This window comes from Lissotriton helveticus, chromosome 10 (assembly GCF_964261635.1).
Source record: "Lissotriton helveticus chromosome 10, aLisHel1.1, whole genome shotgun sequence".
Taxonomy (NCBI): Eukaryota; Metazoa; Chordata; class Amphibia; order Caudata; family Salamandridae; genus Lissotriton; species Lissotriton helveticus.
This window is the reverse complement of record NC_136071.1, coordinates 570,061,508-570,133,596: the sequence shown is the minus strand read 5'-3', so window position 1 is coordinate 570,133,596 and position 72,089 is coordinate 570,061,508.

Below are 72,089 nucleotides of genomic sequence, written 5' to 3'. Positions count from 1 at the left end.
TCTTCTCCCTCTTTTATGACTAGTAACATTGTCATGTCTGCCCTGTCATGGTAGGGTTTCAATCTTTTCAAATACGGGAACCTATGAGGGTTCCTGGGTGTGTTAAGGTAGATAACCTCAACCTTCTTCTCAATGATTGGATAAGGCCAAGTCCACTTGTCAAGGAGGGCCCTAGCTGCTACAGGCTCCAACACCCACACAAATTGTCCAGGAGTATACTCCGGCATTGCAGCCCTCCTATCAAACCAGTGCTTCGTGAGCTCCTGGCTGGCCTCCAGTTTCCCGTCTGCCTTGTACATTTGCTCTGCCATGCGAGATCTCAGGCCTAGCACATAGTCAAGCACATGTCCTTCTCTTCTTTAGAGGCTTTTCCAAACACTCTCTCAGCAGGCACAATGGCCCATCACAGAGTACCCAAAAACAGCTCAAAGGGACTAAACCCAACCCCTTTTAGTGGGACCTCCCTGTAGGCAAACAGTAGACATGGGAAGAGAACATCCCATCGCCTCCTGAGTTTGTCAGACAGCCCACTGATCATACCCTTTGGTGTCTTATTGAACCTTTCCACCAGACCATTAGTCTGAGGTGATATGGGATGGTGAAATTGCAGGTAACACCACATTCATCTCACATCACTTTCAGATAGCTGGACATTGAGTTTGTGCCCCTATCTAAAACAACCTATTTTTTAAAACCCACTCTGGTGAACACACCAATTAGGGACTAGCCACTGAAGGAGCAGTGCCTGTTCTGAGGGATAATGCCTCTGGATACCTGGTGGCATGGTCCACTACCACCAAGATATACTTATTCCCTGATGCAGTTGGGGGTACTAGAGGAACAACAATGTCCACCACCACCCATTCCACTGGCTTGTCAGGTGACACAGGAGCTACAGAACTCCTTTACCTTCTCAGATATATGGGGCTAGTAGAAATGGTTTACCAACCGGTTCCAAGTCTTATTCCGCCCCAAATGACCTGCCAAAGAGAGAACATGATTCAAAATCAGGATGAACTCTCTGTACTTCTGGGCACTTCCAACCTCTAGGTGGCTCCTTCCTTGAGGTTTCTGGCCTTTTTATATTGCAGTCCATCTTCCCAGTAGATTCTGTGGAATCCAGTGCCATTCCCTTCCTCTTGCTTTAAGGCAGTCTGCCGCAAGCCCGCAAGGGTTGGGTAAATCCCCTGCCCCTGAAAAAATGCCTTTCTGGAGGATCCACTGGCTTCTGGCAGTTCTGCCAAGTTAGACAGCTCTGGCAGTGATGGAGTCCTTTCCTCAGAGACCAGATAATCCCCCTCATGGCCAGGTTCCTGCTGCACCTCTGGAGTTCCCTGGGTTGGCTCAGCAGACCCAGCGCCTTTGTCCATGGATGCTTGGGTCATTGTTCCAGGTTCCAAGTGTCCATCATTTCCCTTCTGGGTAGTCTTTGACTTGGTCACAGCACATACCCACTCAGGGAGCTCCAATATTTTTATATAGAACCCAGTCTCCACCTCTGACTATTCCGATGCTTTGAGATAATTTCCCACTAAACACTATGCAGAGTGTGCAGGAGAAACAACTACCTTCATAGGGCCTGTCACACCTCCCCATTCCAAACCTACCATAGCCATGGAGTTTGGTCCTGCTGTCTGCATAGGTCACCTGGTGAAACTCACCATATATGAACTGTTCTTTAGACACTGGTGTATCCATGGCCATAGTCACACTGGCTCATGTGTCTCTAAGAACCTCAACCTCAGTTCCATTGATGGTAGGCCTCTGTCTGTACTTCTCCATACTTGGAGGTAAGGCGACCAGTGTTGCAATATCCACTCCACTCCACCCAGGGACACTAAGGTTGCCTCTTTCATTTCCCCACCTTTCACTGGGGTACTCTCCACCCCCACAATTTGGTTTCTGCAGGACCATACTGGGTGAGTTACATGGTATCCCCATTATTTCTTTCAGAATGCCTTATTGTATCATTGACTCAATCACTAGAGTGATTCCAGCTATTCTCTCAGGTGTGAGATTGTATTGGGGTGTCCTAGGGTACTCAACATTTGGTTTAATAGTTATTCAGACAGGTTCGACAACTTTAATAAGACTAATGTCTTTATCCAATCCAGGCTTCAGGCTTCACAGTATCTTTAAGATTTTGGCGTAAATCTTCAACAGTTATTAAGGGATACAGTCCGAAAGCTGTCGCTTACCTGGCCAATTTGAAATCAATTTCTTCATTGTGAGTTTGAAACTAAACACCATCAGGTGTGCAGTTTATAGTAAAATTCAACTTGCACAATAAATCCCATCCTAGAAGGTTTATGGGACTAATTTGAAATTGAAATTTGAAATTGAAATTGATTTTTTTGTTGAAATTTAAACTTTATTGTTTAGTTAATTAAACCCATAACAATTTGATGTATGTCGCACAACAGATATAAAAATGTATAAGATTATCATTAAAAATAAGTGATAAAAAGGCTTATAGTAAAAACAGAAAGTAAAACTAAGTAATTTTCCTACAAGGCATTGACAATTTAAAAGCTTTATGCATTTTTCAAATGCCAGCAGGAACTTCACCAGCTTGCAATGTATTCGAGGAGCGGTTATGTCCAGGCTTCCATTAATGGCGGATCTGCATGTTCGTAGTCTCATGATCCGAAAACTTTCCTTTAAAAAGTATGACCGTTCCTTGGACAGCATTTTACAATGACAGATTATGTTTATTAGATCTTCTTTATGGCTACCACACAGTCGACATGTAACGGCATCATGCTGTTTCCAGGCAGGATCATCGGCTTGTGTCGGAAAATCGCCAAATCTCAGAGATACCAGCGTTCTCTTAATAACAATAGAGTAGGTTGTTTCCAAGTACAGTGCTGGTGTCAATGTCTTATAGCCATTTATCACAGCCCATGAGTGCGAGCGATGGGAGAAAATTTCTTTGTCTAAAACTAATGAGTGGAGTTTGGCCACTTTATTTAGGGTCTGTTTTAGTACAGCAAATGACAGATTTTTATCCCATAAGGTTTTTGAGCAGGTTATATCCAAAGCATGCATGAGGAATTGATTTGCTATGGATTTTTTTGTGATTCGAGCTCTTGCCATAGGTAGGTGCTAAGATTTTTATTACATGCTTTTTGCTTGATCTGATACCACACCTTAATGTAGGAGTATAATAAGGGTTTAAGTGATGGCCCTTCCAATTTTTTGGACAAAGTACTTAGTCCAAATAATAGGGCACCAGCTCTTTGAGTCAGATATTTCCTCTGTTCTTTAAAATTAAGTTTATCGTCTATAAAGAAACCTAGGTATTTATATGTTGAGACTTTCTCTAGCGGTTTTCTCTTTAACCTAATATCAAGGGTCGATCCACGGTGGTTGGTAATCAACATGGTTTTGGTTTTTGAGATGTTTAATGACAGCTTGTTTGCCAACAGGAAAGCCGAGAGTTCCGTTACTAATCTGGTTAGTCCCACCTTTGTTAGGCTCAGAAGTACTATATCATCTGCTTAATCCAGATGGGTGAGCTGTAAAACACCTAATTTCGGTGGATGGGCATTGCAATGGTTCAGTTTCCTGGAAAGATCTGAAATGAAGAGGTTGAATAAGTGTGGAGCAAGAACACACCCCTGTTTGAGGCCAATCGTTGTGGGAACTTTTCTCGACAGTCGTGTTCCATCGCCTATTTTTACTTGCGACCAAGTATCCGAATAAAATAGCAGCAAACCCCTTAGAATATTCTCCGGTATTGCCCACGTTCTCAGTTTCGCCCACAAGAAGTTACGATCTACACTGTCAAAGGCCGCCTGAAGATCAATAAAACACATATTCAGGTCCTGTTTACTACTCATGCACTTCTTCGCAATCATAGTGATGGATAGGATGTTTGCTGTTGTACCAATCCCCTTCCTGAACCCCGTATGATTAATGGGGATCAGGGCTTTTTCGCCTGACCAGTAGACCAAATCGTTTAATAGTAAGGATGCAAAATATTTTGCCTCGACTTCCTAAAATGCTATCAGACAATAGTTGTTTGCTAATGATCTTTCTCCTCCTTTATAGATTGGCATGAATATTGATCCTTGCCAACTTTCAGGTACTTGATTCAAATTTTGCACATCTGAGAACAGTTCCACCAGGCAAGGTCCCCAAAATTCAGGGGCATATTTGTATGCCGCTTGTAGGATGCCATTCGGGCCTGGCGCCCCATTGGTTTTTCCTTTTTTGATTATTTTAATTATTTCTTCTGCCGTATATGGATTATTTTGAGGGTCTGTACCCTGTAGGTTGCAATGTACGCCGGTCAACATTTTACTCCAAGGTTATTCTACGGGGCACGTTTTATTTTGACTTTTTGTGCATGGGTCTCTACTTTGAGTTATTGTCGAGGTGTCTGTAAATTTTGATGCAAGAAGCGCTGCCCACTCCGATTCCTGCACGTTAGAACTTAGGACGTTACAGGGTCTTGTTAACTGATTTATTGTTTGCCAAAATAAATTAGTATTCTGTAGTTTTGAGCTGTAAATTTATTTTGACCAGTAGCTATCGTTTGTTGACCTTTTAAATTCCCAGATCATATTTTTATATTCTTTTCTTTGTGTACGGAAGCTGGTCCATTGGGATGTACCATGGTCTGCCGACTGTAACTTCCCTTCAGATTTTCGAAGTAGTCTTAGCAGGTCTTGTAGCTCTTTCATGTGTTTTTTCTGTGATCCGTCAGTGCTGGATTTCATGACAGGCAGCTTCATCTTTTGTTTCAATTTTGACAGAAAGAGAGACCATCCTTGGATAGCGTTCGTTGAGGAACTCCCTATCTCAGTCAGTGTGTCCTTCATTGTAGAGAACCATTCATGTTCATTTGTGTTGGACCAATTTATCCGTTTCAAATTGACAGAACTTAACTGGCCTTTTAATATGTATGACGTTGCAGTCTTTCCTTATCGAGGTTAAAAATTATATGTTGTAGTGCATGGTCACTCAACAGGGTTAACTCAATTTGAAAACTAATCACAAGGGGGATTAATGAAAGACCAACCATTGTAAAGTCCAACGTGGATTGAGAATGAGGACCATAGTATGTTTTACTAGGTGGTTGGTCCTCGGCAAACCTCCCGTTCAGTACATGCAATCCGAGAAACTCCAGTTCAGTCACTAATTGGATTGCTAGTCTTTCTTTCCGTGTACCAACACCTCCTTGAATCTGTTCAGGAACACCCCAGTAGGTATTATCAGTTAATAATTTATCATCATCTTCCGGTGTTAGGATCAAGTTGGAATTAAAGTCACCTGTGATTATTATGTTAGATAGTGGGTCAGTAGACCGTAGGTCCATGATGACTTTGCACAATATCGCATTCTTTTTTTTCCTTAATTTTTGGTTGTGTATAGTAGTTAACCAGGATTGTTGGTTTGCTATTGTCATTGTTTTGATCTGTTCATTTGATTAGCTGAATACTGGGATCTGGTGATTGTAATTGTACTGAGTTAATTTTTAGGGATGAGGATACGTATACTGAAAGGCCACCAATGGCACGGCCATAGATCTTACATTTTTCCGCTGCCACGACATGATGTACAAACCCAGCTAGTGCAATTTCTTCTCGTAGCCAGGTTTCCTGTAGTGCAATTATGTCACAACTGCGCCATTCATCTAATGGAAGACCTCCTTCTATCAATCGTTTCGCACCAGCAATATTCCAGGATACCATATGTATGACCTTATTAGTATCTTATTTCTGTTTACCTATGAGCGTTCAGACCTTCCGTTTTTCATTTACAATGGGACTAGAATCGCATATTACAAATTGATGGTCTTCCTCAAACATCCTTATTTTATAGTTACTTTTTGCGAAACAGGGTTTGTGATATATTTATGGGCAACTCCTACAACTTCTATCTATTTTCATGAGAGGGGTAGGGTCGGGACTTCTGCTGTTCACACATGGGAACAGGTAGCACCAGTGTCAATAACAAACAACTCTTGATGACTATTCACCTCCCCTTCTACAAATGGACCACTCTGCTCTACCTTCAAGTCTGTGCCAAGAACACAATCTTCCTCCCCCACCCTGAAGCACCGCCATTTTAACTGCTCACAGCCATAGCCCTCCAAAGATTTAAAAATGGGGCATTGCTGAATAAAAGGGCTTGGTGTGAAAAAGTATTCAAATTGACTCGTGGACCTTGCTTTGAGTTAAACCGGGAATATATTTTGTTGCAACACTGGGAATTGTGAAACCATCATCATTGGAGCTCGAGACATGTTAGGATTTTGCATTCTCTGCATTGGATTATTCAGCATTTGCACAGCAGTAACATTCCATACTTGTTTGTGAATAGAACCTTTGTCATTTAACTATTTACTAGGATTCAAAAGGTATTTCTGCTTCCAGTAGCCTAACTTAGTACAATAATGGCATGATAATATCAATCACTGTATTTTGATCAATTTGACTGGACTCAGCATGGTCTACTCCAGATTCGTTCTAGGGTAATTTAGCTCCTTACACTTCACTGAAAAACTAGCCTCTGATAGCTATCACCTGATGGAACAGGGTATTTGAATATCAAGCTCTTGGTAAAATCATTGAACAGAATACCCCATTAGTCGTATGGCACTTTGGTTGTTGACTTGAAGCGCTGAGAGGAAGCTAACATCGGAAATACATTTCAAAATCTGTCAACCTAATGTGGCTTCAAAATAATGACAGAGAATGGTATTCAACTGTAAAGAATTATTTTTCAAATATTAGTCAAATCATCAATAAATGAAATGGCAATGGTTAATAAAACATGTCAATATGGTCAAAGTATTAAGATGCTCAAATGCTCTAAAAGTAAGTATTAGAAAGTACAAAATAGTAACAATCAATATGTAAGGAATGCAAAATATCCAAATTAGGTGGTCCATAAATAAACTCACACTGTTTAAATTACATTAGGAAAGAAGTGTGGGGATTTCCAAAGGGGAAGAGTAGAATGTGTCAGCATACTGTAAACCTCATGAGAAGTTCAGGGGACACTAAAGCATGTCTAAAATGAAGCTTTCCCTTCAGGAAAGCTCAAAAGAGAGGTCTGCTCTCTTCAATGTCGGGGTAAAGGACTGCTCTAACTAACTTTAGAACACTAATTAAAAGCACAACCAAAGGTTCCATAATATCCATATTATGCTCCCATTCTCCAGAGCTAACCCCATGATGGCATTTTGCTGGGTGTCAGTAAACCCTCTAAATTCCCATCTTCACACAGTTAGATACACACCTGTTTGTCTTTGAAAGTTGCATCTTCCTTATAAGCCGATTACAGGAGGCTCCTTTCACCATCATCCCTCTGTGTCTGCTGTCAGGTTTCTCTTTTCAGGCCTCACTATCAGTCTAATACATAACAATGAACCCTTTCTCTAACTAACGAGGAAGTCAATACCACACTTGCAGGCAAGAGAAAAACAACATTCTGGCAAACGTTATACTCTAAAGTTTGTAATGCTCAGATAAGGACCAATGTCAAAATAGAAGCGCACTACAATATTATTCATCCTTAGCCATGTAACGATTATTATTAAAGTGTAAATTTATCCAGGAAATGCAGTTGCATTGATTATAATTCAACTCAGTACAGCTACATATAATTTCATAACAGGTTCAAAAGGTACAGTCTACTACAGTTCTTATTAGAATGAAACACACAGGTTAATGAAATGAAACATGCATTGAATATATAGGTTACATGCACATAGATAATACATGTAGGTGGTGGCTAAATGTATGCTGCGCCACACTGAATAATACTTACACCCTCCTAGTTGGTAAGATCGGGATCCAACTCCATCAAAATGCTATCTGTGTCTGTCACTTCTGGATCCAGCCTTCAGCTGAAGAATCTTTACACTTGCCTGCCCATGAAGAAGAAAACATACCTATCTGACCACCCTGGTCTGTAGCTTCTCCACTATCTTCTTGGGAGCTGCCATTGGCAAGAATTAACCAAGTGATCGAAAGTACCAAGCCTCCATCCTCCTGCGCATCCTGAAATGTGAACCGTCCTATGCACTATGTTAGAAACAACTCTGTTAGTATCCAGGATTTGGTTCTGTCTTACCAGTTGATATACTGGATTAACAATACCTTGCCCATCAAAAGAAGAAAACAATGTCCCACTCCGTCCTGTCACAGGACCTTTTTAATGAATGAACCTTGCAAGAGTTCTACACAATTATTGTGTGGAGCTATTACTGGAGAGGTTTCTTAACCCCTCGCAGAAACATGCACCATCTGCACTCCTCGCACCAGCATGGCATATTATTCTGTAAACTCACATGTGTAGCAGCTGAAAATGGCATGCCCATTCTAAGTATCCATGTGACCACTCTCCAGGTCCATCCTTGCTAGGATTGTTTTCTGAGTATTTCATGCCCAGACACAGATCTTCTGTTTTTAAGGATGTTGGAGAATTACCAAGGGTCTGATGAAAGTTAAATCAGCAAACTGTGAAACTTCCAAATTTGACTGACTCATCGCAAACTGAGGAAGAAGTTGTGATGCTCTGGGACCTACTATGTACCCTTCCTTTAAGTGCAAATATTGTTGCAAACAGTAATCCTGCATTAGATCCTGAAGCAGATGCATGTCCTTCCTTTTGAAGTAGCAATACCTAATCCACTCATTCATTTGTTATAAATTTATAACTGACCCATCTCTTCAGAGACTCTTCAAATTAGGAGTATATTGCTCAGGAACAACGTGGATGAAGATGCAGACATACAATTGCCCTTCTCTTCCACCTTTTACATGCGAGTATCCATTTTCTCAGACTTTTCTTATGTGAAGTTTATGGAAAAGGGGGTTCATTTGTCTTGGAGGTATGTAAAACTGTAGGTGGAAACCCTCCATTAAGTGCAAAACCAAGGCAACTAATTATAGTTTTTGCCAAATCTTTCTAAATAACAGGGCCAGCCATCTCCCAAAGTGTGAACTCGGATTCACTATGCTCAACTGTAAAATAATCTGTTGAATGCTTATGGGCGTCTCTCAAAGGCCTGCCTCTCCAAGCTCAGCTTCGGGTGGAAAAAACATGCTGGCTATATATGCTTGCTTTTCCTTTGATATCCAACCTAGTCTTGGTACCTCTCTGCAAAATGAATCTCAGACTGTCAAATAGCCCTTACCCTATGGCCCTAAAACATTCCTGGACGAATAATGCTTTTTAATCAATGTTTGTCCCCATTCAGCTCTGCATAACACGCCAAAAGCAAATGTCTCCTCTTCTGGAGTGGCCTGTTGCTCTAACCTAGCATCTTCAATAGGAAACCCTTTCTGTGCTCTCTTGAGCAGGTAGAATTAAGGAGTAACTAAATGGCACACTTAACCCATCTTTTTGGTACTTATAGATCCATCATCCCTACTGGATCACCTCTTCTGTCATATCCAAGATATGGGCTAATGGTCTTTTTATGTTCAGGAAGATGGCCAGCTATTCTGGCTAGACTGTGTCAAGATTCTTTGTATACTGGCATATAAAACTAAGGGTTAATTTCTGGGTTCTCTGCTGTTTCCCTCAATTTACGAGTAAGGGCATTCCTTTCTCAATCTGCACGTCCCCCTCCAAAGGCTTGTAAAGTTTGATATGATGGTATCTCTTCACCATATCTGATGGGATATCAGCTTACTGTCTCAGGTCTAGTAACTTCTATGGTATGAACATCCAGGTCAGAAGTGAAGTCTAGAGTCAATACTAACTTTCTCAGTTTGACCCGCTTAACCCTAAGACCATTTAACTATAGAGGGTATTGCACTTACCCTAGCAGTGGTATAGTTAAAAACGTACTTCTCTGCACAGAACCGGAAGTCCAACTCCCCTCAACTCCCACCAGGAAAAAATTTCCCAGTTTAAATCAATCTGCAATGGTTCAGCACCCTAGAAAATGTAGATTATGCCACCTATATTAGATAGGAGTTCAAACAAAGTTTCTTCAGATAGTTAAAATATTCAGTCGACATTGTTTTCAATACATAATATCCATTAAACATATTAGATTTTAAATTCTTTTTTCATTTTCTTCTTTTCACTTTCCATTAAGAACCGTAGCCGACGCGCTTTGACCTCACGGACTTCTTCAAGGCTTTAAAAACACATATAAAAACAACTATTTATTTACAATACATACAGAACAGTAATCCAAAGACTATCACATAACATATGCAACTTATAAACTCAACAGGACAATCACTATACAAAGCTTGATTTAGATAATCTGGTAAAATGTCATTAGATTATCCACACTTTTTCTAAAAATGCCCTCAAACTACATATCATCAATTATGCTAAACTCAATTGTTATGCAGTTATGTAATATTTCACATGTATGTTCCTTTGATTGGATGAAATGCGTAATTACAATTCATTTACGTGAACCATTAAGAGTGCATTGCATACAAACCGTTCCAGACTCTTACAAAATGTAATCCTATTACCCAAGGAGATGGAGCTAAACACAACCAGCACAGTTGCAATTTATTTTTTACCTCTAATCAGATTTCTTCTTGAAGTGAAAACATGTACTATTGTATCTATTTCTTTTGTGCATAGTTTGTTCAGGAGACCAGCTAATGTTTTCCTTTAAAGAGTTAAGATATCATGATGATAGTGCTAAACAGGTCCCATTTAATTACGCCATAATGTTAAAGTTTCTAGACTTTACAAGGGCACCATGATAAATTAATCATAATTTATACATCTCAATCAAGGAGTGAGATTCAGTAGTTATTGTGCCCAATTAGTAGTGCAGCAATGTATTGAATGATATCATAATATCCTAAATTTGAGTTTACAGTACCAATCCAGTTAGTGGTGTCCTATATTTGGAGGGCCTACAATTGAAATGATTGAATTGGCATTGTAAGCTTCACCATATTTACAATAAAATCATTTTATGACACATCAAAAATTGCAATTTCTGACATACTCTGTAATATAATGTCAAAATAAGATGCCGAAGAATAAGGTCTACTGTCATAGCCAGTGATAATCAAACATTGTATTAATTTATACAGTCTAACAGAATAGAATCACATGACCACCTCTGAGATATATTATACCGATACAGTAAAGAAATGAAATATGCCAATAAGTATCCCTAATTTCTATCAAAGAGGGTGTTTTTTTTAGCAAATTAGTAAGGTCACAGAGGAACAGAATATGTTATTCATGTCACCCTAATATATTCACTCTAGGAAGAGAACACAAATAAAATATCCATTGTCCACAATGTCTTTACTGTGCTCTTATGTTGCTGAGATATATTAATATTAATAAGTAATTTCACATAGACGCGAGAGGTAGATTGCATTTACTACTAATGAGAACCAAATTTAATTGTGTGATGGAGCATACATCATGTATATCAAGTCTTTGACTAATCATTCTTATAAATTACTGAAGGTAAAACATTCAAAACAATCAGATAAAATAGCTCTCATATATTCACGAGTTACAAGAAGTCAAACTGGAGGATACATTGCCAGTACCTCGTGCATAAATAAATGCTGAATAATTCCATTGGATATATATATATATATATATATATGTTTATTAATTATCAAAATTGTGTCCTAGTCCGGCATCTGAAGTATATCTAGAAATTCAATATCGAAAACGAAAGGCTATCAGTTCCTGCCTGATATTAAATCCCAAGCCATTTTACTCACATGTTCCACAGTTTCTCCATGTATGGCGTCCCACAATGTCGTTTGATGAAAAGACCCGAACACTATGACCACAGCAATTAGATAGCCCGCTCGGAACTTCACACTTGAAACAGATGTGAGCGGAAGGCACAAAGAGTATCGTAAAATGGACGCCATCTTTAAACGGATATCCAATACAGTATATCCCATCAATAACGTTTTCAGTGTAACACAGATCCCAGTTTCCCAGCCGAAATAGTACCATTTTATTCTCAAAGAAACCTAAAAAATTAGTCATACAATAATCACCTGATCAGGTTGATCCAATCATGAGTGCCACCTTTACATGTCTTGTCTCCCGTATTCCACATGTCTATTTGTCTAATAAACGTCATCTTTAAAGATAATTTAATGCCCTGATTGGGATGACCCAATCGCAAGCGTCATTTTTTAATGATTCGTCTTCTATGGTCCGCATGTTTTCTTATAAGATAGAAGTCATCTTTGAAGAAAGTTTATTGCACTGTACATCTATAACATATTTTAGTATATGGCTCAGATTCCGCTAACCCCATCAGAATATCAAGATAGAGCTCTTCAAAGTAAATGGAAAAGCCAGTCTGAGAGTCTGGCATTGATATGCTTCTCACTCCGAGCAATATGATGTTCTCTTAACCTCTAATAGCATATAGTGTCAGATAGTTGTCTGTTAATTTCCCCCAAATAGTCTTTAAGATCCATCAAGACAAGAATTCCTCTCATGTCTGCCTCATGTATAACACTTAACGCTGACCAAGTGATCCCACCATATTTGTGACTGAGTCAACACAACAGTGTCCACTATCTCACCTGGATGATGCAAAGCAAGAGGATAATGCTGAAGGAGGATGTGAGGTTATAAGCTACAAGCTATATGCTACATTAGTTGGCGTGGCGACATTTTTTTTTCCAAAGATTTAGAATTCATGATATTGCAGTTTACTAAATGTTTTAATGTCCCAATTGATGATGTTTGGGAGTAAGTCAGAAAGTGAAGTATAATAGGATTCACTTTTTCTTGGCGAAGAATCACCTGTAGAAACATTTTACAGGAAATTTCACCAAAAAAGCTTTACAAACATCACAAATATCACCATTGAAATTATAAGTGGGAGCACTCATAACCTAAAGAACATATTCTTAGTGCAAACCTATATTACTAGGGAAAATAATCTTTTTTTAAACAAACCTAATATGTTTTCTTAATATTTTAGGTAGTTATTCATAATTCCAACCTGTACTTTTCTTAGTTTTTGCCCAGATTGCATTGAGGAAGATACCATATAGACCTTGTACCAATGGGCCCAACCCACCCTGGTTAGCACCAGACGACCATCTGCTACTAGCCATGGCATCTCCTACAGTGATCCATTGATGCCATGTGATAAGCAATGCTTCCAAACGTAAACAGCCCCCCCTATAGCCTGATCTCACTCAGGTACATCTGTAGCTGCAGGAGGATCGGGAGACTGGGAGATGCATCGGAGGTGAGGTAAGTGTTATTCCTGTCTCTACTTTCCTTTTCCATATTGCTATCTCCTGGAGGCTCATTTAGAGATCACAATTCTCCTGAAGGGTATCAGAGAGTTGTTTGGCTAATGGGAGCTGCTTTCCCACACTATGGGTGTAGCTCTAATGAGCCCTTGGTCAATAAGTTGACATATTGGCTCCCCAAGGGCAGGCTAGTGAGAGCGCTCTGGGCCGTTGTTTCCAAAATAACACTGGTCAATAGACCTTGCTAGTAGCCTGGGAGGAAAAGGGGTTAGCAAAAAATGTGAATCTTAAGATACAGTGTGATCATTAGGACCGCACCAATAAAGTCTGAGTCATTAACTTGAAATTAGAAGGTCTATTACAAACTCAAAGCCAGTACTCAGTGACAGCAATGCAAAAAGTAAGGAAAAGGATTTGATGACTAGACAAATGATTTCGATCTTTCTCCCCATACATGAGAAACATTCACAGCATCTACTAAACTTGACACTAAACTAAGGATAGGGGAAACCTTATTGAATCAAGGAAGCAAGAAAGGTGTCAATATCAGAATCTCTGTAGAAGTTCTGTAGTTAAGGAGTCATGTATAGCTTGAAGCCACACTATCAGGGAGGAGAAGTGAGTTCTGTACCTCTCCAAGTCTAAAAGAGAATCTGACCAAACCTAAGATGGGTTCACTAATTAAAATACACAAAGAACATTCTAGAAATATGACTTCATACACATCATAGTACTTTTCTAGTTCCAAAGAAAGAACTTGGCGCTTTGAATGCTACCCCTGGCTCTGCTTCCAAGATGTCCTTGGATTTCTCCCTTCATCTGATAGTACCAAGTGGTAAAAATCCATTTGTTCTTCATTAAAATTATTTGATCTTGCCAGTTCTTCCTCACCTCACTATCTCAGAAATACAATGTACTTTTTACTAACTAATGAAATCTTTGGTCTGAACCTGGAGAGGAGAAAAGCACACAGAAAAACAACTTTCACATTAGTATTAAATGTCTAAATTGTAAGATCAAGGCCCACAAGCACTCTAACTTAACAGATTTCTTCAAATACATATTGTGATAAAGTGTCTCCTTTGCATGGTTAGCCTCACTTTTTGCCTGGTCTTGATGTGGTTTTGAATGTAGTGCGCAGCGTTCCTGCCATCCAGGTGGCTTGTGCCAGTGCTCTCCCCCTAAGACAAACTCCAAATTGGTACGTACATTATTATTATTTTTTTAGACAGAGTTTTATATAGCGCAAACTTAACCCGAAGGTATTGGGCATCAGAGTGCTTTACAGAAACACCAGTTGCATTACATGAGGACACATTCATTTTGTTAGGTATGGAGAGATTAAGTGATTTGCCCAACATCACAGGATATTGCGCGTCTTTGCTGAGACTCGAACCTGGTTTCCCAGATTTGAGGTTTACCGCCCTAACCGTTAGACCAATTCCTCTTCTCACGTACTTCGCCCCCCAGAAGTCCCTAGTAACTGGTACCCCGGGTGCCGAGGGCCTGAGAGCTGAAGAGGATCCCTTGGACCCCTTCAGTGAAACCATGTCACTTCCCTTGCAGCTTGATACCCCTATGGGGTAGAAAACGACAAAGTCGAAATGGCACCCTGTCTGGGTGCCATGCAAGCTAACTCTGCCTGACAGCATAGGTAAGTCACCCCGCTAGCAGGCCTCACAGCCCTAAGGCAGGGTGCACTATGCTACAGGTGAGGGCATATTGGCCTGAGCAGATATGCCCCTATGATATTGGGCGTCTTCTCATGATATATGTGAGTGCCAGTGAAGGCTCACCCGCAGTCACAGATCTGGGTTGAATCCATCATCAATCTTTAGCTCACTACCCCACCCCAGTTCATACAAAATATATACAATTCAGTCTTGACCCTGTGCCTCATGGCAACAGTCCAGCCCAAACTGCCAAGCCATGTCTTCCCTGGTCCAGAAACAAGCATCCTGGGATTGGTAACAGGCTAACAGCCCTCATCAGCCAGGCTAGTTAAAATCCAGTGGTAAAGTGAGCAAGGGACCCAGTCCGTGCATACCCTGCCAACTTAGGGCAAACAAAGCAAACACAAGGAGATGATGGACGGAGCACGGAAACTTTTCAGACACTCACCCCCAGTCACATATCTGGGTTGAATCCATCATCGTTATTTAGCTCACTTCGCCACCCCAGTTCAGACGAAGCTATATGGAAATCAGTCATGACCCTGTGCCTCATGGGAAAAGTCCATCCCGAACTGCCAAGTCATGTCTTCCCTGGACCAGAAACAAGCATCCTGAGACCAGTTTCGGACTGACAGCCCTCATCAGCCAGGCTAGGTTGAATCCAGTGGCAAATTGAGCAAGGGACCCAGGTCTGGGCATACCCTGCCAACTTAGGGCGAACAAAGCAAACACAAGGAGGTGATGGACTCAAGGCGGATGGGATTCAACCCAGATCTGTGACTGGGGGTGAGTATCTGAAAAGTTTCAGAACTCCGTCCATCATCTCTTTGTGTCTGCCATCTCCTGAACCCCATATTTCATCTTCATCTCTTTTAACATAAGCTGTGTTTACCCAACTCTGCTGTTCTGCTTCTGACACCTCTTCCTGTACCCGCTTACCTTCCTCCCTAGTATCAGCTGTTGTGAGGAAAAGCTGGTAAATGGTCTCGCCTGTTCCTTCATCCACGTACTCGCCAGTAAAATCAAATCAGGTGTTTGTTAAGCTTGACTACTCACTCAAAAGGGTCTCAAGGCGCTGGGGGTGTGGGGAGGGGTTTGCAGGTTCCAGTCTATCAAGAAGGGGGTCTGTCAGAGAGCCAGGTTTTGAGGTTTCTTGCGAAGATTGGGAGTGATTTTATATGTCTGAGGTGGAGCGGAAGGTCATTCCAGGCACTGGCCGTGCGGAAGGAGAAGGAGCGGCCTGCCGATCTGGTCTTTCTTGTGCGGGGGACCATGGCATACGAGAGCTGGGCTGATCGTAGGGTCCTTTGGGGTGCGTGGAATTTGTATAGGATGTTCAGGTATGCTGGTCCCGTGTCTTGGAGGGCCTTGTGAGTGTGATTTAGCATCTTGAAGGTGACTCTAGCTTCGATGAGGGGCCAGTGGAGTGTGCGCAGGTGCTGGGAGATGTGGCAGTGGCTTGACAGGTTGAGGACCAGTCTTGCGGCGGCGTTTTTGGATGTTCTGTAGCTTGCGGGTGAGGTTTTTGTTTATTCCGGCATAGGGTGCGCTGCTGTAGTCGTGCCTGCTGGTGACCAGGATGTGAGTGATGGTCTTTCTGTGTTCGAGGTGGATCCATTTGAAGGTCTTATGTAGGAGGCAGAGGGTGTGGAAGTAGGAGGACGAGACGGAGTTGATCTGGGTCCAGGATGATTCCCAGGTTGCGTGCATGGTCCGTAGGGGTGGGCAGGCTTCCGAAGGCGGTGGGCCACCAGGCGCCTGGGTTTGGGCCCATGATGAGTACTTCCGTTTTGTTTGTGTTTAGTTGTAGGCAGTTGTTTTTCATTCATTTGGCAACAGCTTCCATGCTTTCTCGAAAGTTGTGTCTGGCGGTGTTGGGTTCATGGATAGGGAGAGGATGAGTTGGGTGTCGTCTGTGTATGACACAATGTTGAGTCCGTAGGTTCTGACAATGGGGGTGAGCGGAGCCATGTAGACGTTGAAAAGCGTAGGGCTGAGGGAGAACCCCTGGGGGACTCCGCAGGTGGTAGGTGTAGGGTCTGAGAGGAAAGGGGGGAGTCTGACCCGCTGTGTTCGGCTGGAGAGGAAGGAGCGAATCCAGTTGAGGGCCTTGTCTTGGATCCCTGTGTCATGGAATCAGCATATTAGGGTGCGGTGAGAGACTGTGTTGAACGCTGCTGAGAGGTCGAGGAGGATGAGGGCTGCTGTTTCTCCTTTGTCCAGTAAGGTACGGATGTCCTCTGTTGCTGCAAGGAGGGTGGTTTCTGTACTGTGGTTTTTCTGAAGCCGGATTGGAAGGAGTCGAGGATGTTGTGCTCTTTGATGAATGGGGCGAGTTGGCTGTTGATGGCTTTCTCGATGACTTTCACTGGGAAAGGGAGCAGGGAGATGGGTCTTTAGTTTTTGAGGTCGTTGGGGTCTACTGAGGGTTTCTTCAGGAGTGGGTTGATCTCAAAGTGTTTCCAGTCGTCAGGGAACGAGGCGGTTACCAATGAGCGGTTGATGATTTGGCAGAGCATGGGTGCAATGGTGTCGGCTGCTCTGTTGGTGAGGGTTCAGTGTGTTGGTTGTCTTTGTCGAAGTTGTCATAAATGCTCTTGATTTTGTGGTGGAAAAAGGTGCTGAGTTTGTCGCAGAGGTCTTGTGAGGGAGGGATGTCGGTGGACTCACTGGTGGGTTGGGCGAACTCCTTGATGATGTTGAAGAGTTCTTTGCCGTTGTGTGCATGAGTGGAGATTCTGTCTTCAATCGCTTTTTTCCTCGTTTTTCTGATGAGTTGGTGGTGGGCATTGGACGTGGCTTTGAAGTTGTTATGAGCTTCTGTGGATTTGGTGTTCCTCCCGGCCTTTTCGAGGCGGCGGCAAGTGCGTATGGACTCTCGAAGTTTGGTGGTGAACCATCTAGGTTTCTTGGCATGGGTGTTGTTGTTTTTCTTCAGGGGGCTATGGTGCTGGAGCTGTCGGAGATCCATCTGTGCAGGGTTCGGGCTGCGGTGTTAGCGTCGTCGTTTTCCGCGATGGTTGGGGTGGCGTTGCTGAGTGATGAGGTTAGCTGGTCGTCAGTGATTCTGGTCCAGTCTCTTCGTGGGAGCAGGTGCTGGTGTCTGTGAATGGTGGGTCTTCTGAAGGTGAAGTGGACGCACCGATGTTCAGTCCATGGGAGTTCGGTGGTTTGGCTGAAGGTGATGGAGTATCCTGCTGTGAAGAGGGGGTCAAGGGTGTGTCCTGCAGAGTCGTGGATTCGGTCACAATCTTGCGGAGTCCAATGTTGTGGAGGTTGTCCAGGAGGGATGTGGTGCTGGGGTCCAGTTGGTTGTCGAGTTGGAAGTTGAGGTCTACCAGTAGGATGTAGTTGGTGGAAGCAATGGCATGCGGGCAGATGATGTCCGTGATGGAGTTGGCGAAAGCTCCGCTGGGTCCAGGGGGTCGGTAGATGAGGATTCCACGAGGGTGGAGGTAGGGCTAGCCAGTATCTTGAAGTGAAGGTGTTCCAACAGGTCTGCAGGCTCGTCGGGGAGTGTGCTCAGGCGGAGGGTGGATTTGTGGATGATGGCGATGTTAGTATTAAATGTCTGGACTGTAAGCTTAAGGAACACAATCATGCTAACCTAACAGTTTTCTTTAAATGCATGTTAATTCTACAACCTACACATAATCTAATAAATGAAAACTTTAATAAAGGAATCAAGCTATTTTATACTGTACTAATACATTTGGCTGAGTGTAGTAACACGGTCCACGCCAGTAGGATGCAGTTAAAGATGTTTTATTGCAGTAAGTTACAAGTTCTGTAGATCAGCCCACCAGGAGCAGCCTGCCTACTGCTCAGCCCATTCTCAACTTTCATTTCACCTCACAGGCTCCTAACATTCTGAAGCACATCATCATTCTTACATTCCATGCAGCACACAGGACAAACACACTGGCTTAGCAGGTAGTGAAAATTGCATAACATTAACATGGACAGGATACTACACATCGTAAACTACAAACACACTGGCTAAGCAGGTAGTGAAAATGGCATAACTTTAACATGAACAGGATACTACACATCGTAAACTAATAATGTTTTATTAAACAAAAAACAGCAACTGGTCACAATTTATAAAGAAAGCATTGAACTCGCATATAAATCATTGTCACTAATTAGTGGCGAATGCACTGCATTAAATGCATTTTTGAGTACCTCATCGGGTCTTGGATTTGTCTTGGTGGTGTTTGTCACACTATGCGCAAAATGGATGAAAACTACAAATTAAGGAATGCAAAGAAATGAGAAAAAGGACTGTCAGAACTACACAAATCTGTAATAGGTGAGCCTCCAGAGAAGTTATGCCGTGCCTGAATGAGAATTACTATTTTTTCTGTATAGTGCACACTGCAGACTAAACATTGTCACCTTATAATTGAATGGAGACTGAGGAACAAAGCATTTTGCCCAAGATCACAAAATGTGATTTGATGGTTCACTAAACATTTTGTTCTCAGTCTTCTGGTCCCAATATTCGGAAATCAGTGACTAGGAGCTATGTCCTCCAAATATACTCGGCTAGGAAGCTCTAATAGCAACCCAGACAGTGTCAGCTCTTCTGCTAAGGTGGAGGAACTTCGGCCCACTGCTTTCCAGCAGTACAAAAATGGAAAAATAAAATGATAACACGATGTTAGTATCATTTCATTTTTCTGTGTTGAAGCCAGTTTTGGGGTGGAATGGGCTTGGCTGTTGTCAGCAGGGGGAGGAGTGTTTGAAGCCCATAAGTGCGCATGACAGTTTGGCCGGCCATCTTGGGCCAGCCAAACAGTTGTGCACACTTAGCATGTTCTTCACCCGGCTGTATTGCACAGACTGGGTGTAGAAAATGCACAGGCTCCCACTCCCTGTCTGAGCACCAAGCCACTTAGACCAATCACATCACTGCTGTCATGCCGGTGACAGTAGCATAATGATTGGCTTAGGCGAGCCTGCGTGCTTCCTGCTTCTGGGAGATGAGACAACAGAGGAGAGATGATAGAGGAGAGACAACGGCCGTGCAGAGATATTTATTTTCTCACCTGCCCTCCCTGCCACCCCTCTTCCGTACTACCCGCCACAGAACACAGCGTCTTCCTTGCTCATTGCACAAGATGGGAACATTTTGAAAAATACCAGGTTGATGACTTCAAGTGGTAAATATTGTTTTATTTATGTGCTTTCTATAGCAATTAGCTATTATCTGTCTTTCTCCAACAATCCGGTATGTTTCAGCCAAAAATATTAGTCCGACATGAGATTTTAAATTTATTTTTGTAGGTTTCCTTTTAATTTTGTGTTAAGTGTGTGCTTATTAGGGGGGGGCATAAAGTATTAGATGGATCACTATAATGCAAATCGATTTTGCAGCTGACATATTCTTTGCATTGTGTTTGGTGGGCATACACTTACTGATTTCCAGCATTTTCTACGAGTTAAAAAATGAGTTTATATAATCCACAGTTCAAATCAATAAATGAATGTTATGTCTTCTGTTGTTTCTCACATACTAAAAAGCAATAGTTCTTGGTCTCCAATAATTCCATGAATGCTCACTTCACAGCTCTGTTATGGCTTCAGACACAAAGAGCATAACATACAGGAGAGCCATGTGCAGCTAACTTTAAGGGACACGATGAGCATGGGACCCACGTCTGGGTATACTCATCACACTTCGGGGCGTTGCACTGAAGTAAACAAAAAGTGATGGGTGGAAAACTTGAAATAATCTTAAGCGATTGCCAGTGGCTAAAATTAAGTCAAACATTTCATCCATCTCCCTGTTGTTGTTGCAGTTGTTTTACCATGTAGCAAAAAACAAAAACTAGTAAAACTTGCCTGACTGGGTATTCAGCCCCACACTTGCCACACCTACTGAATTAGGGATTAGGCTACCCATTTGTCAACTAGATCTAAAACATACCGATTTTAGACTTGAAACCTACGACTGGCTTTTCAGTAGGATTTAGATGCATCACTTGATTTCCTGCCTGTGAGCTGGTATATAGGCATTTAAAAATATAAATAAATACCTTATTCAAACTTACACGTTCCAACTTTGGCCAATCAGGTCTCTCTCTGAATGAGCTCTGTAGGTATGGAGCAAAGCAGCACATTGTCTCTCAATAGATGGGATGCACCCTGCTGCACGTTATTTGGGTGACCATTGCGAGAGCAGGGATTTTGGGCAGAGGCGGCTGTGGATGAGACAAAAAGGGTAAAGGGTCACCGGTGGAGGGAATGGGCTATGGGGAGTCAATGCATGAGTGGGGCATTTTTCCCATCTTGTTGATTCAATCAGATCACCATGGTCCAGTGGATTTCCCCAGCAATTCACTCTGTTCATTAGGTCCCTTAGAATCCTCCCTTGAGGATCACGGAGCTGGCCAAAACCAGATTACCCTGAGATAGCTTTTGGAGTAGAGCAGTAAATGACGGATTCTGAAGCCCACCCCTAAGAAGATGGACTAGTGGGGCTACTGATCATGGACCTACCTCTGTACATGAAGAAGAAGACATTGAGCAGAGGACTTCCCTTTGTTAACAGTACTGTGCCTTTATGGTCACACTTTACCATTATGGTACACCAACACTTAAATACACTCTGGCAGTAATGAACCACTCTGATTTCACTACACACATGAATGGAGGAAGAAATATTATCTTGTCCTGGCTACCAGCATATACACTGATGACACAACAATGCAGTTCACCAGTGGTATTGTCAACTGTCAGTACAAACTAAAAACATATATTCTTTTTTTTTATTTTTTTATTCTTTTTATTGAGAACTTTTTTTTCACGTTATTTCCCCCCAGCACCTGGGGTGAGGAACATATCACTATGTACATTCAATCATTTATCCAGTAAAAGAAAAGAAAAAATAACTTATATTACATTACACATAGAGGAACATATACATCAGGTGGAGCTTAAGATTAGTAATTGATCAGTCCAATCATGTGGGGCACCTAAAATTAACAAACCATAAAGAAGAAACATGTGACACTTTGTTACCTACTAGTCACTTAAGAGTCCTCCCTCCTACCACACTAAATATTACAAACCCATATATTATATACATTATATACATTATATTTCTTCTCTCCATTTTGCTATCGGCTCCCATATTTTCAATCCTAATCTCCTCCCATACTTTCCTTTTCTAGAATATATTGCTTTTTCCAAACTGTAGCTGTTTAAAACCTTAGCTAACCATTGTTGAAATACTGGTGGTGCCTGATCAAGCCATGCTGAGGCAATACATAATCTAAAAACGGCCATTGCAACAAAGATAAAATAACAACCCTCTCCATATGCATTGCCTGAATTCACTCCCAAAAGCACAATTGTGGGGGTTAAGTTGACAGTTATTTTCAATGCTCTTCGTAAAAAAAATTGTATTTCATTTAATAAGGTTGATAGACATGGACATGTTGCAAAGATATGAACTACATCAGCCTGCAGACTTTCACATCTGGGGCAGTTAATCCCGGTAGTCGCCCCCCATTGTGCAAGTTTTGCCGGAGTATAATACAACCGGTAGATAGTTTTATAGTGCTGAGCCTGTAGTGTTGCAGAACACAAAATATTTTGTCCCAATTCTAATGACAAATTAAAACATTCCGAATCTATGTCCAGCTTAGTCGACCAACTTTCCCCCCACTTAGCCAGGTCATCTGGTTTTGTTTCAATTAACTCTGCATAAAACCTTTTAATAGTGCAATTTACTCCGTTATGTATCGCCTCAAGTATAAAGATTTTCTTAAATCCTCTCGGGCCGCCTCTTTTGTTCACCAAAAAACTTCTTACTTGAAGGTATTTAAAAAAATGCCTTGCTGCCAAACCGTATTTCTCCTGTATTTGTACAAATTGCTTCATCCCCTGTGTGCCCATCAAATCCCCTACTCTTATAATACCCTTCCTATACCATTCTAAATACACTAAATCAGAAAAAATAACCTCAGGGAATAATGAATTATCTTTTATTCTCGTATATCTATTGATTTTCCCTAAGCCATATTTCTTAATAAAAGCTTTCCAGATGTTATGAGCTCCCAAAATAGTCTTAAATCGTGTCCTTTTAAAGTAAGCAGTGTCAAAATTTTTCAAAAATATATTTTTTACCTCATCCCCCAACAATAGACCATATATTGCCAATGATCCTAAATCATCATCCCCTCCTACTTCTGCCCCACCTATTAAACCGACCATATACTGTAAGGCTGCTGCCCAATAATAGAGTTTCAAGTCCGGTAAGGCCCACCCGCCTCTCTCTCTTGGTAGTGCCATAAATCTTGCTGCTCTCCTAGTTTTACCTTTAGACCAGATAAATCTATTGATCATTCCTTCGATCTTTTTAAACCAGAGATTATCAAACCATAACGGAATTGTCCTAAAAATATATAGAAATTTCGGCAAAATTAACATCTTTATAATATTTACTCTGCCGACTATTGTAAGGTGCAAATTATTAAGTCTGTCTAGATCTTTCCCAACCTTCCTTATAATAGGATCTATATTTAGTTCTACTACCTTTCCCAGCTCTGCAGTGATCGTTATACCCAGGTATGTCCCTGTCTGCACAACTCGTGGATCTTGACACATTGCCTTACTATTCTTTATAATCTGTGTTTTCCCAGTATTTAAAGAATAACCTGACACTTTTCCAAATTTTATAGCCTCCATTTCCAGATATCTGATAGCCTCTGTGGGTACTGGTGTTACGACAGCCACGTCATCAGCATAAGCCAATATCTTGCAGTCCCCCCTGGGCGTAACCACTGGAGGTATATGCCCATTCCCTTCCATTCTGCGTATTAACGGGTCCAGATATATAGCAAAGAGTAATGGGGAACACGGACAGCCCTGTCTAGTACCCCTTTTAATTATCACTTTTTCAGTTATTCCCGAGTTTATCCTGATCGTGGCCACCGGATCCCTGTAGAGAGTCTTTATTGCCGTCAGAAAGCCTCTCCCAAAACCCACTCTTTCCAAAACACTCCACAAGTACACCCAGGATACGCGGTCGAATGCTTTCTCGGCATCTAACAATAAAACCGCCAGTGGTTCGCCCATAACTTCCATTTTGTCGAAAAGAGTGATTAGTTTCCGTGTGTGATGCGTGGTTCCTCGCCCAGGTATGAATCCATGCTGACTAATAGTAACTAATGGTGTTATTACGCTAGCGAATCTTATTGCCAATGCCTTTGAATAGATCTTTGTATCGGTGTTCATTAGCGTGATTGGTCTGTACGAGCTCTGGTCTGTAGGAGCCTTTCCTTTCTTTAAAATGACAACTATCTCTGCTCCAGACCAAGAATTCGGTATTGATAAACCCCTCTGTGCCTGTTGCATTGTAGTTACCATATCCTTCCCTATCTCTTCCCAGAATACCTTATAAAATTCCAGCGGGATCTTATCCGGCCCAGCTGCTTTGCCAGATGGGAGATTCCTCAGAGCACTTCCTATCTCCTGTTGATCTACCGGATTGACTAGTCTCTTTCTCTCTGATTCATCCAATTCCACCCCTGCATAGTCATTCAAGTATGCCGCTATCTCTCCTGAATCTATTACATTGCTTTCTTGATATAGCTTTGTATAGAATTTTCTAAAGACTTCTCTAATTTGCTGCACACTTGTTACCATCTTTCCCGAACTATCTTTTATTGCCTTTATCTCGCCAATCGATGCCTTTTGCCTTGCTCTGACTGCTAACATCCTACCTACTCGATCACTCAACTCGTAGCATTTTTCCCTATTAGTCACATATTGTTTAACTGCCTTTGCTGTTATATGCTCTTCTGCTTCCATTCTCAGTTTCGCTAACTTAACTATAGCAGGGTTTGGTACAGATCCATTTAATAATCCAGATACTCATTTAATAATCCAGAATGAATACTCGAATAATGACATGGAATGTCTGCGGGTTAAATGACAGACGAAAGAGACAGAAGGTGGCTATTTTAATTAAGAGTCTTAGACTAGATTTCTTAATATTGCAAGAAACACATATTCAGGTGACTGAAATTCATCTGCTTGAACAACTGGGACTTTCCTTGTTAGCGTATTCAAGACAGGGGTCTAGGAACAGGGGAGTGGCAGTATTAGCAAAGCAGAGAGACATCACTACTAGGAAAAAATGGGAGGATGTATGGGGGAGATGGGCTCTGATAGAATGTTTGGTAGGAGAACAATGGGTAACTCTTGGTTCTATATACGGGTCTACAGGGGACGATGCGGACATTTTTGAACAGGTTGATATAGAGTTGGCAACTTGGGCCCCATATGTAGTAATAGGGGCGGATTTTAACATCAATGGAGCAGGAGGTCTGGGATTAGGGTTAGGACCCCCAGTTAAATATCAAGGAAAGAAAAAAAGAGTGTTTCAAGCGGTTTGCTCACTAGCCAGGAATAATGGGTTGCTGGATGTCTGGGATGCACTCAAACCAGGAGAGGATGGATACACATACTATTCTGCACCGCATAAAGTAAGTTCCAGATTAGACTACTTTTTGGTTAGCAACCAGGGTGTTGAAGGCGCACATATCGAGAGATTGCCAAGATTATTGGCGGATCATAACCCCCTGATCATAAATCTGAAAGGATTATTATCGGTAAGGGGGGGGTCGGTCTGGACTTTTGAAAGAGCACTGTTGGAAGATGAGGCATATATTCAACACATGAAAATTTGGATAGTTGAATACCTGACAATAAATAGAGATACAGCAAATGTAGGTATGGTCTGGGATAGTTTTAAGGCCGGGGTGAGGGGAGAAACTATAAGTTTTGGAGCAAGGAAAAGAAAGCAGGAACAAGAGAGAAGTCAGGCTTTAAAAAGAGAGATATTATTAGCTGAGGCAGAAGTGAGTAAAGGTCTAGATTCACTAAAAACATATATTCAATGAAGCACACAGTTAAAAACTGGATGTGTCTGTCGGAACTGCAAATTGGCCTTAGCACTGCCAACACTTTTAGCCTCTTCGACGCTGGTGACGGAACCATTCCGTCATCAGTCACGGTTGAGCTGTGCTGATGACGGAATGGTTCCGTCACGACCACACCCGCGATTGGAATGTTCAGCACAGCGCTGAAATTCCTGCCGCACGGAAGCGGTTAACATAACATGTGTATTTGTAAAGAGCATGTTTACCCAAGGGTATCCTTGCACTGAATAGCAGATGTTTATTGTTACCCAACTCAATGGTACTCATTTTATTGACCTCAAAAGGATGAAAGTCTGAGTGGGCCACCCAGGATTTGAACTTTTGACCATGTGGTCGAACACAGGCCCTTGCAGTAAATGCATTAGTCCACTAAGCCACCAGACCCAGCTTTTACAAATAAATGGTAAGATATGCATTGTCACTGCCACAAATGATATGTAATGTTATGTTATATAAGAATTGTATGGTGCAGCTTGTCACCTGTGAGGGCATCCAGGCGCTGGAGCAGGAGTGAAGGTCTGACAGGGGTCCTAGTTTAACAGCCAGTTTCTTCAGCTTCTTACAGAAGTTGAGGAGAGGAGTGGTGGTCCTGATGTATAGAGGGAATCCATTCCAGCCATTGACGGTAATAAAAGAGAAAGCACCTCCATCGGCCTTGCTTCTGCAGATGTGGGGGATTCATGTGAGGGAGAGAGAGGTGGAAAACAGCTGTCTGGAGGGTTGGTAGAGTGGAGATGGACGTTGAGGTAGGCTGGCCCTGTTTTGTGGATGGCTTTGTAGGCGTGGATGAGAAGTTTGAATTTGTAGTATTTCTGGATGGGTAGGTAGTGCAGTCCATGAGGTAGAGGTTGAGGTGTGTGTTTCTGAGGATGTTTAAGATGACCCTCGTGGTAGTGTTCTGGATGGTTTGGAGCCTTCACATGAGACGTTTGAGGATACTGACTTAGAGTGCGCTGCCAGAGTTGAGTCTGCTGGTGATAAGAGCTTGGGTGACTGTGAGTATTGTGTGCATGGGGAGCCATTTGAAGATTTTACAAGGCATTCTGAGGATGTGCACAGCAGAACACGATCACAGTGTTGACCTGTTTGTTTGTGGAGAGCTTGTCATTAAGGATTATGCTGAAGAATCTGGCATGGCTTATGGGGAAGGGCATGGGGCCTAGGTCACATGGCCACCAGGTGGAGTCTCTGGGGAGTTCTTGTTACAGAAGATCAGGATCTCCATTTTGTCCATGTTGAGTTTGAGGCAGGCCTCTTGCATTTAGTTGGCTACATCAAACATGCAGACGGTGAAGTTGTTCCTGCTGTAGTTGTTCATGTCAGTGAGATAGAGGATGAGCTGGGTGTTGTCCGTGTAGAAGACAATGTTAATGTCATGGGCCCTTACAATGTGGGTGAGAGGTGTCATGTAATTGTTGAACAGGGTTGATATGTTATGTTATGTTATGTAATCTTGTATAGCGCGCAGCTGCCTAAGCGAAGAGGCGTCCCGGCGCTGGTAGCAGTGTCAGTAGAAAGCTAGGGGCTAGACCGTGGGGAACAGGTAGGTTCTGATGGCCTTACGGAAGGGTAGCAAGCAATCTAGGCGGCGAATCTGAATAGGGAGGGTGTTCCACAGTTTAGAGGCAAGATAACGGAAGGACCGGCCCCCAGCTCTGGGGCGCTTCACCCGCTGGACCGTAGCCAAAAATTGCTCAGCAGAGCGTAGCTGGCGGGTTGGTACATAGGAGACCAGCAGATTAGACAAAATCTCGGGGGGTGAAAGCTTTTGTATTTTGAAGGTCAAGCATAGTGCTGTGAATTCGATCCTTTTAGACATGGGTAACCAGTGTAGACGGCGCATTGCACCCGTCGTGGAGCAAGTTCTGGGGAGCCTGGGCAGGACTTGGGCAGCTGCATTCTGGACTCGCTGAAGGCGAGTCACTTCTGCCTTGTTAGTGCCTAACATGAGTGAGTTTGGAGTAGTCCAGTCTGGACAAAATAGTCGCCCGGACTATCAACTTGCAGGTGGGTGGCTTGAAGAAACCCAACATGGGCCACAGTCCCCAGAGTAGTCCAAAGCAGGTGCCCGCATCCTTCTTGGTGTGCTCCTGAAACCCAAGAGTGGAGTCGAACCAGATCCCTAGATTTTTCACTGACGACTTAGGGGTGGGGGCGCTTCCGAAGGACGCTGGCCACCATTGAGTGCTTCAGAGCCCCTTATCTCTTCCACCAACAGCACTTCTGACTTGTTGGCGTTAATTTAAAGGAAATTGGTGGTCATCCAATGCGCGACCACCACTAGGACTGCCACTAGGCCACTCCGAAATTGGGAGACGCCCGCGTAGGATCATCAGAGAGGGCAACCACCAGCTGTGTATCATCAGCATACAAAACCATGGTCAAGCCATAGGCCTGCCCCACCTCCGCCAGGGGTTGAACATAGAGGTTGAACAGAACGGGGCTCACTGCTGAGAATGCTCTGTTAGACAGAAAAGATCAAAACCAATCCAAGGCAAGACCTACCACCCCGCCTCCTCTAGGTGACGCAGGAGGATCTAGTGAGGGACCGTATCAGAAGTGGCGCTTAGATCGCGCAATATCAGGGCCGCAGTTTGTCCCTCATCCAGAATGGTCCCCATATGTTCGCTCACAGCTAAGAGCATGGTATCGGTACTGTGACCAGGGCGGAAGCCATTCTGGGAGCGATCCTGGAAACCGGTGTTGTTCAGAAAGCCCGACAGGATGTTATTGGTGTGGGCGTCTGCAATTTTAGCAACCCAAGGCGTTAAAGATATGGGACGAAATCTTTCCGGCTTAGTCGGGTCCAGTGAGTGTTTTTTCAGCAAGGGGACCACCCTTGCTTGCTTCCATAGCACAGGCACCACAGCAGTGGTGAAAGAGGACTTGATTACCTGACACAAAGGCGTAAGTAGTACCGGTAGGAAGTCCCTAAATTGGGCAGGCCTCATAGGATCCATAGGGGAGCCTGATTTGACCTTCTTGCTCAGCATGAGAAACTCGTCCTGGTAGATAGAGGGGATAGCTGTCAATGTGAGAGTGGAGGGAGGAGCAGGCGGAGCAGAGGGATCAATAGGGGATATAGGGAGGATTTGTAAATGGTTTCCACCTGCTTAACAAAGAAGGTGGCTAAGTCCTCACATTGCTACCCAGACTTGATCACCGGGATAGAGGGGTTATTCCTGTTTTTGAGGTAGTTAAGTATTTTAAAAATGCTTTTAGCAGGGTTCTTACTGGCCTTGATCTCATTAGTGAGGTAAGCCGCTCCTGCCTAGTGTATGGCCTTGTGGTATCGCTTGATCGCGTCTTGGTACAACTTTTCAGCCCCATGGTTGCAGTCCCTTCTCCAAACCCGTTCTAGCTTTTTACAGGCACTGTGCAAGGCGGCCAGAGACTCGTTGAACCAAGGATTCGAACTCGAGCAGCGGCCCTTGGACCATTTAGCAGGGATGAGAGTGTCTAGGGCATGTAGGATCCAGAAGTAAAGAAGTGATTTGTATGCTTGATCTGGATCAGTGGCTGGGATAGGGGGACAGGATACCAGGATGGCATGCAGGTTCTCCAAATTAAGTTTATGCCAGCATCTGGGGGGTGAAAGCTTTAGTATTTTGAAGGTCAAGCATAGTGCTTTGAATTCGATCCTTTTAGACATGGGTAACCAGTGTAGACGGCACATTGCACCCGTCGTGGAGAAAGTTCTGGGGAGCCTGGGCAGGACTTGGGCGGCTGCATTCTGGACTCGCTGAAGGCGAGTCACTTCTGCCTTGTTAGTGCCTAACATGAGTGAGTTTGGAGTAGTCCAGTCTGGACAAAATAGTCGCCTGGACTATCAACTTGCGGGTGGGTGGCTTGAAGAAACCCAACATGGGCCTCAGTCCCCAGAGTAGTCCAAAGGAGGTGCCTTCATCCTTCTTGGTGTGCTCCTGCAACCCAAGAGTGGAGTCGAACCAGATCCTTAGATTTTTCACTGACGACTTAGGGGTGGGGGCGCTGCCGAAGGACGCCGGTCACCATTGAGTGTTCCAGAGCCCCTTATCTCTCCCCACCAACAGCACTTCTGACTTGTTGGCGTTAATTTGAAGGAAATTGGTGGTCATCCAATGCGCGACCGCCACTAGGACAGCCACTAGGCCACTCCGAAATTGGGATCGCCCATGTAGGATCGTCAGAGAGGGCAACCACCAGCTGTGTATCATCAACATACGAAACCATGGTCAAGCCATAGGCCTACCCCACCGCCGCCAGGGGTTGAACGTAGCGGTTGAACAGAACGGGGCTCACTGCCGAGCCCTGGGGAACCCCCTTCTTGATGGAATGAGCGTGAGAGAGAAAGGGGGGTGGGCAGTGACCTGGAATGTTCTGTCAGACAGAAAAGATCAAAACCAATCCAAGGCAAGACCTACCACCCCGCCTCCTCTTGGCGACGCAGGAGGATCTAGTGAGAGAACGTATTAGAAGTGGTGCTTAGATCGCGCAATATCAGGGCCGCAGTTTGTCTCTCATCCAGAATGGTCCGCATATGTTCGCTCACAGCTAAGAGCGCGGTCTCGGTGCTGTGACCAGGGCGGAACCCATTCTGGGAGCGATCCAGGAAACCGGTGTTGTTCAGAAAGCCCGACTGGATGTTATTGGTGTGGGCCTCAGCAATTTTAGCAACCCAAGGCGTTAAAGATATGCGACGAAATCTTTCCGGCTTAGTCGGGTCCAGTGAGGGTTTTTCAGCAAGGGGACCACCCTTGCTTGCTTCCATAGCAAAGGCACCACAGCAGTGGTGTAAGAGGAATTGATTACCTGACACAAAGGCGTAAGTAGTACCGGTAGGAAGTCCCTAAATTGGGCAGGCCTCATAGGATCCATAGGGGAGCCTGATTTGACCTTCTTGATCAGCATGAGAAACTCGTCCTGGGAGATAGGGGGGATAGCTGTCAATGTGAGAGTGGAGGGAGGAGCAGGCGGAGCAGCGGGATCAATAGGGGATATAGGGAGGATTTGTAAATGGTTTTCACCTTCTTAAGAAAGAAGGTGGCTAAGTCCTCACATTGCTACCCAGACGTGATCACCGGGATAGAGGTGTTATTCCTGTTTTTGAGGTAGTTAAGTATTTTAAAAATCCTTTTAGCAGGGTTCTTACTGGCCTTGATTTCATTAGTGAGGTAAGCCGCTCGTGCCTAGTGTATGGCCTTGTGGTATCGCTTGATCGCGTCTTGGTACTACTTTTTAGCCCCAAGGTTGTACTCCCTTCTCTAAACCCGTTTCAGCTTTTTACAGGCACTGTGCAAGGCGGCCAGAGAATCGTTGAACCAAGGATTGGAACTCGAGCAGCGGCCCTTGGACCATTTACTAGGGATGAGAGTGTCTAGGGCATGTAGGATTCAGAAGTAAAGAAGTGATTTGTATGCTTGATCTGGATCAGTGGCTGGGATAGGGGGATAGGATACCAGGATGGCATGCAGGTTCTCCAATTTAAGTTTATGCCAGCATTGTCTAAAGATGGCCTTAAGATCAGCTCTGGGCACTGCCTCGGATAGTGGGAAGGAGATGGAGACTAGGAAATGGTCAGACCAACACACTGGGCTGGGTGTCTTAACCAAAAGAGAAGGGATGTTAGAAAAGACAGGGTCAAGCAAGTGCCCAGCAGTACGAATAGGGCCAACCACAAGCTGTCCTAATTGGCAAGCGGCAAAGTCGGCTAGCAAGCTGCTGATTTCAGAGTCAGAGGGACGGTCAAAGTGTAGGTTTAAGTCACCAATGAGACTAAAATAAGTGGCTGTCAGCGCCAGGGAACTCGCGGCCTCAACAATAGCCGATTTGAATTCCGAGATCGGCCCCGGGGGGCGGTAAATTAAGAGACCTGTAATAGTAAAGTGGGCACTAAAGGAAATTAGAAAATGAGCTGATTCGCACCCGGCCACATCCTCCTTAACAAATGAGCAACAGTGACAGGACTTAAAGATGACAGCTATACCCCCACCTCTAGAGTCCATGTTTACAGCCAAAATACTGAAACCTGGGTGAAGTGCTAGGCCCGGTTGTCCCACCATAACATCAGTCAACCAGGATTCGGTTAAAAAAACCACATCAGGTGATTCATCCTCTATTAAGTCATTGATCTCCATGTAGTGCTTAACCAGAGAGCGGACATTGAGGTATAGGATTTTCATAGAGGGTCTGGGTGGGGACAGGGGACGCCAGGGGGGCAGTGAGGACAAGAAATGTAGCCACAGTTGAGACAACAGAAAGGCCCTTCTCAGCATCCACCAAGAGCTGTCCGCATGAGCTTACCCGCTGACCAATGGACATCAGAAGTTCACTGGTGTAAACTGGCACACCAGACTTAAAACTGCCAGCATTTCTGGCATCTGGCGAGGTCCAGGCGTGGACGGGCGCAGACGGGCTTGCCTTTGGCGCACCGCTCCCGCACCACGGGCCGGCTAAATAGAGTGTCCAGGACCAAAGGGGATGGAAAGACTAGACCTCCTTCCCTGACAAGATGGAGGCAGTGAACGGCAACCGGAAGTGGGAACACACCGGCCGGGTCAAAGCTGTACTCCCTCCACAACAACCAGCCCGCTAAGGGCTGTTGAGGACCGGGAAGGTGCAAAGACCACACAAAACACCGTCACTACAAGTAGGTACAATTGAGTAAAATGAGATTCGTGCAATGGATTTTTTTAAAGTGCGCATCTGAATTAATTTTGCTTTAAAAAAGTGAAATCACATTAGAACATAGTGCAAGCAGCGCACAAAGCATAAGTGTAGCCTTCCGCTTCTACCAACAACTGCAGGCTAATCAAGTCAGCTCCCGCGCCATGGGCAGCCTAGATAGAGTGTCCAGGACCAAAGAGGGTGGAAAGACTAGACCGCCTCCCCTGATAAGATGGCGGCAGTGAACGGCAACCGGAAGTGGGAACACTCCGGCCGGGTCAAAGCAGTACTCCCTCCACAACAATCAGCCCGCTAATGGCTGTGGTGGACCAGGGAGGTGCAAAGACCACACAACACAACGTCACTACAAGTAGGCACAATTAAAAAAAAAATGAGATTTGTGCAATAGATTTTTTTTTAAAAGTGCGCATCTGAAACAATTTTGCTTTTAAAAAGTGCAATCACATTAGAACATAGTGCAAGCAGTTCACGAAGCATAAGTGTAGCCATCCGCTTCTACCAACAACTGAGAAGGACTAGGATTGGACTGAGGGAGGAACCCTGAGGGACACTGCAGATGAGCTTCTTGTGTTCAGAAGTGAAGGTGGAAACTCTGACTTTTTTGTGTTCTGTTGGGAAGGAAGTAGGTGATCCAGCTTAAGGTGGTCCTTGGATTCCAGTTACAAAGTCTGGCGATGAGCGTGCCGTGGGAGACAATGTTGAATGCTACCAAAAGATTGAGCAGAGTAAGTGAAGCGGTTTCTCCTCTGTCCATGATTGATCGGATGTCTTTGTTGCAGTCAGAAGGGAGGTTTTTATGCAGTGGTTGTTGTAGAATCCCGACTGGGTGGGGTCCAGGGGGTGGTACTGTTCAAGATGACTGGAGAACTGCTTGTTGATTTTTATCTCAAGGAATTTGCCGGGAAGGGCACAAGCGAAATGTGCCTGTAGTGGTTAAAGTCTTTTGGGTTTGCTGAGGGTTCCTTCAGCAAGGCAGTGACCTCAGCTTGTTCCCAGCTGGCTGGAGGCTTCCGTTAAGGGTGGAGGAGTTGATGATGGTGATGAGGTTGGCGCTGATCAGAGTGTTTCCTAGGCTGTACATGTGGTGAGGGTAGGGGTCTGAGTGGTTCCCCAAGTGGATGGCCCGCATAATTCTGGCAGTGTCATCTGTGGTAAGATGGGTCCAGTAAGTTGGGAAGTGGGTGCGTTTGATGGTGGTGGGGGGTGGTTGAATGAAGATGTCCTCTATCATGGGTTGGGGTGCGAAGGTGGAGTAGAACTTGAGAATTTTGTTATGGAAAAAGTCCAAAAGGCTATCACAGAGGGCCTGTGTGGGAATTATGGTATTTGGCTGCAGCTGTCAGGTTGATAAATTATTTGACGTTGTTGAAGAGGTCTTTTCTGGCGTTGATGCATGATTCAATTTTGGGCTTGAAGGCTGCTTTCCTGCCTTCCTTGATCTGTGTGTGGTATCTTCTGAGTGTGGATTTGTATGCGTCTCTGGAGGTGGTGTCGCAGCTGGTTCTTCATTTTTTCCCAGCTGCTTGCAGTAGCGCTTGGAGTCTCTTAGGTCCTCAGTGTACCAGCATGCTTGAGCGTGAGTTCTTGTGTGTCTGGCCTTCTTTGTGGGGGACAGGTTGTTGGCGCAGTCTGAGATTCAATTGTTGAAAATGGATAGGTCATTCTGTAGGTCACCAGTGAAACTTGGTTGGGTTGATCTGAGGGCATGGTTCCAGTCTTGTTCTGTTATGTTGTTCCATTTGCGGCTAGTGAGGATCATTAGTTTGAGTTTGCTGGGGATGGCTGTGCTGATGTAGAAGCATACAATGAGGTGGTCTATCCTTGTGAGCGAGGAGGTGTGACAGAAGATGATCTTGTTGCTGGCTGTCAAGATCGTGTTGATCGTGTGTCTCGTGATTTGACTCAGGCCTTGTACCAGCTGTGTGAGACCGATGTTGTCAATACTTTCTAGGAGGTCTGTGGCGTTGTGGTCCATGGGGTCATAGAAGTGGCTGTTCAAGTTGCCAAGTAGGTAGAAGTCATTGGGTCTGATGGAGATGGGTGTGATGAAGTCGGTGAGGAGGTTGCTGAAGGTTGTACCGGGTCCTATTGGTCCTTAGGCGAGGGTGCCCGAGATAGTCATGTACCGGTTGAGCTGTGGTGGAAGACGTGCTGAGCCAGGTCTCAGTGAGGAAGAGGATGTCCAGAGAGTGTTGATGAGGTCCCAGACTTCACCTTAGTTGCGTGTTTGCAGAGGGATCTGGTGTTGAGGAGCATGCAGGGTAGGCGGGTATAGGGTAGGAGTGGTTTTGCAAGAGAAATTAAGTGCAAGCATGAGAAGGACCCTACCATGCGATGCAGTGTGATGTTGGGGCGAGCGGTCCTGCCGCATCTGGTGTTGAGCGCAAGCAAGTCGGCTGAGGTGTAGCAGTGGCAGTCAGATGTACTAGGGTCCATGGCACTGGGCACAGTCCATGAGTGGATGGGTACAGATGGGCCTGCCTCAGAAACATGGTTGTGTTTGGCATGTTTATTGTATCACAAGTACTATGATGGAACTGATGATGATTAATTGTTTATATTTTAGATACCCCTGAAGAAGGGATTTTTCCCGAAATGCATTGGGTGATTTTAAATAAAGCATGGCATGTGGAAACAGTCATCCTCCTGTGTTTTTATGAACAGAAAATGAGCAAAAAGGAAAATGAGTAAAATGAATTGAAAAAAAGGGAGAAAAAGAATGAATAATATTGGATAAAACTGAGGAATAATTGAAAAAGTTTATTATGAAATTTAATTCATTGGATTTGTTGGATATTGGCTGTGCAGCTTGATGGGGATCGCAATGTGGTGCCCTCGTGTTCCTACTATGTTGCAGCGCAAGTGGGCGGAGCGCGGAGCAAGCGAGCACGCCTACTAGGTTGAAATTAGAGAGTACAAGATAAGGAATACAGAGGTGTGCATCTCACCACCATCTACTTGCCATTGGTGCACCTTCAGCACGCAGCAGTGCACTGGATGTGCTTTTGCACAGCGGGCATCATTAAGTAGGTCCTAGAAGGGGAGGACGTTGTAGTGACTGGGCTAGTGGGAAAGCAGCAGGAGATGGCATATGGGAGAAGCAGGTAAGAACAGGGGGAGGAGAAAGGCGAGAAAAGAGCAGAATGGGAGAGATGGGGGAGTCCCAGAAGCGAAAGGAGAGGAGGGAAAGAGCGAGTCAAAATTAGAACAAATTGCATGCAGAGAAAGAGCACAAGAAGATGGCATTGAAGGAAAGAAAGAGCTCAGAAAGTGGGCACAGAAGGCAAGAAAAAGCTCAGAAAGGGGGCAAAGAAAACAAAAAATAGCACAAAAAGCAGGTATAAATGACTAGGTAGAGTAAACTAAATGAGTGCAAAAGACAAAGCAAACTAAAATGTGTTCAAAAGTAGAAAAGACAAAGTGTGCATACAAGAGAATGGGCACAAAAACCTAAGTAAGCAAATCACAAGTACAAAAAACGATGCACGGAAGTCAGAGAACCGTGGGATATGTCACCTACTCAAAGGGGACATGCAACGGCTGCCATTAAGTGGTAGAATATTTTCAAAAAGGGGGTGGTGATGGACAGAGTATCTGAGTTAATCAGAACACTCCTACCCAGTCAACAGATCAGGGCTTGATCCATCACCGTTGTTTAGCTCACTGCACCATCCCAGTTCAGAACCTGGCTATATGCAAATTAGTCTGTCCCTGGCCCAGTGCATCATGGGAACAGGGCAGACCAAACTACCAAGCCAATTCTTCACTGGAAAGGAAACAAGCTTCCGGGGACCGGTTTCTGGCATTACAGCCGTCTTCGGCCCGGCTTGCTTGAATCCTGATGGTGCAGTGAGCAAGGGACTCATGTCTGAGCATACCCTTCCACACTCATAGTGGCCAAAATATTTTCAAAAAGGGGGTGGTGATGGACAGAGTATCTGAGTTAATCAGAACACTCCTACCCAGTCAACAGATCAGGGCTTGATCCATCACCGTTTTTTAGCTCACTGCACCATCCCAGTTCAGAACCTGGCTATATGCAAATTAGTCTGTCCCTGGCCCGTGCATCATGGGAACAGGGCAGACCAAACTACCAAGCCAATTCTTCACTGGAAAGGAAACAAGCTTCCGGGGACCCAAAGGCATGTGTGTGTGTAACCTACAACTTTGTGCATTTTTTTAAAAGTTTTTGCAAATTACCATCAAGTACAAATTGATGGTAATTTGCACCCCCTATTAGCAAAATCGCAATTTGTAATTTCATCATACATTGCATTTAAGGAATCCCAATTTACAATTCCTTAAAAGCAATCGCAATTTAAAAAATCTCAATAATTAGCGATTTCGTAAATTGCGAGAGGCTGACAGGTTGATGCATCTAAGAATCCCTTTTTGCAGGCGCATATGGCCGATTTTTGCGAATCGCACCGTTTCGCTTGCAAAAATGGTTGATGCATGTGCCTGTTAGATCCTTCTCTTGCTTCCTACCTTCTTCCTAACAGTCTTCTGATCTCCTTCAGATCCCTCCCTCATTTATTACCCTCACGTTTCGGTTTCTTTGTGGCACACTTAGACAGGTTGAACAGTTTAGGTGGCCTCCTCATCAGCCACAACCCGCTCCCCACTGGGATGTTCTCTTAATCAGAGGACTATACGGTTATTTCATATAACTTTATTGTCAGATGGAAGGCCATTTGATGTCATTTCCTGTGATATTTTCAATATGCCATTGACCATTTTTGAAAAGTAAAGAAAATCTACCTCTTTTCATCCATAACATATTGGAAAGCATGCAGACCTTTGTCCCAAGCGTTAACCTCACTCAACAATCTGGGGGAGGCAACCCCTCATCCATCCTCTCTGTTTTCTATGTGCATGCATTCATGAGTGCACACACGATGTGCCTCCTTATCCTCAAGGATACCAACACACTTTGTGCCCAGATTCTAGTCATCCCCAAATCCGTACGTCACACAGTGCAGTTCTTTGGAGAAAAGTATTTTCCTTCACTCCTGCCCACCTTCAGCACCCCTCAATGTGTCTCCATTGTCATCCTTGGATTTCTTACCTTTATTCTCATCTGTCATTTTAGGTCACATTTTTTCTTCTGTAAGTTACACTAGCGTTTGTGCCATTAGTGCATATTTGATTAAAATCATTTGTTTTCTCTACGTCCATACTGAACCAAGCTTTGCAATGTTGATGTATGTGAGTCTGAATATTTGTGATACATCTGCAGGAGTAATTTTAAGGGCTTTATTTTACTGAAAGTTGCTACGGGGTGAGTGTGGTCTCTGTATCACCCGGGTGTTGCATGACTACCGCAATTCTGCACAAGAGTAGAGTAAACAAGAAAAAAGGGTGCCACTACCAGCAAAAAATGGATGAAAGTGGCTTAGAAAATGCATATTGTGTTAAAGAGTTTTTATGGGGTGATGGATTTAATAGTTGGTAAGTATAATTACAAATTTGAAGACAACACTGCATGTTCAGTTTCAGCCTTCTGTAGGCCAATTGGGAGCATTTTAATTTGAGAAGTTGATTTCCCAAAGCTTGATAAACTGCTAGCAAACCCGACATAAACAAGCAAAGGAGTCACAAGCAGTTCTGGGGTTGGATGATGAAAATCAGAAAGAAATTAGAAATTCACCTCAGTAGTCTTTTTAATTACTTGATAAACGAATTCACTAGACTGTAAAACTTTAGCAAAGTCTTTACTCATGATGAAAGTACATTTTGCATGGTAAGCGAAGAGAGTTTTACTATCCGCTGTTTCTGGAATAAACGTAGTCTAATTGACAGTGAAGCTACAATGGCAGCCATCAGCAAATTGAAGAAAATGTGATCTTATCGCTTTGCAGGAAATCTGGGCCCTACATCCGTCCCCCTGGCCCGACTTCACAGCCTAAGAAGCAGCCGCCTCATTGATAGGTGGTCACGCTTCTGGTGGGGTGCCAATCTACGTGAAGAATAACTTGGCAGCAACTGCCACAACGCTGTGTGAAGGGAGGAGCACCTACAATTTTATTAAACTTCGCTGGCCAAAACTGGCAGTGTAAGAATGGGCACACAACCATTATTTAAGACTGTATATATCTCAATCCTGTAAGAGCAAGAAGAGAGGCAACAACAGTAACACTATTTCCAGCCATGAAAGAACTGTCAGCCATTTATCCAGGAGATATGTGGGTTGTGATGGGCAATTTCAATGGGAATCTCAATCAATCAATCAATCAATCAATCATTTGTAAAGTGCATTGCATACCCGCAAGGGTCTCAAGGTGCTGGGGGGTCTTGGGTCTGTCGTAGGCTCAGTGGGAGGGTGTTCCATGTCTTGGCGGCGAGGTGGGAGAAGGATCTCCCACCAGTGGTTGTTCTTCGGATGCGCGGGATGGTGGCGAGTGACAGGTCAGCGGAGCGTAGCTGGCGCTTGGGGATGTAGAAGGAGAGCCGTCTGTTGAGGTAGGCTGGGCCGGTCTTGTGGAGTGCCTTGTGTGCGTGGGTGAGGAGCTTGAAGGATATCCTCTTGTTGACGATGAGCCAGTGCAGGTTTCTCAGGTGGGGGGTGATGTGGCCGTGGCGTGGTACATCGAGGATCAGTCGTGCGAGGCGCTTTGGATGCGTTGTAGTCGTTTGATGAGCTTTGTCGGGGCTCCCGCGTAGAGGGCGTTTCCGTAGTCGAGTCTGCTGCTCACGAGAGCCTGGGTAACTGTCTTTATTGTATCTGTCGGGATCCATCTGTAGATCTTGCGGAGGGTGTAGAAGCAGGAGGAGGAGACGGCGTTGACTTACTTGGTCATTGAGAGCGTTGAGTCGAGGATGATTTCCAGGTTGCGTGCATGGTCGGTGGGTGTCGGGGCTGCCCGCAGTGCCATCGGCCACCAGGAGTCATCCCAGGCTAAAGGGTTGTAGCCGAGGATGAAGACCTCCAACTTGTCCGAGTTCAGCTTCAGACGGCTGGTCTTCATCCAGTCGGCGACGGCCTTCATTCCTTTGTGGATGTTGGCTTTGGCTGTGATGGGGTCTTGGTGAGGGAAAGGATCAGCTGAGTGTTGTCGGCGTAGGAGATTATGTTGAGGTCGTGCTGTCGGGCTACGCGTGCGAGCGGGCCATGTAAATGCTGAACAGTGTCGGGCTGAAGGAGGATCCCTGGGGTACGCCGCAAATGATCTCGGAGGCTTTGGAACGGAATGGGGGGAGGAGGACACTCTTGGTTCTGCAGGAGAGGAAGGAGGTGGTCCAATCCAGAGGCTTGTCTCGGATCCCTGCGGCGTGGAGGCGTGCGTGTAGTGTGCTGTGGCAGACTGTGTCAAAGGCGGCAGAGAGGTCTAGGAGGAAGAGTGCTGCAGTCTAGCCATTGTCCAGCAGGGTCCTTATGTCATCGATGGCGGCAATGAGGGCAGTCTCGGTGCTGTGGTTGCTGCGGAACCCTGACTGGGAAGGGTCCAGGATTCTGTTTTCTTCAAGGCATCGGGTTGACTGTCTGTTGATGGTTTTCTTGATGACCTTGGCCAGGAAGGGGAGCAGAGAGAAATCTCATGCCCATAGAGTCAAATACTCCATTTGTGACCCTGGATGATCAACATTGGGCCACACTATCAATAAAGAGGCAATTCCAAAAACTGATGAACAGGGAGTCATGGTGGCCTCTGATCCAGCGGGTTACCAGCCTCTTACACTCAAACGCCACATACTCACATAGGCCCCATAAACCCACACACACAGAGTCTATTAATTACCGCTGGGGGTCAATTTTTATAAATGCCTTTATAAGATTAGTTACCTGTCAAAATACAACTAATATTTCACTGATCAGAAAGTTCTTTCCTCTTGTCAATGGACCTATTAGTTGGAACTAGTTGATGGTGAAATGACATTTAAACTTTATAATTCTTTCCCTATTTGAAATATCCACATACTCTGGAAAAATGTTAAATGTTTGTCTAGTAAATTCATATGAGCCAAAAACAAATTACAGTATGAACTTCATTTTCTCCAAAAAAAGTAGAATCAAATAGTTCATTAATCAGTCACCTAAAATAGAACGAAGTTTCACAATGACAGTACTCATGAAAAAGAAGATAGAGAGAGCAGTACAATGACATACCACACATAATTATATTTACCTGGAATGGTGTGGAAACCAACCCCTTAGCCAAGGTGTTGGAAGGGTCCCCTGGGAAAGATCAGGTGAAAAAAAACCTCAGGACAGGTTTCAGGACAGGATTCTGGACAGGATAATTGACCTCTTCTAGATCCGGCACCTGCGTCGCACCCCACTCTGACACTATCTTCCTCTTCGATTCTGCCGCGATCATCTTCTAATTATTTTGACTTTAAAATTCTAAGTTCTTCTTCAGCATTTGTGCAGCTCTTGGACAGCATCCCAGTCTTTCAGCATTCTGGTCTCTCGAGCAGAATCCCTAACTAACTACTCTACTTCAATTATACCTTTCTAATGGCATGTACTACCCCTTAATGCTTCAACTTCATGAAACTCCTAATTCTGATTGGACAGGCAAAGGGGAATGATCATCACACCATGCTAACTTCAAATAATTTTCTTTAGTTCTTTGTTTTATGTTCCCGCCCATCAATTTGTTTCCCCAAGCTTTATTTCCCACCCGTGTTCACATTTTGTATCAACAGCAATGTATACATATTACAGTTGTCAATTGAGTTTGCAGTATGTCCAGCAGGTTCCCAGGACATGTACCCAAGACAGCCTTGGACGGGTTTCAAGATTTGACATCATGGCGTCTGACTTGGCATCACTGCGCCTTCTTGAGGAGTCACGTGTAGTGTAGACTTTAGCATCGTTCCGAGGCGCAGATAGGAACTAATAGAGAGGTCAAAAGAAAACATATTAATGTCAAAATAAAATGATTTCACTGTATACCACCTATCTCTACTCTAATCCCATTTACTTATAAGGACTCTCCCCGCATTAGCATTTAGTAAATAGCTCGTTTTAATTTCAGCAAAGCAGATGCTTAGTGTAGTACTTAGCATGTGAGCTTCCAAGTGGCCATTTAGATGCATTTGCGCAGAAGCAGAATTTTCCCTCCAAGCGTAAATACGTCATTCTGCGTAGATGCAATTGACGCATGCGCAGTACAGTTTCCTGCATTAGTAGCCATTTTGAGTTCACTCGGGCTACTTATTAGTAAAACACATATGCAAGCTTCGTCTAGCTAAAAATATATGTAATGTGGTGCATAGTAGTTACAGAATACATTATTAATACAACGTTACGGGTTTATATGAGAGGATTGCATCCGAGCAAGTCTTTTTTATACGAGTCCTTTCTCCAACACCCACTTTCTAAACCAACTAGGCCTGCGTTCGTTAACTGGGAGATTCTACACAGGCTCAACATCAGCCTATACACACACCTCCTGTTTCAGAATAGGCTCCCTGGACCATATCTGAGTATTGCTGGTTCACTTTCAAAATATCATTGAGTTCGTCATGACCTCTGCCCTGGCCAGTGACCACGCAATCCTTACCTGTGAAGCCTGGACGTCTCGGCCAACTCACCCCAAAATAAGACACCTTGTACAGAGGAACAGCTTTGAGCCCATCAAAAAAATAGAGTGGTCTGCTGTGAAGCAAGAGAAGCACATGTAAAGTGTGTTTTTTTTCCTGGACACGTTCCAGCAAGCAAGTAATGATATTATCACCGCAAACCTCTGGGAGTCTTTGGTTGACCATTTAAGGGAAAACAGAAACTGCACGGGGAAGACCGTAAAAGGCAAGCAGCCTGTAAACTCCAGCTTAGCAGCTGAAAGGAAACATCAAATAGCGACCTTAAACCCCAGCTTAAACAAAGCTATGCAGAAACTTAGCAAGGGCAAGGGGACAAACATAAAAACTACGGGCATGGGTCACTACAAGTCATAGAGAATATTGAAAAGTCCTCTATGTTCTAAAAAAGGAAGAGGCAGCCCAGAGGTGGTTCGACTCACATGAGGTGAGAACATTCAGGGGTCTGAGGAAATTATGGCTATTGTTCAACCAATGCTTCAAACCAAACCAACAGATGACCATTACTAACATTGCCCCTGGAGAATGGGAAACTAATATTAAGGAACTCATAGCCAGCTTAGACTACCTGAAAAGTACAGCGATGGCCCAATGAAGCACCCGAGATTGAAATGGCGAAGATATTTTAGAGACATCAGATGATGAGGATATGCTTTTAATAACTCTGCCTCAAGTAGCACTAGCTATCAAGTCAATGCGAGCAGGTGGTGCGCCAGGCACAAATGGCATCCCTGCCGCAGTATAGTAATGGGCGCCTTCTCGATGGGCCACAGTGATGGTGCCTCTATTCTAAGAATGCCGAATAGATGGAACTATTCCTGAGACATGGAGCAGTTCACTTCTGGTGTCAATCCTTAAAAACAAGCTTGCAATTGTGCCCAGAGAATTAGTGATGGATTGTATTACTAGACGTCAAAGGAAAGTGCTACTCCAGTATATTAAATCACGAGTTCCAAGTTTGGGCATAAGAAATAAAGCTGATCCCTCTGTCTCAAACTGGTTTCCAAAAGGGCTGACAAATCAAGGACAACATTATCTGCATCTCCCATCTGATTGAAGCCACGTTAGCAGCAAAGGGAAGTACCCGTTATGCAGGGTTCATCGACTTCCAGACTGCATTTGATAGTGTGTCACGGCCAAGACTTTGGGTGAAACTGGGCAACTGGGGCATTCCGCAAAATGTATTAAAAGCAATCATCACCCTTTACTCGGACACCTGGGTAAAAATAAGCATCAGCATTGGATGGGCCACCACGAGTAAAATTTGGACAAAGGCTTGAAACAAGGTTGCCTACTGGCACTGCTTCTTTTTAACCTGTGTTTGTCTGACATTCCACAACACCTAATGCCAGTGGGGGCATTTTCACCTAAAATATCAGGTGTTGAAATCCAATCACTCCAGTACGTGGATTAGACGGTCCTTTAAGATCAAACACCAATTGGCCTCCAGAAACTTTTCTTGGGGCTAACAGTCTACTCTAAGGCCCATCACCTGAAACTGAATACAATAAAAACAAGCATTGGCATAGCCAATAGGTCTCGCTTTCAGACCTTATTAGTATTTAGTTATGCAGCATAATATAAACATAACATGAACACATGTCAGATTCTTCCAAACTGACCAAACCCAGACTCTTTCCATAACCTTTACAATAGTAGGACCAGCCCTTGCAGCATCTTCCAGCGGACCTCACAGTATTAGATCTCTTTTGTCCAAGAGTACCTTGTGCTCAGCTAAGCACGTGTTTTGGGTGGATGTATGACGTTACAACGGTAAACATCCTTTACAACGCAACTTTTACCACGCAGTGCCTTTACGATGCAACTTTTACAACGCAAACCATTACAACGCATTGCGCTGGGGGGCGCTCTAGGATAGGGAATAGGTTTAATGTACTATCCAACACCTTCCCTACTATCCACGGGGACTGGAGTTGGAATAGTAAATTAAACTATTCACTATCCAGCGCCTAAAAGCACTATGCGTTGTAATGGTATGCGTTGTAAAACTTGCGATGTAAAGGTAGGTGTTGTAAAAGTATGCGTTGTAACGTCATACATCCCGTTACAACGCATACTTTTACAACGCATACCTTTACAGCGCATTTTTTACAATGCAACATCCATTACAACGCATTCCATTACAACGCATGCCATTACAACGAATTGTTTAAAAACTTCCTTTACAACGAATTCCATTACAACGCATACTACCTTTACAACGCATATGATTACAACACATAACATTACATTGCATGTATGGTAAATATTGGATAGTGTAGAGGTAAAAATTACTATTCTAACTCCAAAGGGGTGCAGCAGTAGGGTAAGTGTTGGATAGTGTAGGCGTAAAAATTACTATTCTAACTCCAGGGGGGTGCAGCAGTAGGGTAAGTGTTGGATAGTGTAGGGGTAAAATTACTATTCTAACTCCAGGGGGTGCAACAGTAGGGTAAGTGTTGGATAGTGTAAGGGTACTATGCGTTGTAATGGTATGCGTTGTAATGGTATGCATTGTAATGACAGGCGTTGTAGTGGTATGCGTTGTAGTGTCATGCGTTGTAATGGTTGAGTTGTAATGGCATGCAATGTACTGGATGTTGCGTTGTAAAAGTTTTGTTGTAATGGTAGTGCGTTATAAAAGTTGTGTTGTAAAGTTGTTTCCCATTTTGTGTCTTCAATATCGGGAATCAGGATGGCTAAGAGGCCTCTGCAAGGCGGATGTCCGCATTGACAGTTGGTGAACATTTATCTAAGTGCTCATATTTTGGTGCGTAAGGAGGGGCCCGAGGCACCAACAGATAAATTGGACGGCTCAGGATCACACAACAGTCCTGGAATTGAGATAGAAACCCTTGGCTGACTCCACAATTTGCTAATTGCTAAGTAGCCCACATGGCCTCCCACACATTTGTTGACAACCCCACTGCACGCAGGTCAAGGAGGGGCAATAATGTACATGCTGCACTACGTCCAGCCCTTTGTTCCGGCTGAGCAGAGCCCGTGGTGCCACACACACTCACAGACAGATCAGGCGATGCAGAGATGTGCAGACACGCTCTATCAATGATTAGGGTTTCAATCCGTCTGGGGTTTGTTCTAACCGCTTGTGGCTGGCATTCCTGGAGTTTAGTGAATCGGACAGCAAGAGATGAACAGGGTGAATATGTCTCAGCAAACACAGAGCCCAGCAGAGCGGTGTCAGTTCAGGAGAGGTGCCCTAGACTCTGCAGAACCATTTTGCATCTCGAGTGTGTATGTATGTGTGCCTGGGGTTCTATCTGTGGGTCTCATGGCCTCTCTAGGTACACATCCAATTGGTTGTTATAAACAGGTCAGTGTGCATCTGTGGGAGTCTGTGGGCAACCGTGTGATGAAACTTATTTGTGTGTCCTTCTGCCGGTTTCACAAACAACAAAGTGAATGGAGGGATGCTTTAAGCCTCTTTTCAATCCATCGTTTTTCGCTCCACTCTTGACAGAGACCGGCCACTTGCAAATTGGCCTTAGGCCTGCATTTATATGTGTATTTGGCGATCAGTGTTGTGTGTGTGTGTCTATGTAGGTTGAGAAACAAAGGCGGTGTGAGTATATGTCTGTAAATGTGAGGCTTTGCGAGTCTGCGTTGCTGTATGTGTCGTGCGCAATCATGCACCCGATTCTTTAGAGTGCATTTGATATTGTGTCTTTGTATGTGCGTGCTTGACTGTGCGAGCACATGAGTGGGTTCTATACCTGTGTGTACTGGGTGGGTATGTCTGTGTCTTTGATGAAACGTTGCAGTGTCTCAAGCATTTCTATCCTTTCTCTTTGTTGTATCAATTATTATACTAGAGGGTGTTGGTGAATGCAGATGTAATTAGCTAAAACAGTAGCCTGCATTCATGAGCAATCTGAAGTCTTGCTCTTTGGTAAGCCCTACTCCACAGATACCACTAGAGGGCGCAGCTGTGCTTGAGAGAAGCGGCCGGGACACCAAAATGTGACCCTTCTGAGCACCGCTGTCGCAGGTCTGCAAGCTCCACGGAACATTTGCCTTAATTCACACAGGATTACGCTATTCGGCTGGTGGAGAAGCCGAAAGTTAAAACATTGGGCCCCAAGGGGCATATTACCAAGCAATAGCGATAATTATCGCTATTGCTTGGTTAGAGACAAAAATTTACCGCTGAGCTGCGGCGATTTTTATCGCAAATAAACCTTGGTCTTACCAAGGTTTATCGCAAATGCGATAAAAATCGGCCGCAATGCATGAATATCGCTGAAAAGTCAGCGATATTCATGCATTACCGAGCTAATGCTCTTAGCCATGTTATCCACCTCCCATTGGATAACATGGCTAAGAACTGCTCAGGGCAGGTGTTAGCTTTTGGAGATATTCGCGCTTAGCGCGAATATCTCCATAAGTTGGTAATAGGAGATAGCGATGTTAGCGACTATTTCCAGTCGCTAACATCTTGGCACGCCCACTTTGCATGTCATTAGTGATAAATATCACTGACATGCAAAGCGGGGCCCAAGATGGTCGCTATCTCCTACTAGCTGTCGCTAACTGGTGTTAGCGACAGCTAGGTAATAGGGAGATAATTTTATCTCCGCTTTCTTGGCTTTTAAAGCCAAAAAAACGGAGATAAACCCCCTTGATAATTTGCCCCCAAGTTTCTAATTAAATAGCGGGAAGATGTGGCCTAACGGTCAGAGCTGCTGACCTTGGGCATGGGGAACCCAGCTCGACTCCGGGCCTCGGCTCAACATCCTGTGATTCTGCGTAAATCACTGAGATCCTAAAACAAGATTGTGTGAAAAGTAATCTTACACATTAAAGAGCTCTTATGCCCCTAGGCTAAGTTCGAGCAACGTAAAACTGCAAACAATAAAAGGTAAACTCTTGTACAACATGTCTTAGCAACAATTCAGCACAAATGCTTATTGCTGGTCATGCCCACATTTCTGTCAGTAAAATGCAGGCATCTCACAGTTCCTTTTCCTTCTCACTCACAGTCCCCAGCTCCCTTAATTTATCCCAGGGCAGCCAACTGCGAGTGTCTATTTAAACAGCGACTTCCAAGCATGTCTTTCTACCCTGTGTCGCAAGTACCTCCACACTAGACAGTTGTAAGCTTGCATTGAACCAAATCATGGATGCAGGTGGTCCGTTGTTATAACCTTTGACCAGTCAGTGTTTAGTTATAATCCACAAAGGGTTGTGCATCGCAGGAGGAGGGGAGAGAGGAGGGGGCCTGCGCCTGTTTCCCTTGCGAGAGCGAGCAGGAACCATATGTTAATTAAAACCAGATGGTTTTAAAGCTCACTCCTGCAAAGGAATCGCCAAACGTGCACCCGTTGCCATTCAAAGCAATGCAACGCGTGCACGTTTTGCCTGCAACACTGAAGCGATTTCAAAAGGTCTTTTTCCTACGCAAAGCATGCGCTGCTTAGATGAGACCTAACAAAGGTGAAGATAATCTCTCAGTAGCTAGCAAAAAATGGGTCATGGTTCATTGAGGAAAAGGCCATAGAGTTGGTGACCATTTACGATTACCTCGGAGCCTTGCTGGACCACAGTGGCCATTTAGCAGCACTTATAACTGTGCCACAGGTGATAGGCAACTCCCTTGAAGGGGCCTTTTAAAAAATTGTAAAGTAAAAAAATCAATAACTACTCCAGAGCTAACACTTCTCCTGAAGGTAATAGGATGTAAATGCCTCCCCACATTGGCCCTTGTGGCTTGACATTCAGAAGCAGAATGGCCAACTGTCTAGATAGAGCACAGTCGTCTCGCTGTCAAAGAGTTTTCTTGCTTCCAAATTGCACCTCATATGCTCAAATCTGGCTGGAGTTTGGGCTAACCTTGCAGCAATTGGTATTAAAAGCCAGGTTATTGACTGAAAGCCAAGCAGGCACAGGATTGAACCCTAAAACATTCCATCTGAAAACTAATAAGCAACCCAGCAACAAACTGGCATAAGTACTTACCTCATGCTTTGGAGTCTTAGAAGCACACACAATCTGGACAAGCAGGCTACCAGTACCCATGGTGGCAAAGCTGCTGATGAAGCAAGCTAGGTTTATGTTGGCAGACCTGGATGCACAAGCAGTAAAAAAACTGAGGGATGGTAGTCTGGCCTCGATGTTCCATGAGCCAGAGGCCCTGCCATCCTACCTTTGCCTGCCACTCAACCTCACCATGAAATGTCATTTCATGGGCGTGCACTTCGGTTTAGTGCCGCTAAAGTCCTATCGGTATGGGCGGAGGAACCTTGAGGAGAAGGACAGGCGATGTCACCTTTGTTATTTGGGAGATGAATCATTAACCCATGTGCTATGTATCTGTAAGGAGTTGATCCCCCTAAGGAAGTTTTGGCTTTGATCAATTTGGGCTTACAGAATACCCGTACCTGCCGAAGAGCTATAGAGGCGTGTTGGAGACGGGAATCCGTTCAATTGGGTACCTGCTTTGTGAAATGTGTAAAGGCTTCAGTAGTACTGCTGTCTGCTTGACAATCACTAGAGACAGTTTTTGTAACATAACTCTTCATAGCTCATAATGCCTAACCGGCCACAGAAGAGAAACCTTGGGCCTCATTTATGAGGCCTTGCGTCAGTTTTGCGCTTCCGATGCGTCACTTTTTGTGACGCATCGGCGGCGTAAAACATGCCTCCTGTTGCGCACTATTTACAAAGTGACGCATCTAAGCAGATGCGTCACCTTGTAAACCCCTGCGCTACATTATACCTGCGTCAGGTATGATGTATTCAGAGGGGGCGTTCCCCCGCAAAAAGCCTCGTAATAGTGACGCAGTGAAATCTATGAGATTTCACTGCGTCTCTTTTAGGACGCTGTTGCGCCAAAATCTTGCGCCTGCTTCACAGCAGGAGTAAGACTGACCAAAGTCCTTTCACATGGGGCTTTCCCCATGTGAAAGGACACATTGCTGGAGTTGCGTCACTTTTGTGACACATTCCAGCAATGCGTGACTTTTGCGCTTACAGATACGTCAGAAATACTGACGTATCTGTAACTCCTTGCGACATGATGCGTCATACTGTAAATATGACACATCAATCATGTCGCAAGGAGTGCGCACTGAGAAGTGACGCATCGCTGCTTTCACGCAGCGATGCGTCATTTCTCATAAATGAGGCCCCTTATTTATTGACCCCACCCCTTTTCCAACATGCGGTCCAAAAAAGACATAGTTGGGTTGAAATGGAGTATTTTGGAGACTGGGGGCAAACAGTACGGGGTAGACAGTACGCCTATTACTGAACTTCGCTTGAAATATTTGATCTAACACATCACTTCTTTTTATCGTTTTTACTAAAAAAAAAATCATGCGTATTGTTGTAGCTGATTTTAACATGAAAGGGTTTTAGATTGTAATGATTTTAAGTAATTGTACAATAAATAAATTAATCTAATTTAATCTAAAAGCTTGATAAACTGTTAGCAAACTGGACATAAGCAAAGTAATCTCGAGCAGTTTTATTTCTGGGGTTGGATGAGGTAAATCAGAAAGAAATTAAAAATTCACCTCACTAGTCTTTTTAATTACTTGATAAGCGAATTCAGTAAACTGTAAAACTTTAGCAAAGTCTTTACTCATGATGAAAGTACATGTTGCATGATAAACGCAGAGAGTTTTACTATCGAAAGAAAAACATTTTTGTTTCAAAAACTTAACTCTAATTAACACATCTAATCCAAAGCCTACATTCTTATACCTTTGCAGGATCATTTACCTTACAACGTTTAAAAGAAAAAGCTAGCAAGCCAAATAAGTGGAGAATAGTTTTTTTATAATAGAAAATCAAATTAAATTTCCAAGTTAATATTAATTGTTAAAGGAAGGTTTATCTGCCACATTGAAACAGAAATGTAAAGATGTAGGCAGGAGATTAGTGACAAAAGACATATCTGCATAAGAGGACAAAGTGCACTGTATATTCTGAAATGTGAAATTGAGAATCTGAGTTGGCCCTGGGGTTCACAGTAAGTCATTTATGGAGTAAAGAGCACTTTGGGCAGGGAGGTTGCAGTCTAGATATCAACTACGATCAGCTCTCCCAAGGCCTAAACCGAAGGACCACAAAGATAGACAGATTTCCTTAAATGTGGCCTTTACCTGCATGTGGGACAGTATGACATGAACACTAAACCCATCCTCAGACAAATGGTTGAATTCGAGTGTGTAGCAAATCAACCAAACAATAACCTAGTTGAAGCGATAAAGAACTTAAAAGTCCATATAAAAATGACAATAAACATCAAAAAATATTACTGGGCTTGCCACCTCGCAGCAAACAACCAGTGTATTTATAGACTGCAGGGAGATCCTGCATTCCAGATTGACAGGTGGCTCCTACCGGGGAAGGGGGGGGGGTAGTTTTTAAGGAGCAGTATACTTGCATTCAGTAAAGCCAAAACTGACAGGGCCCACGGACCACGTGGTGCAGGTGAGGACGGCGGCCACGAAGAGCTTGTGTTGGGAAGATAAGATCACGCTGGCCGTACCACTCTGGCACAACGAACAACTGGGCACGTTTATTCACACAAAGGGCTTTGACCGTTGGGACCTAATAGGTATCTCAAGAGTGGGGGACTTGTGGAAGGCAGGCAACATGATTCCCTTCACCCAACTGCAGGCTGAATTTGAACTGACAGGCACTGAGTATTTTAGGTACTTGCAAATCAGACACACTTTGTTAGGCGTACTGTCCAGGGGGGGAGTCAATACCTGAATCCTCCCCGCTCAAGGATAGAGTCTTAGATGGAGACCTACCAGAAAAGTCCATATCACTTATTTATAAAAAAAACTAGTCAATAACACAGCAGACCCATTACACCGGATTCGGGCAAAATGGGACTATGATGTGGCGGGGCTTGACGACTAAGAGTGGCTCGAGGCAGTGGCCTCTCCTAAAGAAGTGTCCATTTCCTCAAGGCTCCGATTAGTGCAGTTGATGTTACTGCACTGGTCCAACTTAGCTGGCTCGTTGCTGGTGCAAATGGGTTATTGCACCGAGGGAGGGTGCCCCAGGAACAGTGGGCATGAGGGCAGTTTTATTCACATGTTCTGGGAGTGCATGTCTACCCAAAGGTATTAATCGGCAGTTGCGGGCCGCATGGAGGATGTGTTGGAACAAAAGATTGACTGCAACATCAAGCTGGGTATTTTGAATGTCAGGGGCCCGACGGACTTGAGTTCCTAGGAGCGAATATGGGTGACTCTGGGACTGATGGTAGCTAAGCACAACATTGTGCGAAAGTGGAAGGTGAGGGACCCACCACGTCTATTTAATTGGGGTAAAGATATAGACTGGTGCATGGTTACAGAAAAGACCATATATGAAGCTAGAGGGTGCCCCACAAATTGGGCGCAGATCTGGGAGAAATGGAATACTTATAGGGGAAGGATATGTGTGCCCCCCCTAGTGAGAGAAGGTACCAACACACTGGGTCTGGGTGATTATGTTTTTGGTGCCTACCCTGTATCAATGTCCTGTTGCCATTGCTTATTTATGCATAAATACTGGATTGTCATATCCTGTTTTCAATAAAAATAATTACAATTTTTTTTTAAATGACAGACAAAGAAGTCTACTTGATAGTTATACGACAAGAAATAACAAACGTAATCGCACAATGGGAATCAATGTGGGAAAAGTCACAGAATTATAGTCTATGGAAAGCAATTTTGCAGGGGAATGACTATGCTTTAAGTCCATTTCTGATACATGTCACCAATGAACCACTGATGGCATCCCTCTGAGGCACACTCACTAATCCTCGAAGCAAGGATTATACCAGTTTTGATTTTACGTTAAAAAAACGTTTTATTTAGTTCATTTTCTATTCATACGTTGAATCACTTTATCAAATTACATTCTTTGATATGGTTTTCTCTTAATAGACATCATTGCAATTCATCCTCCAATGCATTTCGGGTATAAAAACACCCTTCTTCAGGGAGAGGCACTAGAATTCAAATATATATAAAACAGAAATCAGTATGGCATTCAAAGATGGTTGAAAATACACGAAGTTTTACAAGAGTGCTACCTGCCACCCACGTGCGTGTAGTGCCTAAAATAACCGTTAACCCAAACATGGGGAACAAAAACATAACTCACATGAATTCCTTTCAGCAATGTGCTCCGTCTGTAAATGTTAACACATACTATCAGTTACATAACACAAGGCTAATCCTATGTTGGTATTTAAATGTCCTCAGATCAAGTGTCACGTTTACTAACCTTAGTAACGTTAATATCCCCCATTCTTAAGTCCTTCGACTCACTCGATAACATGCTTCACACAGCGTTCAAGGTGCGCACTAGCGCTTCCGTGTATAAACATAGAGTCAATTTTGATTGGACCACCTCCCGGTCACCTGATCAATGGTAATAAACAACAGACTTCTACGAGACGTCCTTGTACTTATAAGCATATGTATGCATTATGCATTGCGGGTACCTTATCTACACATCGACTAACATGAAATGCATAACTAAAATGAAAAGGATTACGACCAAATAATAAATACAGTAATAACAAAAAATTAATAAAATAATAAGGGACAGCAAAATACAATCGACACTTGTGAATTACAGCACTACGGTTATGAACAAAAGCACGAAGTGCGTGTGACACCTTTTAGCAGTACAGGCATTAAACAGGATCACATCAGGAAAAAACAATAGCTTGCTCAGCTAGAAATATTGGGACATCGTTAAAGATAACATGCTCACTCAATTCGATCATTGAGCCCATTCGGCTTACTTGAGCAAAGTTTTTGAATCCATATGTTTTCTCGTTGCAACAAGTATCTGTTATTGTCTCTTCCTTCCTGTTTCTCTACACATTCCAGTATGAGAAACTTCAGTTGCGAAATGTTATGATGCGCTTCCAAAAAGTGCATAGCAATGGATGATTTAGTGTTCTGAGTCCTGATGTTTGATTTATGTTCCGTTAGTCTAGTTTTAATCTTTCTTTCCGTCTTTCCCACATAGGTCTTACCACAAGGACATTTCAATAAATAAATCACATTTGACGTATCACAGGTTGCTGTGACTTTCCGTTTAATTTCATGACCTTTCATTGGATGATTTATAACAGTTCCTCTAATGATACTGTTGCAGTTCCCACAATTCATACAGGGTCTTGTCCCCTTGTGTGTTACATTTGTCTGACTCTTGTGTTTGAGAATTTGCCCAATGGTATTTCCACGGGTATAGGCGAAGAGAGGTGGTTCTTTGAAAATGTTATTGAAATCTTCTAATTTCAAAAGTTGCCAATGTCGTAGTACACTTTTTTTGAACTCCTTACTTAAGGTTGAAAATTTGGACACCGCCACTATTCTGTTCTCGGTGTTCTTTGTGCGTTCTTTCAATAAATCATTACGATTGGTTTCCTTTGCTTTTTCCTTTGCATTTCTTATAATTTCCTGTGGATAGCCCCTCATGAGGAATCTTTGTCCCATTTCTTCTATTCTTTGTGTTGCTTTGTTTTCATCAGAAGTTATACGTTTTACTCTGGTCATTTGTGAATAGGGTAAATGTTGTTTTAAAGACATCTGATGAAAGCTTAAAAAATGTAAGGTATTGTTTCTATCCGTTGGCTTGCGATAGATGTCAGTTTCAAACCCTCTGTCCGTGATACTCACTTCTACATCAAGAAATGTGATTTTTTATCTGATATCTCCCATGTGAATTGTATTCTGTTATCAGCTTTATTCAGTTCCATGAGTGCGGATTGCAATGTTTCTTTCGTATTCCTCCAAATTATAAACCTGTCGTCAATGTACCTGACGATCAGTTTTGCATTTTCTTGCCATTCCTTTTTGCCCAAAATATGTTGATTTTCATGTTGCATCATAAATATATTAGCGTACGCCGGCGCAGCTGAATTGCCCATGGCTGTGCCTACGAGCTGTTGGTACCAAGTATCGTCATATTTAAAGTATCTATGATAGAGAGTAAAAAGCATCAGCTCCATCAAAAATGTTTTCATAGACATTTCCAGTTCGGTATTTAAGATGGCCTGTTCCACAGCTTCAATGCCCAAAGAATGGGGAATTGAGGTATAGAGCGCTTTAACGTCTGCTGTACATAGGATTAATGTCTCATCTTGACTGATTTCCACTGTCTGGAGTTTGAGGAGGAAATCGGTAGTATCTTTCACATATGTTGTCATTTTTTTGACGGTTGGTTGCAAGTATTTATCAAGCAGTTGACCTAAAGGTTCATGAAGGCTCCCACACGTGGAGACAATGGGTCGTAGTGGAGGATCATACAAATTCTTATGAATTTTAGGTGTCATGTACAATGTTGGGCTTTTTGGGTGATCTTTAAGTAGAAATGTTTTTGTTTTTTGATTGATGGTTCCCATTTCCACTGCTTTTTCCAACATTTCTCTCAGTATTTTCATGTATTCCATGGTAGGATTACTTTCCAATTTAAGATATGTGGTCTCATCCGATATATGTTCCAAAACTTTTTGTGTGTACATATTCTGATTCATAACGACCAAGGCTCCTCCTTTGTCTGCTTTAGTACAAACAATAGCGTCATTATTAGCCAATCTCTTCAAAGTATCCATGTCTTTTTGTGTGATATTCTTTTTCATCTTGTATTTTGGTTTGGTTTTTGAGAGGTCTTGTTTGACAAGTTTTTCAAATGAATCAAGTGTTTTGTGGCTTACCGGTGCTTGAAAAGTACTTTTGGGTCTAAGCCCCTTTAATTCGTCAGATTCTCCTATGTTGGGATTTGGTAAGACGTTCTCGAAAAAGTACCTCAATTTAAGTTTCCTCATGAGTTTAAAAAAACTCACTTCCAGTTCTAGTTGATCCGAACAAGTCGTAGGAACAAATGATGTGCCCTTCTGCAATAGTTGTATCTCATATTTTGATAGATTTTGATCCGAGATATTTATCACTAATTGGTTTAGGTCTGGGTCTTCTTTTTGATGATCTTGGGTGCAGTTGTGCTCCTGGTGTTGGGGTGTTCTTTTTCCTTTTCCTTTACCCCTCCTGGATCTCCTAAGGATGCTGGGCCTAGGTCTAAAAAAGAAGTTGAGGTTGCAGTTTCTTCATTGTCAGTGAATTCTTGAGGTTTTGATGTCGATTGAGCTGTTGCAGGTTGTCTACGTTGAGCTGTGTCACTGTCTGAAGAAGACGTGTCAGTTTGTTGCGTGTACGGGCGACTTCTTCTCTTCTGTGCATAAACTTCGGCCCAGGTATACACTTCCCCCAGTTTATAGTCGAGGGTGTCCCTCTTGAATTTCCTAATTTTTCTGTCATTAATGTCACGTGTATGTTTGGTGATTTGGTTATTGATATCCTCTAATATTTTTGCCCAATCCTCCTTTGGCATCATGTTTGAAAGGTTTTCAGTAATCTCTTCAATTTCTGTTGTTAATTCCTCCGAAATTCGTGACAGTTCTTCAATAATTAATAATATAAGGTCCAAAGAACACTTATTTAAGATTGCATACCACCTTTGCTGAAACCTAGTTGAATTTTTGCACAGTGACGGTTTTAAAGCAATTCGTATGCCCCTGGGAATCCTCTGAGCTCGGTGGTATTTTATTAATGTGCTAGCATGAAGTTTTTGGTTGATATGTCTTGTAGACAAATATATCAGTTGTTTGATGTTTTGTTCCTTATTGTGTGCTGTTGGTGCCTGTATGATTTCCTCCTGTATTAATGCATAATGTCGATTGTATTTTGCTGTCCCTTATTATTTTATAAATTTTTTGGTATTATTGTATTTATTATTTGGTCGTAATCCTTTTCATTTTAGTTATGCATTTCATGTTAGTCGATGTGTAGATAAGGTACCCGCAATGCTTAATGCATACATATGCTTATAAGTACAAGGACGTCTCGTAGAAGTCTGTTGTTTATTACCATTGATCAGGTGACCGGGAGGTGGTCCAATCAAAATTGACTCTATGTTTATACACGGAAGCGCTAGTGCGCACCTTGAACGCTGTGTGAAGCATGTTATCGAGTGAGTCGGAGGACTTAAGAACGGGGGATATTAATGTTACTAAGGTTAGTAAACGTGACACTTGATCTGAGGACATTTAAATACCAACATAGGATTAGCCTTGTGTTATGTAACTGATAGTATGTGTTAACATTTACAGACGGAGCACATTGCTGAAAGGAATTCATGTGAGTTATGTTTTTGTTCCCCATGTTTGGGTTAACGGTTATTTTAGGCACTACACGCACGTGGGTGGCAGGTAGCACTCTTGTAAAACTTTGTGTATTTTCAACCATCTTTGAATGCCATACTGATTTCTGTTTTATATATATTTGAATTCTAGTGCCTCTCCCTGAAGAAGGGTGTTTTTATACCCAAAATGCATTGGAGGATGAATTGCAATGATGTCTATTAAGAGAAAACCATATCAAAGAATGTAATTTGATAAAGTGATTCAACGTATGAATATAAAATGAACTAAATAAAACGTTTTTTTGAACGTAAAATCAAAACTGGTATAATCCTTGCTTCGAGGATTAGTGAGTGTGCCTCAGAGGGATGCCATCAGTGGTTCATTCGTGACACGTATCTGTTTTATTGTTTAATTGACGCCACCAGCGGAAGACGTCACCTCGAGAGCACCCATGAACTTTGATTAAATAGATGAATAGGATATAACTTTCATAAACAAGCTGTGCACCTGGAGCGCATTTATCATTGAACTATTTGTACTTTCCGCTTAGCCAGGCAGGTTGCACGCCAAAAAGTAAATATGAGTAACGCCTCATATGAGGATATCGCAAAATCTACGGAGGCTAGAGCCAATACTTTTGCATTTAAGGAAGATGAAGTCACTAGAATTTATGCATTAATACAGGAGGAAATCATACAGGCACCAACAGCACACAATAAGGAACAAAACATCAAACAACTGATATATTTGTCTAAAAGACATATCAACCAAAAACTTCATGCTAGCACATTAATAAAATACCACCGAGCTCAGAGGATTCCCAGGGGCCTACGAATTGCTATAAAACCGTCACTGTGCAAAAATTCAACTAGGTTTCAGGAAAGGTGGTATGCAATCTTAAATAAGTGTTCTTTGGACCTTATATTATTAATTATTGAAGAACTGTCAGGAATTTTGGAGGAATTAACAACAGAAATTGAAGAGATTACTGAGAACCTTTCAAACATGATGCCAAAGGAGGATTGGGCAAAAATATTAGAGGATATCAATAACCAAATCACCAAACATACACGTGACATTAATGACAGAAAAATTAGGAAATTCAAGAGGGACACCCTCGACTATAAACTGGGGGAAGTGTATACCTGGGCCGAAGTTTATGCTCAGAAGAGAAGAAGTCGCCCGTACACGCAACAAACTGACACGTCTTCTTCAGACAGTGACACAGCTCAACGTAGACAACCTGCAACAGCTCAATCGACATCAAAACCTCAAGAATTCACTGACAATCAAGAAACTGCAACCTCAACTTCCTTTTTAGACCTAGGCCCAGCATCCTTAGGAGATCCAGGAGGGGTAAAGGAAAAGGAAAAAGAACACCCCAACACCAGGAGCACAACTGCACCCAAGATCATCAAACAGAAGACCCAGACCTAAACCAATTAGTGATAAATATCTCGGATCAAAATCTATCAAAATATGAGATACAACTATTGCAGAAGGGCACATCATTTGTTCCTACGACTTGTTCGGATCAACTAGAACTGGAAGTGAGTTTTTTTAAACTCATGAGGAAACTTAAATTGAGGTACTTTTTCGAGAACGTCTTACCAAATCCCAACATAGGAGAATCTGACGAATTAAAGGGGCTTAGACCCAAAAGTACTTTTCAAGCACCGGTAAGCCACAAAACACTTGATTTATTTGAAAAACTTGTCAAACAAGACCTCTCAAAAACCAAACCAAAATGCAAGATGAAAAAGAATATCACACAAAAAGACATGGATACTTTGAAGAGATTGGCTAATAATGACGCTATTGTTTGTACTAAAGCAGACAAAGGAGGAGCCTTGGTCGTTATGAATAAGAGTATGTACACACAAAAAGTTTTGGAACATATATCGGATGAGACCACATATCTTAAATTGGAAAATAATCCTACCATGGAATACATGAAAATACTGAGAGAAATGTTGGAAAAAGCAGTGGAAATGGGAACCATCAATCAAAAAACAAACAAATGTCTACTTAAAGATCACCCAAAAAGCCCAACATTGTACATGACACCTAAAATTCATAAGAATTTGTATGATCCTCCACTACGACCCATTGTCTCCACGTGTGGGAGCCTTCATGAACCTTTAGGTCAACTACTTGATAAATACTTGCAACCAACCGTCAAAAAAATGACAACATATGTGAAAGATACTACCGATTTCCTCCTCAAACTCCAGACAGTGGAAATCAGTCAAGATGAGACATTAATCCTATGTACAGCAGACGTTAAAGCGCTCTATACCTCAATTCCCCATTCTTTGGGCATTGAAGCTGTGGAACAGGCCATCTTAAATACCGAACTGGAAATGTCTTTGAAAACATTTTTGATGGGGCTGATGCTTTTTACTCTCTATCATAGTTACTTTAAATATGACGATACTTGGTACCAACAGCTCGTAGGCACAGCCATGGGCAATTCAGCTGCGCCGGCGTACGCTAATATATTTATGATGCAACATGAAAATCAACATATTTTGGGCAAAAAGGAATGGCAAGAAAATGCAAAACTGATCGTCAGGTACATTGACGACATGTTTATAATTTGGAGGAATACGAAAGAAACATTGCAATCTGCACTCATGGAACTGAATAAAGCTGATAACAGAATACAATTCACATGGGAGATATCAGATAAAAAAATCACATTTCTTGATGTAGAAGTGAATATCACGGACAGAGGGTTTGAAACTGACATCTATCGCAAGCCAACGGATAGAAACAATACCTTACATTTTTTAAGCTTTCATCAGATGTCTTTAAAACAACATTTACCCTATTCACAAATGACCAGAGTAAAACGTATACCTTCTGATGAAAACAAAGCAACACAAAGAATAGAAGAAATGGGACAAAGATTCCTCATGAGGGGCTATCCACAGGAAATTATAAGAAATGCAAAGGAAAAAGCAAAGGAAACCAATCGTAATGATTTATTGAAAGAACGCACAAAGAACACCGAAACCAGAATAGTGGCGGTGTCCAAATTTTCAACCTTAAGTAAGGAGTTCAAAAAAAGTGTACTACGACATTGGCAACTTTTGAAATTAGAAGAAGATTTCAATAACATTTTCAAAGAACCACCTCTCTTCGCCTATACCCGTGGAAATAACATTGGGCAAATTCTCAAACACAAGAGTCAGACAAATGTAACACACAAGGGGACAAGACCCTGTATGAATTGCGGGAACTGCAACAGTATCATTAGAGGAACTGTTATAAATCATCCAATGAAAGGTCATGAAATTAAACTGAAAGTCACAGCAACCTGTGATACGTCAAATGTGATTTATTTATTGAAATGTCCTTGTGGTAAGACCTATGTGGGAAAGACGGAAAGAAAGATTAAAACTAGACTAACGGAACATAAATCAAACATCAGGACTCAGAACACTAAATCATCCATTGCTATGCACTTTTTGGAAGCGCATCATAACATTTCGCAACTGAAGTTTCTCATACTGGAATGTGTAGAGAAACAGGAATGAAGAGACAATAACAGATACTTGTTGCAACGAGAAAACATATGGATTCAAAAACTTTGCTCAAGTAAGCCGAATGGGCTCAATGATCGAATTGAGTTAGCATGTTATCTTTAACGATGTCCCAATATTTCTAGCTGAGCAAGCTATTGTTTTTTCCTGATGTGATCCTGTTTAATGCCTGTACTGCTAAAAGGTGTCACACGCACTTCGTACTTTTGTTCATAACCGTAGTGCTGTAATTCACAAGTGTCGATTGTATTTTGCTGTCCCTTATTATTTTATTATTTTTTTGTTATTATTGTATTTATTATTTGGTTGTAATTCTTTTCATTTTAGTTATGCATTTCATGTTAGTCGATGTGTAGATAAGGTACCCGCAATGCATAATGCATACATATGCTTATAAGTACAAGGACGTCTCGTAGAAGTCTGTTGTTTATTACCATTGATCAGGTGACCGGGAGGTGGTCCAATCAAAATTGACTCTATGTTTATACACGGAAGCGCTAGTGCGCACCTTGAACGCTGTGTGAAGCATGTTATCGAGTGAGTCGGAGGACTTAAGAACGGGGGATATTAACGTTACTAAGGTTAGTAAACGTGACACTTGATCTGAGGACATTTAAATACCAACATAGGATTAGCCTTGTGTTATGTAACTGATAGTATGTGTTAACATTTACAGACGGAGCACATTGCTGAAAGGAATTCATGTGAGTTATGTTTTTGTTTCCCATGTTTGGGTTAACGGTTATTTTAGACACTACACGCACGTGGGTGGCAGGTAGCACTCTTGTAAAACTTCGTGTATTTTCAACCATCTTTGAATGCCATACTGATTTCTGTTTTATATATATTTGAAGTCTAGTGCCTCTCCCTGAAGAAGGGTGTTTTTATACCCGAAATGCATTGGAGGATGAATTGCAATGATGTCTATTAAGAGAAAACCATATCAAAGAATGTAATTTGATAAAGTGATTCAACGTATGAATATAAAATGAACTAAATAAAACGTTTTTTTGAACGTAAAATCAAAACTGGTATAATCCTTGCTTCGAGGATTAGTGAGTGTGCCTCAGAGGGATGCCATCAGTGGTTCATTGGTGACACGTATCTGTTTTATTGTTTAATTGACGCCACCAGCGGAAGACGTCACCTCGAGAGCACCCATGAACTTTGATTAAATAGATGAATAGGATATAACTTTCATAAACAAGCTGTGCACCTGGAGCGCATTTATCATTGAATTAAGTCCATTTCTCACTTTTTTAAGCAGTCAAATGTATTTCTTTTGTTTTTGGAAATAACTACATTTGTATACAATAACATTTCCATTGTTTTTCTTCCAAGGGGAATTCGTTTGCCCTATGGGTAAATCCCTGCCTAAATCTGCATCAGTTTTGGGGAGCTTGCCCTGACTGCCACCCATGTTAGATTTACTTTTGACTTTCACATAAGAAAATCCCAAACCTAATGGAAGGAAACTGTCTGCAAAATGTTTAAAATAACCACAGCCTTGAGCGTTTCATGGTTTTCTCCTACATTTATAGACAGACCCACCCCAAAATGCCCAGAAGAATCAAACATGTATCTAAGAACAGATTTACTTCCACTGGGCCACTAAACAAAGTTGTTTGTGTGTGGAAGTTTAGCTTACACATTTGAATAGTTTTTTTACGTATGTAAAACCACGTTTGCAATTCATAAAGCAGACTATAGACTAGTGAAATGATTTGCTCACACAAAGATGGGTAAATCCCTGCCTAAATCTGAATCAGTTTTGGGGAGCTTGCCCTGACTGCCACCCATGTTAGATTTACTTTTGACTTTCACATAAGAAAATCCCAAACCTAATGGAAGGAAACTGTCTGCAAAATGTTTAAAATAACCACAGCCTTGAGCGTTTCATGGTTTTCTCCTACATTTATAGACAGACCCACCCCAAAATGCCCAGAAGAATCAAACATGTATCTAAGAACAGATTTACTTCCACTGGGCCACTAAACAAAGTTGTTTGTGTGTGGAAGTTTAGCTTACACATTTGAATAGTTTTTTTACGTATGTAAAACCACGTTTGCAATTCATAAAGCAGACTATAGACTAGTGAAATGATTTGCTCACACAAAGATTTTAGTGTTAAGAATTTCACACCAAGGGATGGAACTTAGGTGGGGATAGAAGGTCCTGTCTGGGCATATGCTAAAAAAGAATGGTGCACACCCACAAGCAGACACACTTGTATCTATTGCTAACCTTTTTGTAGACTGTTCTCACCATGGCAATTGTTGGATATTTGCAGCTGTCAAGGTCCGGGGTAAATCCCTTTTCATGGTGGGAATGAGAAAAGAACAACCTGAAACCTGTTGAGGGTTAGAAGAAGGGGTTTTACCAGTAGGTAAAACATTTTCCAGGCCAATTTCAGGAATTCTGATCTAAGACCATAAAGTGGAATTTCTGCATGTGTAGCAGTAAAAAGGTAAACTGAGAGAAAATATCATGCATACATGGTTGTGATGGAATGGTAAAACAACAAGAAACAATATGATAAATAAGATAATGCATTTCTTAAAACGTATATGAAAATGAAATTAACAGAGGTGTAATAATATATTGAGAATATGAGGAGTGTCACGGAGGTCGGACAACTTCTTGCTGAATAGGAGTTAGTGAGAAAGGGCGCTTAGCACTGGCATCAATGTACGCTGTAACAGGTGACCATAAATTCAAATGTTTTATAGCTATATGAATAGGATGAACAAATGCTGCATCCAATCTATGATTATGGCATACAACATACCACCGTTCTTGGGGGATAATTTAGCCAAATCTTTCCAATTTTTGTTGATCTGCTGGAAGGCAACTGCTAATAATAAATCAACAATCTTCATGTAATGAGGATAGTCATCCCAGACAGGTGATAAACTTCCTAGAAATAATTGAACTACAGAGAAAGGGAACCTGGAACCAAAGATTAAGTTAATTTAAGCCCAAACATTATTCCAAAATGTATGCACGTGTGGGCATGTAAAAAGTAGGTGTTTCAAGTCAGCAGATGTGGAAGTGTAAGGCCAACATGTATCAGGTGTGTCACTGTGTATTTTATGTAGCTGAACCGGGTGTATTAAAAGTCAGTTATACATTTAAAAAACATATGTTTGTGTAGTGTTTGCTGCCCTGGAAGTTTTTCTGATCTTGGTCCATATTTTATTCCATAAAAGAATTGACCAATCTACTTCAAGATCTTCTTCCCAACAAAAAGTTCTACTTTAGTTTTCTCTCTATCGGTATGTAAAGAATGTAGATAGGTTGAAATAGTGGAAGATTTGGGGCCAGAATATAAAAGAGTGTGTAAACCATTCACAGGGGGAGGATGAGGGTGGCAATGAGATAATAGCTTGTTTAAAAAGATCGTACTTAGAGTGAAAGGAAGGGGGTAGATCAAAAACCTGGCTAGCTTTTGTGAAGGGTATGATATCATTTTGAGAAAAAAGTTGGTGGGTCCAAATTAAGCCTTTATGCCTCCAAGATTTCCAATAGAAAGGTTTACGGCGAATTAATATAGACTTATTATGCCATAATGAGGAATTAAGAAAGGCTTTTGGGTCAATAGGGGGTACTATTGAGTTAGATTCTAGAAGTTTTCAGGTGTGTTTGAGAATGGAGGTAGATATAGGTTGCGGCCCACCAGTGAAAGAGAGATATTCTTTAAAAGAAAAAGGAGAAAGATATGAGCGTTCAAGGTCTACCCACAGAGGACAGTCCAACAAATGTACAGAATGCCATCTCGAACATTGACGAAGTAAGAAAGATCTTTGATAAGTAGGGAAGTCAGGAAAGTTAATACCACCTTCTGATTTTGGCTTTGTTAATCTCAGCAGTGAGATGCGAGATTTTTTATTACTTCACAAGAATGATGATAATATAGAATGTAATTTTTTGAAACATTTTAACCCCTTCGCTGCCAGGCCTTTTCCCCCTCCTGTGCCACTCCTTTTTTTGGCTATTTGGGGTAGTGCGTGCTGAGGCCCCTGTAAATTTTTGACCACATAAGGTATCCACGCCAAATTTGTGTCCTTTTCTTCCAACATCATGGGGATTCTAAATGTACTCAGGGTTTGTGGATTTCCCTAGAGGAGTTACAGAAATGAGCCAAAATACAGAAAAACTTTGTTTTTTTGGTGAAAAGTGGAAAAAATGGGCTACAAATTAAAGCGTCTGGGTTTTTCCCTGCAAATGTTATCAAAAAAGGATTTGCGGGGCTGAAATCACCATTTTCCCAGCTTTTAGGAAATTACTGTCTTTTGTCAGAAAACCAACATTTTTTACACAGTTTTGGTGCTTTAAACCTCCTTCCAGTTAATAGTAAACATGAGTATGAAAGAAATTATGGACCCTGGGAAGCTATACAATTTAGAAAAGTAGACAACATTCTAAATTCAGAAAGGGGTCATTTTCGTAGATCCATCAAGGTTTCTTTATAGAAACTAAAAGGGAAATATTGGAAATTAGTTGAAAAAAACAGCCTTTTGTGTCATCAATTTCACCTGTAACTTCTTGCAATTATGACAGCTCTTTAAAAGGAATATATCGTTACCTCCACTGAACCGTCCTAGTTGTGGGGATATATAAGACTTGTAGGTTCACCAAGAACCAGACGAACCCAGAGTCAAAAACTGAGTAGCAATTTGCAATGGCTTTTCATTATGTACCGGGTATATAGCAATTAATATGTGAAAATGTATACATGGAAAAGTCGGTATGAAAAACACCTATGTATTTATGAAATGGGGACTAATTATGGAGTATAGAAACTACATATTTGCACATTTTCAAAATTGGGAATCCTCATACTAGCATGAGAATTATTGGTCATTTTTCAAAATGACTTCTTTTTTACACACTGTCTTTCATTTGGAAGGCAGAAATGCATCAAAACTCAATAGGTAATAACAGTTGCTTTGCAAATCTGAATTACCCTAAGTCCCCCGATAAAAATGGTACCTCAATTGTTTGGGTAGGCATAGTGTCCACGACCGGAAAGGGCTCAAAACCCAACGTGAACACATCACATTTTCACAATGAAAATGTACCCTTTTTTTGCGAAGTGTGTAGCTGTCGTTTTTCAACCCTAGCTCTGCCGGCACCAAGGGAAACCTAGCAAACCTATACATTTTTGAAAACTAGGCACCAAGGGAAATCCAGGATAGGGTGACTTGACTGGATGCCACCAGGTTCTGTTACCCAGAATCCCTTGCAAACCTAAAAAATTGTCAAAAAAGCCAGATGTTCCCCACATTTCTGTGGTGGAAAGAGTTGGAACTGCGTGGATCCACAAATTTCTACCCATCATGCGTTCATATCAGAAAAAGGGTGCCTCACTTGTGTGGGTCGGCCTAGTGCCTGCGACAGGAAACGATGCAAAACGCAACGTGGTCACACCTCAATCTTGCAGTGAAAAATGACCCTTTTTTGGCAAAGTGCCTAGCTCTAGTTTTTGTACCCTAGCTCTGCCGGCACCTAGGGAAACCTAGCAAACCTATACATTTTTTGAAAATGTAGACACCCAGGGGAATCCAGGATGGGGTGACTTGACTGCCTTTCACCAGGTTCTGGTTCCCGGATTCCCTTGCAAACCTAAAAAATTGTCACAAAAAACAAATTTTCCCTACATTTCTGTGGGGGAAAGTACTGGAACCTGCGGGGATCCACAAATTTCCTTCCACTCCGCGTACCCCAAAGTATTCCAAGAAAAATGGTACCTCACGTGTGTGGGTTGGGCTAGTGCCTGCGACAGGGAACGGCGCAAAATGACCCTTTTTTGCAAAGTGCCTAGCTGTAGTTTTTGAACCCTAGCTCTGCCAGCACCTAGGGAAACCTAGCAAACCTATACATTTTATAAAACTAGACACCCAGGGGAATCCAGGATGGGGTGACTTCACTGCCTCCCACCAGGGTCTGTTACCCAGAATCCCTTTCAAACCTAAAACATTGTCCAAAAAACACATTTTCCCCACATTTCTGTGGTAGAAAGTTCTGGAATCTGCGTGTATCCACAAATGTCCTTCCTCCCCGCGTTCCCCAAAGTCTTCTGAGACAAATGGTACCTCACCTGTGTGGGTGGGCCTAGTGCCTGCAACAGGAAATGGCACAAAACGCAACATGGTCATACCTCAATTTCGCAGTGAAAAATGACCCTTTTTTTGCAAAGTGCCTAGCTGTAGTTTTGAACCCTAGCTCTGCCAGCACCTATGGAAACCTGGGGGCTTCCAAGGAGGTATGGCTTACGTGGACCCCTGAACGTTTCCTTACCCAGAATCCCTGCAAACCTCAAATTTAGCTGAAAAATCTATTTTTCACACATTTTGGTGTGGGAAAGTTGTGGCATCACCGGACTCACACAAATTTCCCACCACCCAGTGTTTCCCCAGGTCTCCCAATAAAAATGGGTCACCGGTGTGGGAGGCCTAAGTAGCCGCAACTAGCAAGGGCCCAAAACGTAGTGAGGCGACATCAAAATTGCCTATCTCAAAACCACCTGGTTTTGCAGAGAGGTCACCTGGATTTTTGGCCCCATGCTCAGCGGTCATCTAGGGAAACCTACCAAAGCCACACATTTCTGAAAACTAGACAACCGGGGGCTTCCAGGAAGGTATGGCTTGCATGGACCCCCCAATGTTTCCTTACCCAGAATCCCCTGCAAACCTCAAATGTAGCTGAAAAAATCACTTATTTCACACATTTTGGTGTGGGAAAGTGTGTCATCACCGGGCTCACATACATTTCCCACCACCCAGCGTTCCCCCAGGTCTCCAGATAAAAATAGTGCCTCATCCGTGTGGGAGGCCTAAGTAGCCGCGACAGGCAAGGGCCCAAAACGTAGTGAGGCGATGTTTTGGGCCCTTGTAAGTTGCGGGTACTTGCGCCACCCTCACAGGTGAGGCACCATTTTCATCGGGAGACCTGGGTGAGCGCTGGGTGGTGGGAAATTTGTGTGAGCCCAGTGATTCCACAACTGTCCCCCAACAAAATGTGTGAAAAAAGTGATTTGTTCAACTAAAGTTGAGGTTTGCAGGGGATTCTGGGTAAGGAAACGTTGGGGGATCCATGAAAGCCATACCTCCTTGGAAGCCTAGTCTAGTTTTGAGAAATGTGTGGGTTTGGTAGGTTTCCCTAGATGCCTGCAGAGCACAAGACCGAAAAACCAGGTTACCCCCAATGCACAACCAAATTGTTTTGACATAATTATTTGTTTATTTCTGCAGCGTGAGTATTTTGGCACAATATTACAAGGAACATGAGACAGACATTTTTAAGTTTGCAGGACATAGTGGATTAGGTAACTTGTTGGAATTCACACGAGAGACATCGCCATGTACTCCTATGGGTTAACAACAATATCTGCAGTTGGTAGGTTATTCTTAGATGGAATATACACCTTGGCAGAGACTAAAAGACAAAGATTCCTGCACAGCCATCTATTCCTCAAACACACACACATAGTGGTTGGATTTGGCACGAGGGTGAGTGATGGTTCAGTATATAAAATTTTATTAACAAGAGATTTCACAAAAATGAAATACACTGTCAATAATTAAATGGACCAAAAACAAACCAGTGACGCGCAGCTCGTGAGCTGTAAAGCCACGGCAAGGCACCAACCATTTTACAGGCCATTCACACACCTTTCATACGTGATACACACAAGACCATTCACACCACCAGGCACAAAACCAACACATCACAACATTCACAAAAAGGGACAAGGTACACCCTGCTTCAGAAAGACAAAAAAGACAAATATTACTGCACAGCCATATAATCGTAAAGCACACACACATACTGGTTGGATTTGGCACGAGGGTGAGTAATGGTTCAGTATATACAATTGTTTTAGCAAGTGATTTCACAAAAATGAAATGCACTGTTCAGAATTGAAAGGACGAGAAACTGAACCGTTGACTCACAGCTCGTGAGCTGTAAAGCCACGACAAGGCACCAACCTCTTTACAGGCCATTCATACACCTTTCATACGTGTGACACATACATATCATTCACGCCGCCAGCCGCGGGCCCATCACATGACAACACTCACACCAGCAGACAGCGCCATTCAAGGGCCCATCACTTCCACACTCCCACATTCCTGACACAGCAACTACACAAACTGATGGATTGTGTGTAGTGGTGCTCAGCTACCAGTGTGTGTAGTGACCAGCAGCAAGTCACTACTCACACACCGCCTGCCGACTGCTATTCCACGCACACCGCCAGCCGGTATACAACCTTTACCACGCATTTTTTACCACGCAATACCATTACAATGCTGGCATTACAACGCAAACCATTACAACGCATTGCGCTGGGGGGCGCTCTAGGATAGGGAATAAGTTGAATTTTCTATCCAACACCTTCCCTAGTGTCCACAGGGACTGGAGTTGGAATAGAAAAGTATACTTACCACTATCCAGCACCTCTAAGCGCTATGCGTTGTAAAGGTATGCGTGGTAAAAACCGCGTTGTAAAAGTATGCGTGGTAAAAGTATGCATTGTAACGTCATACATCCCCACCAGCCAAGCACCAGTCCACGCACACTGCCAGCCAAGCGCCAGTCCACGCACACTGCCAGCCAAGCGCCAATCCACACACACTGCCAGCCAAGCGCCAATCCACGCACACTGCCAGCCAAGCGCCAGTCCACGCATACTGCCAGCCAAGCGCTAGTCCACGCACACCTCCAGCCAAGCACCAGTCCACGCACACCGCCAGCCAAGCACCAATCCATGCACACCGTCAACCAAGCACCACTCCACACACACCTCCAGCCAAGCACCAGTCCACGCACACCTCCAGCCAAGCGCCAGTCCACGCACACCTCCAGCCAAGCGCCAGTCCACGCACACCGCAAGCCAAGCACCAGCCCATGCACACCGCCAACCAAGCGCCACTCCATGCACACCGCCAGCCAAACTCCACTTTATGCACACCGACAGCCAAGCGCCAGCCAAAGCACACCGCCAGCCAAGCGCCAGTCCACGCACACCGCCAGCCAAGCACTAGTGTACCACACCACCATCACATTTAGGATTTTATATAGAGAAAAAAACACAAACAAATTGCAAATAGATACCAATCTACTAACACAAAATCGGAAACTAAATACATTGCACTAATGCCAACCTTGAAACAGAATAATGTTTTTAAACAATACAGACCAGGCAGTTCACTTTACCACTCATGGATGCTCCCAAATTTTCTTTTCCATGTGGTATGCTCTAAAACAAGCAGGCACACACAGCCCAGGGTTAGAAGGACACCCGGGGCAGAAAAGGCGAGACTCCTTCTGCAAAACTCATCGCCAACAGACTCTACATCTCCTAGTGGGAAAGTCTTTTGAAGATGTGGGAGGAATGTAATCAGGAAAGTGGCGATCTTTCAATCGAGCCACATCCTCCACCACTACAAATCTAGGAACACTTGCCTGTTCCACAAAAACAAGGCTAGCTATCACAGAGTGCTGAAACTGAAGAAATGTCAACTTTGACGCAGGAGAACACTCCTTGAACACAATAAAAGCATTGAAAATTGCTAATTCAAAGATATGGATGGCCAACTTCTTATACCAAACATAAGCCTTCTGAATAGCAGTGTAAGGTTCAAACCTCTGATCTACTCTGTCAACACCACCCATGTGCCTATTGTAGTCTAGAATGCACACAGGTATGCGCACTTCAGCAACCTGACCCCAAACAGCCACAGGTGAAGTACTCTCATCATGGATGGCAGTCAGCATGTACACATCCCTCCTGTCACAAATTTCACAGCTAGTAGTTCATCACTACGCAAAGAACTGCACTGTCCCCTCTGAAGTTTTTGGTAAACAAGCTCTTTCGGATAACCTTTACGGTTAGAGCGGATTGTGCCACATGCAAAAGTGTCCATTTTAAACAATTCCTTAAATATTTGCACAGCAGTGTAGAAGTTATCAAGGTGATATGGTGGCCTCTGTTGAACAGTCTACTCGCAAGATCCAACACAATTTTCTCTGAAACTCCAAAAGTGGACGGACAACCTGGGGGGTCAATAGTAGAATCTCTACCAGTGTACACACGAAAATTAATAACATATCCTGTCCTACTCTCAAACAACATATACAGCTTAATTAAATAGTGTGCCCTCTTGCTAGGGATGTACTGCCTAAAAACGAAACGGCCCTTGAACAAGACCAAAGACTCATCAATAGATATTTCTTTCCCAGGATAGATCTCAGAAAATCGATCTACAAAGTGATCAAGAACTGGCTGAATCTTAAAAAGACGTTCACAGTCAGGGTGATCTTGTGGCAACGCCATAGAATTATCAACAAAATTCAGCATACGTAGCAAAAGTAAATACCATTTACGAGTCATAACTGCAGGAAATATGGCTGTTGCAAACAAGGGGCTAGTAGACCAATATGAAGCCAGGTTCAGCTTCCTTACCACACCCATCAATAAAGTCAAACCCAAAAACTTTTTAATCTCTACCAGATTTGTGGGAGTCCATCGGGTAGCTCTAAACTGGGGCCGAAGTTGGTCACTGTTGTCCCTCAAAAACTGTTCAGCATACAAATTAGTCTGGTCAACAATCTCACCCAAAAATACATCATCCATAAACTGAAAAAACTGAATAGGCAAACATTTTTCACAATCCACTCTACACCCTGCATCACCACTAAAGGCAGGCAACACCGGCTGCACCATTTTTGGATCAACCCAGAGTCCAGCACTTCCAGTAGAGAGCCTAGCAGCCTCAGGCTGCAATCCAGAGGCCTCTTGCACCATCGGCACAGTAGTTTCCTCCTCTAAAACAGGCACTTCATCTGCACTGAGAGTTGTTTCAGCCACACCAAGAGTACCTTCATCTGCACTGAGAGAACCTTCATCATCCGATGATTCCATGTGGAGAGAAAACTCACTGCCAGAATTTTCCCCTGCCTCCTCTCCCTCAGACGCGCTGTCAGTCTCATAATCATGCTCAGAGGAAGATTCAAGAAGCATACCAACCACCTGCTGAGCAGTCATTCTACGGCTAGCCATAATGCTTACGGTAACTTGTCAAAAAAAGACAACACAACAAAACATTTTGACAAAAAAGTAATAAATAAAAAGCACCTTTATCAAAAACACATATATACTCAAAAACGATACCACTCACTTGCCAGAGGCAGCTAAACTCACCACCACCTATTCTACACACAGACACAGTATGGATCAACAATATCCCCCTAAAAAAGAAAGAGAAAAAAAATACACATAAGACCATGCAAAACACATCGCAAAGAATTTCTTGCTCAAAACACTAACTAAATATGCTGCCATTATTACACCACTTACAAAAAAAAATCATTCCTACATTACAATATTACTCATTTGGAGTAAATACAACAAAAATGTTTTTTCTACCAAAAAAATGCAACTACGCAAAACTGCAGAACAACCACTGTTGAAACCGCAAACAGGAAGCAAAAGCTTTACACTAAAATATAAAGGACAAAAAAACATTACAATCACATATGCAAATTATGCACCAGTCCACACACAATCCAGCAGCCAAGCTATGGGGGTGGGCCTAAGAGTATAAATTAAATATTCACCCCGTAAAAGGGGAGCAACCCTTGCCCTTGAGGCCACTCCCCGCAAATAAATCCCTGGAGACCTAGTGGGCCCTAGAATAAAAAATGGCGAAATCTGCCCCCCATGGGGGCAGACAGTCAAAAACATAGCCCCCAAAGGAGAGTTACCCTTGCACAAGGGGCCACTCCCCAACAAACACTCCCTGGTGGTCCAGTGGGCATTTTTTATTATATAGCAAATCTGCCCCCCAGGGGGGCAGACACAGCCTAAATTATTAGCCCTATTAGGGGAGCGACCCTTGTCAAGGGGGCCGCTCCCCCAAACAAAGCAAACATGGCCCCCTAAGGGTAGTGACCCTTGCCCAAAGGGCCACTCCCCAACAAACACTCCCTGGTGGTCCAGTGGGCATTTAAAAAAAATTATATAGGATATCTGCTTCTCGGGGGGGCAGACAAAGCCTAAATTAATAGCCCAATAAGGGAAGCGACCCTTGCCATAGGGGCCGCTCCCCCAAACAAAACAAACATGGCCCCATAAGGGGAGTGACCCTTGCCCAAGGGGCCACTCCCCAACAAACACTCCCTGGTGGTCCAGTGGACTTTGTTTTAAAATAATATAAGAAATCTGCCCCCCGGGGGGCAGACAAAGCCTACATTTATAGCCCCATAAGGGGAGTGACCCTTGCCAAAGGGGTGGCTCTCCCAAA